At 43.6% G+C, this 71626-nt stretch overlaps 3 protein-coding genes, 1 long non-coding RNA gene and 2 pseudogenes across 5 annotated transcripts; 3 read left to right on the forward strand and 3 right to left on the reverse strand.

Moving 5' to 3' along the window:
- Positions 1–17165: 17165 nt before the first annotated feature.
- Positions 17166–17944, reverse strand: LOC141025447 (bidirectional sugar transporter SWEET6a-like). The gene is made up of 3 exons (XM_073500728.1): positions 17653–17944; positions 17438–17557; positions 17166–17340 (listed from the first exon to the last, which is right to left on the reverse strand). Exons 1-3 carry the CDS (start codon positions 17815–17817, stop codon positions 17242–17244), a joined length of 384 nt encoding a protein of 127 aa, XP_073356829.1. The 5' UTR covers positions 17818–17944; the 3' UTR covers positions 17166–17241.
- A 2074-nt stretch (positions 17945–20018) lies between these two features.
- On the forward strand, positions 20019–22229 carry LOC141026321 (uncharacterized; annotated as a pseudogene).
- Positions 22230–24648: 2419 nt separating this feature from the next.
- Positions 24649–33621, reverse strand: LOC109748856 (uncharacterized). Its single transcript, XR_012188249.1, has 3 exons — positions 33383–33621; positions 25082–25168; positions 24649–24982 (listed from the first exon to the last, which is right to left on the reverse strand). It is a non-coding gene; the product is annotated as an uncharacterized lncRNA (long non-coding RNA).
- On the forward strand, positions 25898–32770 carry LOC109748855 (G-type lectin S-receptor-like serine/threonine-protein kinase B120). Of its 2 annotated transcripts, XM_045230160.2 has the most exons (8): positions 28295–28853; positions 29019–29831; positions 30898–30999; positions 31126–31307; positions 31385–31595; positions 31688–31925; positions 32003–32153; positions 32231–32770. In XM_045230160.2, the coding sequence occupies exons 1-8, from the start codon at positions 28523–28525 to the stop codon at positions 32531–32533; spliced, it is 2331 nt and encodes a 776-aa protein (XP_045086095.1). In that variant the 5' UTR covers positions 28295–28522; the 3' UTR covers positions 32534–32770. The 2 variants fall into 2 exon arrangements, with proteins under 2 accessions (XP_020163465.1, XP_045086095.1); XM_020307876.4 differs by lacking the exons at positions 28295–28853; positions 29019–29831 and adding an exon at positions 25898–27415.
- Positions 33622–42520: 8899 nt separating the features above from the next.
- On the reverse strand, positions 42521–45789 carry LOC109748871 (uncharacterized; annotated as a pseudogene).
- A 1712-nt stretch (positions 45790–47501) lies between these two features.
- On the forward strand, positions 47502–51771 carry LOC109748872 (mitochondrial import inner membrane translocase subunit TIM50-like). Its single transcript, XM_073502236.1, has 11 exons — positions 47502–47508; positions 47821–47868; positions 47986–48080; positions 48847–48883; positions 49370–49431; positions 49523–49621; positions 50296–50400; positions 50474–50569; positions 50941–51097; positions 51244–51338; positions 51712–51771. The coding sequence occupies exons 1-11, from the start codon at positions 47502–47504 to the stop codon at positions 51769–51771; spliced, it is 861 nt and encodes a 286-aa protein (XP_073358337.1).
- The last annotated feature ends 19855 nt before the right edge of the window (positions 51772–71626 follow it).

Consider the following 71626-nt stretch of genomic DNA (forward strand, 5'->3'; position numbering starts at 1 on the left):
GGTGCAGGTGGTGATGATCACCCCGGGGTATGCGCTAGCGCCCTTGACGGGCACTCCAGGACCCGCCTACGCTCGTGAAAACCCAGGTCGGTCCTCCGACCAGATGTGTGGATAACGAGGCCACCTTCACAACCTTCTCCCTTCTATCTTTATCCAAAGTCAGGTAGGGCGGTTCGCTTGAGTTGCTCAACCGTCCCTTTGCCCGGTGCTCATGACGCGCTACGGAACCTCCACCGTGCTAGCGGCATAGGAGCCTACTCAGCGTCAGCGGCTTCGTGCCGCACTGGAGTGATCCAATATGTGGTTCCGCACGTTCCACCACTTCTCCGTTCATTTCCAATACTGATCGTGAAACACCATGAGCAGCAGGATGTTGAGGTCCGGAATTCGAAGTGAAATTCTTGATTTGCCCATTCCTAGTCGTCATGGGAAAGAAATAAGAAAGAGATTATTCCCCTAGAGCTTGTCCAGTACCACCAGTACTCAAAATGCATCTCCGTGCGTCTACCTGGCGCTTTTATTAGCCGCCTTGCATGCAAGCGAAGCGCTATTGGCGGCAATTAATAGCTCACTGAGCGATGATTGATGCAGTCAGTCAGTGCCCTCGATTATTCTATTCCTGATAGAAGGATCATGGCGCCTCGGAAGCATTCCATCCAGCAGCAGCATCTCCTTCAACCACGTGAGGACAAAACTGATGTTGGCTACATTCGAGCGTTCACCGCACAGAGGCGATCTCGAACACTACCTATGTTAATAAATCCAAAGGAAAGGTCGACAAAATGATTCAATCTGACTTTATCGGTATTCTGGATTGAGTAAAAAAGGGATATATGAAGTTCAAGGCCTTGCCAAAACCGTCATGGCCCTATTATGTATAGGCCGTACTAAGCCAATAGCGAATAACAAACTATTTCCTGCTCCCTCGACCTTAATTAACTCCCCCATCCTGCCAAGCCTCAGCTGCCAGCCCATTGTATCTAAGCACACTGCGGCAAATTGATACAAGTAGCTAAAGATCTCGCATCCGACATCTCCGGCCGAACGGTTAGGCAACACTAGGGCGCCTGGGTCAAAATTCCGCTTACCAAACAAGATGTCGAGAGGCGAACTCTGTAATTCCCCTCCTGCAAAAGTGATAGCGGCTGTAGCATCTGTGTGGAAGAGGGTAAGCTTTCGGCAACACCTTTTTCAGATTGGAAAGGATGAATACTTGTGTTGGGTCCTGCAGACCAAGATAGCCTCAGATCAAACCTAATAAATGTACCTGGGGTTGATCATATTTTTTGGGCAATAAGTATTCAGGAATTTGAGCGCTTATGTAGCTAAAAACTCTGCCACCTGAATACTTGATTCATTAAGGTCGTCACCCTATACCCAGAAGTCTCTATCGTTTTCTTTGTCTGTTAAGCTTCACAGGGTTGGGACTCCCTAAATCAAACTGCAATCGTTGTTTATCAACCACTCACGACGACACCGAGATCTTCGACTTAGCTCCCACAGGTCATCCACCCAGGGCGGAAGATAACGAAAGGGAGACAAAGTCCTAACTAAATCAACACACAATAACCTCAACCTTCTACCCATTCCATCCATCATATCAGTCGAGTCGAGGAGATTCGTTCTTATCTATAGATAAGGCAAGAGAGAACTTATGACCTCGCGGATGGAGAGGGATTCGAACCCCCGGTATTCCTATCAATACTTCTGTTTTCAAGACTGACTCTTTCAACCGCTCAGACATCCATCCCTGCGCTCGCCCGCCTATCTATCTGCGCGCTGGCAGGTAGGGGCAACTCTATGTGATTCGCTACGCTTGCTTGCGCCCCACCCCATAAGCTGACTCTATTGCCTAGCGGTTAGCGACACTTTTCCGGTAGTACGAATCGCTACGCTTCGCTTCTTTCTATATGATAATATGCACCGTCGGTTGCTGCGCTCCCTGCGGGTAATAGCAAGAGAGTGAAGAACGAACGATCCTCAAAAAAGTCAGCAGTGAATGAGTCCGACTCGAGTTCGTGAGTCAAAGGCATGGCAAGAGAGCGAGTTCGACTCGCGAACGATCCGCAAGTGAAGGACCGATCCTTTAACGCCAGTACTGTTGCGAGACTGGTACTTGGCGGCTCACGAGCAACATATAGAAAAAGGTTGCCCATCACTCCCTCGCTCCTTTTTGAAGGCCCACCGCTCCCCCTTTCTTTAAGTATCTATCCCGGCTTGCATTTTGGGGCAAGTACTACAGTTCCTCCATAATCACACAGAACGCCCAGCTTCGAAGAGCTGCTCTCTCCCCAGTCCACAGCAAGGTGTGGAATCTGGATCTACTGTGTGTTCTGACTCTATTGGATCAAGTCAGATACTAAGCCTTCTACTACTACTACTTAGGAGATCAAATGCTATATTTCAGAGATTGGACTCTCTTACTGTGTTTTTTCAGGGCTGTTCCCGAGCCAGGTTCCCTGGATCCATTCTTACCTAAATGGATGAATGAAGAAGGGGGTATTCCTAGGCACTAGTTATTTTCTTATGTGTGGACTTCGACCATACAAAGTATGAGTCCGTGCCTTCCTAAGTTGGTCCTGAATTTCCAATGAAGTTTTGATTTTCTCGAGGGATGTAGCAAACTGTTTGGTTGGCTCCGAGCATTCTAAAAATAGAGTCCTGCCTGGACAATGTTGATAACGGGAAATCTCTAACCTCCGTGGTGGGTGTGAAGAAGGGTACAGCTATAAAGCGAGAGAATATCTTTATGGATATGAGTCTGAGGCAGAAGTCTCTGAATGCGGGCCTGACGAACCTTCTGTACCAGGATCATCACGAGACTCTGTTTCTGTGGTAGATGACTCAATAGGCAGGGCCTAGAACCTCTAAAGAGGGTGTGACCGATCACCAGATCACGATCAAGAAGAGTCAAAGCTGTCTTACTAGCGCGAGCAATCATCCAACTATGGTGGTTTCTCAACCGGTGGGTACATTTCTGTTGCACATTGTGAGTTCATATTTTCTTTTCTAAGAAACAAAAGTTCGAGCAGATGCCGTTCTAGCAGGTACAAGAACTCCTGTTCGGTAGGCGTCTGCTTTAGCAATGTCTTTGATCCTCGATCAACAATTTGAGGAAGACGAGACAGAAGCCTTTGGATGAAACCAATGAATCTTCCGATCCGAAAGACTAAGGGGCTAGGCGCTCACCTACTATCTACACATTTCCTGTTTGGCGTTGGCTCCACCAGTTTTGAATGCGAGTCGCTTTAGTTATCTCAAATCTTTGGCAGGAAGGGGCCAAGCCAAATAGTGCTCTTTAGAAGCGTAATCCGTGCTTGAAACTCCTTCGCTAGGATCCAAAAACCTATGCTTCCGCTCTTCCTCACCAGGCAATGCTTACTCTTCTCGATCAAGATTTTGGAGACTTTGAAGCTCAAGGACACGACAGCGCTTGAAACAAATGCTTTGTTTTGGCACCTTCGTCTTCCTTTCTAACATTAGTAAATTCGAGCTAATGGGACCAGTTTTGAATTGCCTAGAGGGTGGAGAAGTCACATCATCTGAGGTTTGTTGTGGGTTCAATTATGACCCCGGTCTAGAAGATGGAGTGGTTGCACGTGTAAGTACATCATGTTACATATCTATTTTAAGCTAAGCTAAATGCCTAAACTAAACACTATTAAGCGCGGCATCCTCTCTTCGGGGCGAGCCCTATCGATGATTTCATTCTGTACAATGTGAAACCTGAAATACCAACGGTAGTTTCCAAGTGCCATCTCTATTCGACTCCCATGCTTATTCTTGAACGCTTGAAGGGGATGTCCGGGCTGGGTCAGCTAAAGGCGGAGCCGGGCGGGATATGGTATTAGCTCTCTATGTGCTATTAGCTTGAGCTTATCACTCCAGCTTATTACCCTAGGCAGAGGGGGGTAGGGGAGCATCACTAGAGAGTCTCCGTACCCGGTACAAGATCCTGGCTTATATAAATTCATTCAAGGTTATGGCTGAACTGGTCTCACCGCTTCCTTCCTCAATGCTAGCGGGACCCTTGCTTTCCATTGCCTTTCAAAGGGGACCGACCATATGCATACTTCTTTTTGTACAACTTTGCTCTGTTGGATCCTTTGCAATAAGAAAGTGGATTAGGAGAGAGAGCTCGCAGATGATGTTCCCTTCCTTCTATATATCCATATATCTATCGCCCCCGGGCACTCCAGAGCCAGTGTGACATTCTATCCGAAATGCATGCATCTCACATTAGGTAGCCATCCATGACCCCGTGTGTGTTTCCCAATTGCTCATCCAAACCATCATTTCTTTCTTCCATCCCGGAACGGAGATCTGACCCAAGGAAGGAATTGCCTTCTTTCTCATGCCAACCAGATGGATGCGGCCCAGAGCTGAGTGAATTCCCTCTGGGTGAGCGCTATGGAGATAGGCCAGGATCAATGAAAATAACCGAGATCGATCGGTATCCATCGCTCAGAGAGCTGCGTTCTCCCCGATATCTGTATCTGCTTTCGGACGGCCAAACAAGCAAGAAGGAAACTTCCATTTCGCATAGCTGCTAAAGTAGTAGTTTTTGTCAAATCATACTTCTGACCAATAGTATCAGTGGCTTTATGCGTCCGCAACCTAGTTTTGTATCTGCATAGTGAAGGAAAGAAAGAAGCATGTTAAGGTGACTTGAGGGAAAGACTGATCCTGATAGACAAGAATGGTATGGTTGGATTGCCAGTGAATAAGCAGCAAGGCTAAAGCAGGGATTGGATTTACTTCTTCTATTGTCAGTAGCATCATTTGCCTTCCACCCTCTCAAGAACTTCCTGAAGCCCTGAGACACTTGTTGCCAATAGTCTGGAATGGAACATTTGCAACAGTTCTTGTAGGCCATTTCTGTAACAGCATATCTCTAAACCCTTCTTGCGGATGGTTCAAAACGAAACTTAGTGGCAGCCCCTATCTTCCCCATTTTCTAGAAGTAAAGGACAATGATCTGACCCAGCTTGCAAGAGGGATAGTAAAACTTAGGAAATAAATCCTCATAAGTTGAAGAAACCAGAACTCTATCCAAAACTTCTCTCACTGGCCTGTCTTGTTTGTTAGTCGAGGCCACCAACCCTTCTCAGTTCCTATAGTTCAGTTTCAGATATGAAAGCATTAAAAGCTTCCATCCTATTAATATGTATTCTACCATTGTTTCATGAGCAAATCTGATCATGTCCCGCAAAGGTAGATCAACACTCTGCACAAAGTTAGTGAGCTCTGACAAAAACATAGCTCTTAAATTTGGTTGGACCATAAACATCCACCCAAGCACAATTATCACAAAGCCTCTATACTCAAACACCATGGAGAAATTGACCCTCCCCAATGAGGTCTGCATCCATGACATCCAGATTGACTCCAATAAGCATTCCACCTTTACTGCCACTGGCTGGCTTGCAAAACCACTTGAAAAGCTTTCTGCCACCAATTGCCATTAACTCTTTATCTGAGAACTATTCTCTCTTAGTTTCTTGCACACAAACTATGTCCACCCACTCTATCACTTCAGAAGGTTGCCCCCTTCTACCTGGCCAGGCCCCTCACATTCAAGATTAGTGTCTTCATGGCGGTATCTGTTTTTTGTTATGCCTCCTCTTAGCTCTGCTCGTAGTGTTCTTGTCACCAACTGGTATACAAGTACTGTGATTATCTAACTCTTCAACAATCTGAGTAATATCCTCATTCTCTGAATCAGAGCTTAACTCGACACTAGAAGACTGCTCCTTCTCATGAGCAGCTAACTTCTTTTTCTGAGCAGCTTCATAAAGCAATGCTTGAGCAAGTTCTCTTGCTTTAATAGAATTTATAGACCTGTCAATTTCCTCCTGTGTACTGCCCAACACTAGACCACTATCTACAGCAGATTTTACTAGACTAGCAGAATCAATGGAATTGCAAATAGCATATCTGTTAGTAGAAGACATACCTGGTTCATCAAGATTCTTGCGTGAAGCCATCCTTTCTGCACATTGCTGAATAGGCATGCCATTCTTCGGGATCCTATCCTAGCACTTGTCCTCATTGCTTTAATTCTTGCGTTTGCACCTCATTGAACTTCTCTTGTTCTTTGGTCATTCCAGAAAAAACCTCCATACCTTAATAATAGGGGCTTGTGTATAAAGGAAAGCTGCAAACCGATCAAAGGCGAAGCTGTTCTATCTCAACTCTCTGACTTGAAGGAAGATGTGGCGGATCTCAAGGCTGGCTCTATTCCAAGTACAAGTTCCGAGGTGAAATGCGTTGATGTGGCCAATCGATATACAGTATAGTTGAATGGTTCGACAAGTTCACATGCCGGAGCTACCTGTTCTCCGTGATTCAATTGGTTCTTCTGCCTTGCCTTCTTATCTATCGGTCCCAAGGTCAAAGAAATAGGTTTAGTGGTTCGACCTCCCAAAGGTTAAAGAAAGACATCGGTATTAAGACCACTCCCTCCGGATGATGATATGTCCCAACCATCTATAGCCCATGGTTCGTTACTCGGGAATTCGGAGAGGTCAGATGAGATAGATGGGTGTGTTCAAAATGGAATGATCCCCTTTTCTCATGTTTGCATTTTTGTTGTCCACAAACAAATAAAGAGTCCGAAAAGACGTACGCATAATAGACTCGGTACCTAGGTCAATGGGTTCAGTGGAGAATTGCGTTACTGTAATAGCGAAGGTATCTATGAAATGCAGTACCAAGGTCAATGAAATTGAAAGGCACCTCTGACAACAGAATCAAAAGGGATTTGGCGGCTATAGACGACTCAGAGGGGTTTTCATAAAGAGAAGCTTTCGCGCAGTACACCTATTTTTCTATAGAAGTGAATGGCCCCTTAGTTGGCTAGTCTGATCAATCGGCAGGCTCAGCCTCTACGTCGTATTCTGATATAGAAAGAAAAGAACCGAACTCCTGGAGGGTGAAAGAAGAATCTCAAGTTGATACTCTGCCAAGGGATCTGTCCACAACTGGTACTTCACATGCCTTAGAAGTAGATTTGAATGAGAATGAATGAAATGAGCATTACTAGGAAGGTGAACTCGCTATCAAACTACTGCCTGCGCTAGGGGAAGCGCGAAAGAAAAACCTGTTTCAAGCAAGATCTGATACCCTTGAAGGACTCCCAGGAATGAGAGAGCAAGTACAAGGACAATCTTATTTTCTAAGGATAGGCGGTATTCCATAATTAACATAGTTCGGTTAGAGTGGATTTGAAAAGCTATAGCAGATCGATAAGTTGCTAATTTAGCTAAGTCAACTCCACTACGGAATCTAGCTCTCCATAAGAGGGTATTCCCAATGAGACAAGTAGTTTATCGAAGGGACCCTCTGTCTGAAGATTGTAGTCCGGATTTCTCGGAATAGAATAATTGAATGAGCAGGTGCAGATGGTCAATCTCCATCTTGAAGCCGAGTCTCTCTGTCTTCTTATTTTATATAAAGATATAGAGAATAACTCGATCGATCGTAGAATGATTTCGTGATCTGATCTTCATTTGGGCGGCTTTCGTTCAATCCGTGGCTGTAGTGATAAAGCAAATCAAAGGGGTCAAAAAAGAAGATATAGAATTGTAGCTAACGGGGTTCGCTCGCCCTCGCCTGTCACTATAGCGTGTCAAGTTTCTCTCTTTCCAATCGGGATTTTTTAGGTGTGAAGTGAAGTTCACCAGAAACGCTAGCTATATGCTTAACACAGGGTAGGAGAATGCTATTTCTGTAAGATTTGGGTAATTTGTTTTGTAGAAGGACTCACTTGACCAACGCTTGCACTTGTTTGTGTTAATGGATCCAGCAAGACTCTAATATGATTTCTAAGGATTTGAAGAATGGCGTGTACATGTTTCATTTCACCTAATCCATCATTTGAGGAGTGGGTTTCGCGATTGGGCTTAGCTAGGGGTAAAGAGGGGGAACGGAGGCAGAGTTGATAATTGTACGGTTTCCCACTAAGCGCGAGCATAAAACTTGATCCTTCCTCACTGTAACCATGGTGTCAAGTTGATTCGCACCGGATATCGATACCTTCAGCCAAGACCCATTCTTAAGTACAAGCCAGTGGTGGTGTCCGGTCGAAGGAAGTTAGTGCTAAGCACTATTAATATCGTATCGGACCTGATGAGTATTTTAGAGTATCTTTGGACCCCAAAGAGTTGTATAAGTAGTCAAGAAATACTCCATTTTGAGTTATGGTTGTGCAACCGATCGTACCCATCTTTAGAACGTTATTGCCCTTGCGGACAAGAAGAATCGATCTATCAAAAATATGTTATGTAATGTATTCAGTTGAGTTGAATCCTGTGCATGACCAAAAGAAAGGAAAGATCCGTGTGTATGAAAGCCGTCTGGACCCCAACTGGAACAGGAACGTTGTCTCTTGATTTCTTCTTTGAATTCAGGTATCAATTCAATTATGATATGAAGAAAAGAGAGAAAGAATTAGTTCCACCAAAGGAACCCCAGTGAAATGCCTTCCTGGCTATCAAGCATTTTGCATTGCTCAAAGCCTAGAATCTTGTATCTGGGAACTGGGAAGAAGATAGACGGTCAACGGCTGTTGCCAATAGTCCTGAATCTGCAAAGCTACTGCAAACACATGCAACACAGGCTACAAGAATGAAGAAACCATGAAACCAACCTAAAATCACTGCCAGCACTTAGTTAGTTAAAGCCCAGGAACCATTTGTGTTACACGGTGAAGCAGAAGCTCCGAAAGCTGTCCGAGGAGCCAGCCATAGGTGGGTTCTTTACTGGCCATAGGTAGGTCCCTTACTGCTGGATCCTCTAAGCAGGGAAAGATCGTAGCTAGTATGAATTGGAAGAACGATCATACCGAACCCAGGATCCTGCAACTATTCTTCCTTCGTTCAAGACTCGCTTTTCTCGCGGGTTGAATGAGTGAGCCTTGGCCATACATACTGAGATTCAACAGTCAACTTTGGAGTCCCTCCTAAAGCCCCACCAATCTACATAGGTGATACCAGGGTAGGTACTTGAAAGACGAGAATAGAACCCATGCTGATGTACCTTAGCTTTTCCGCTCTTTCAATCCTAAACAAGATCATAAATAAGAGTCCCAGGCCGCTTAACGCCCTCTTAGCACATATGATAGGAGCTGGCATACAGAATTACAAGAAGTTGGTACTTTTTCCAATCCTTTCTGCTTCCTCACCAGCAAAATAGGATCGATCGCGAAATCAAAGAAATCTTTCACCTCACTTCTAAGATGAGCTAGCGCTCGCATCACCTTTCGATATCCTATATTTTTGATATTCAACAAGTAGCATTTCCACGGCATTCTTTAGATGGATTTCACTGCCCCTCATCTACTCCTCAGCTGGGTATCTATTTCTCAATATGGTGCTTTAGTGACGGATTCTGGCATCGCATGGATCTCTTAATCAAATAGGGTCTCCCGGATAGGTCAAAATGAATGTGACACCCGTGATAGGACCACTACAGATTAAACTAAGCCCTTTAAGGAAGGCGTACGGCAAACACTTGGACTGAAGCATGAGCTGGTTCAAACCACTATACCTGATATATCACGAAATCTATACTGGATTTTCAGCGCTGCGCTCAAGGTCAGGAAGAAGAAGAAGTGTGTGAGATTGTAATAAGTGTGATTGGAGAAGCTTTTAAAGAAGTGGAGGAAGTAGAATGGATAAATTCTATCAATTTCTAGCTCTCATAGCTGAATGAAGAAATAGATAATGGGATGCATTAATAGTTTCATCCAATTCCTAGCAAGTCAAGTACATAATAGTATAATGGAGTATTTATAAAAGCCTGTCTAAGACGAGTCGGTGTTGTATGTTGAGTGTGGTTTCTTCCTGTTTCCGAAGTAGCCTCTATATATTGAGTTTATAGGATGGAGTCCATATCCCTCCTTTTTACTTCATGGATCTTGTCAGCATACAGGATACTATACTGTCGTAAAGAAAGCGGGTATCTTAGAATATGGATCAGCGGCGGATACCAGATTGGTAAAAACCTGCTCAAAAAGCTAGAGTTGATGGTTTCGGGAAAGCTAAGCTAAAGCAAGCAGTAAACTAGTGGGTGCAAGCACGTTAATGAAAAAAAAACGTGATAGAAAATCCTACCGTTAGCAGCGACTGCGACACTTCGTAACAGCTCCTTAGAGATCAATGTCTTATTGGTATTTGCTCGATTGCAGGCAATAACGTTAGTAAATTAGGTGAATGTACGTAAATCGAGGTACACGAGTCTAGCCAGGTATAGGTAGAAAAGGGGTATAGTAGGTCTCATGGAAAGGGAGATAGTGGGACGAATAGTTCATCGTGCAAGTGTTACGAATAGATAGGAGTCTCGACTCCGTCCTTCGAAAAGAAGATGGTTCGCGCTAAGGGTGACTAAAGGCAGAGAATTCTGTATGCCAAGAAGAAAAGAAAGTTTGTAGGGGTGAGAATGAACTTTCAAACCCTTTTCTTGCCCCTATCCTTTTTGCTTTCGATAACTTCTATCGCTTCCTAATCATATGAGTCTAGTGCAACATACTACTACTAATATGGAGTCATATTCTTCTTAAGCCTCCTTTCCCAGATCCAAGTTCTGAATCCCAGGGAGAGATCAAGACAATGCAGCAGGGTTGGCAAGCATACCTGTATCACTGAGCAAATCCAAAGCATACTTTCCCTCTAAAGAGTGAAGAAAAAGACTTGGTACAGCTAGAATACCGAGTGGATGTGGAATCCTACTTGAATTCTAGTCAGAAAAGGAAACTCGAATCCGGAACTTGCTTACTTCGGCTTGATCAGATACTGGAATCCAATCGGGGAACTTGGTTATTGACCCACTAATCTTTCCCTCTTTCGAGTCCAAGTCTCAAGAGGGCGCTTAGGCCGGGCCCTTCTCCAGAGTTCCGATACCGATATCACTATTTCAATTAGTTGATTGATTTCCCTTAGAATTTCATTCCTCCTCAAGTCCCAGTTTCGGTCAAGTAGTGGCAAGTATCATCTGTATCTGGCAGATAAGCTTTCACATGCATGAATTGAACTACCGAGATCTTTTCTTACTTGGCAACTAGAGCCTCCCCTTCGGGATTCGAGATTGAAGAAGAGGAAAACTGCTTCTAAAGGGAACTGATCCGAAGCAACAAGTCCTAGACCTAGAATGCAGGTACCCTAGTCTTGAAATATGCCATGAAGAATGAAATCTCTTGTTTTCATTCATATCATCAAAATAGTGATTCTTTCACGGCCACCCCTCAATTCAAGAGTTCCGATTGGATCAACAAGAATCCAATCTGTATGCCAAGAAGAAAAGAAAGGGATTTCATCAAGTGCAGACAAGAAAGATACCGAAATCAGGAACCATGGAAAGCAGATACCTGATTCTATATATATATAAAAGGGATATAAGTGCTGGATCTGAACTATTGAAATTAGTGAATTGGCGGAAAAGCAGGAATGAAGGTTGGGACTGAAAGGGGAGAGGAGAGCCCGGACGAGGAAAACAAGCACCCCTTTTAGGATTCTAGGAAACAAGCAATACTTTCCCATCTTGAACTGAACTGAACAGAGCACAGAGACTAGAATCAGAACTGGAATTCCCTTCTCTGAATTCAAAAGCCCACCCGGACTTGAGAAGTAGCTTGTTCAATTTGTCCTCAGCAGAAGCGAAACCTGTTGCCAAGAGATCGAAATTCCAATCAGAAAATAAGTACTTTGAATCAAGAAATGACATTGCGTAGAAGTGAAGTGAACTAGAGAATTCCAGTCAGAAAAGCAATCGGATACTGAAATCTCTTCTCTGAAAGCTAAAGCTTTACAGATTATAGGAAAGCAAGCACCACGAAGGGCAGTACCCAAACTATAGGTTATCTTGTGTCTGGGCAAGCAAGGTCAAGTAGTGGCATCCTATTACCCTAAATGGAAAGCAAAGTAGGTTATTCAGCCATCCCTCGCGAACAATCAGAAGTCCCAGTTTCCTTAACTAATCTCGCCAATTTATCACTTGACCGACCCAGAGACTAATCTATCATTGGCCCAGGCAAAGAGTGAGAAAAAGCAGCAAAAGGAGTAGCTTGCAGTGAGGAATGAAAGCTGGTGTTTTACCACCATTCAGCAAGAGAAACCCACTGGAACCTTTTCATAGGACCATAGAAAACATGCTACTTCATGTATAGAGATGACTGCTTCTTTAATGAAGTTGATCGTCTATCTCAAGTGGTGGTGATCGACTCCACGAATAGCCTGAACCTGAGAAATGTAGATCTGCAAACGGGAACTTCCTGTTGTCTCGAATCAGGTCTGCTATTTCTATTCATAACTCTCTGGTTGGAATCGACCAAAATAGCCCTTGACGGCAATAAGAGGATCCTAACCACTACACGGTTCGAAATATCAATCGAATGATACCTCAATTGAACCTGCTGAGTCAGTTATTGGAAAGATATCACTATCAGCCTCACAGCAATCTTTAGGAAAATGCAGACACAGTAGTTTTTTCGAAACTTGTTCAGACACCGCAAGCAACTACCAGTATCGATCTTCTAAAGAAATGACCTTCGTTGCCGAAGTGATAGACAAACAATTCTATAGCGGACTTGGACTAGCGACACATTTCTCCATATATGAAATTCAATTCACCCGACATCAAAGAGAAGCTCAAGCTCGGGATCAAAGATCAGCTACAGATCGGGCTGGCATTCATCATAGTCGGCAGCTTACTTTTGACTGAAACATTTACTTTGCACTACATCCGTAAGAATCTGATGGAAAATGACTGCAACGCAATCAATTTCTCCCTTCCTCGTGCGCGCGTATCGTATATAGTTCAATGAGAAACAATGCTTTTTGATATTCACGAATTGGATTCGAACCAATGTCCACCGACTCCTCTACCGAATAAGGATCGTGATTCACATTTCCTCGTTCTCTTTCTAGCTGCCCATATGGGTGGCTGCTATCATCCCCTTTTGATAGCTTCTTATCCGCATCCGCGAGCATAAGCGGAATAGCCTGAACACTCATAGCGATTACCTCAACCCTTGTCTTTCCTTTGGCTCCGCTCGGTGGGGGGAACCCAATGTACCAATTCTTTCACTCGACCCTGCTCCTTCTTCTTTCTCATTTGCCTCTTTCCCTCTCTCCTGCTCCCCCCCCCCCCCCCCCGACTGTCACTCTATGGCAAAGCTAAAGCTTTCCTGGCGCTTGGTGAATAATCTTTCTATAGGGACAAATAAAAGCCCAGTTTTGACCTTGCTGCATATAACATCTAGCATTTCATGTGTCTTAATGTAACAGCCAATAATCTGGTTTCCAAACCTATCTTTGCCCTCCTCGACTGCGGGAGCCCTCCATGGTTGCAGTACAATAGACGTGAATTTCAAGCGTAGCTTACTGGACATCGGTCAAGAACTTCTTGCAGCCTTCGAAAGAAGACTTTAGACATGACGCCAACACCTACGATAGGAATGCCGAATAGTATATCGTCTGCGTAGCGAGCGAAATAGACGTACTTGGTAGAATCCCCATTCTCCTCTTGGGCCATAGCATCGAATTGCAAGTCGAGTTGATGCAGGAATGATTGAATCAAAACAGGCAAGATCGGTGATCCTTGTGGAAGGCCGACTTCACTGTTTGAGTAGTCATTCCCTTTCTTAGAAAGTATCGGTGTCTTGAGAAAGCAATTGATGAGGTCAATGAGAGGAGCGTTATCTGTACCTAAGAGCTTAGACAAATGTTCAAGTAGTAACCGATGGTCTATGCTATCGAAACACTTGACCACGTCCACCTGAACCATATAATCCATAGACGGCCATTGAGTTAATGCACAGAAGAAGGGCCGAGAACCTTGCGGAAGCCCTGCATAGATGGGGAAATTCGTGGATCTAATGAGTCATTGAGTAGCTCTGCCAACACGGTTAGTATAAGTCGATCGGCTGCCACCGGTTGAGTGATAGGCCTACCTAAATGCTCCCGGCCTTTTCTTTGGTCTAAAGGACCTAAACTACTCACTTGCCAAACTGCCTATTCATATGCCCTTTCCTAAACCACTTTGCTAGTTCTATACACCTGCCAGGATGCTTCTATTGCTTGTTACGTATTTGATACTGCTCACTATAATGGAATAGCTTTGTACTCAGTACATGATTGCTTTATAGCACCTGTAGCTTATGCAAACAAATTCCCTCAGAGTGGCAGCTTTTCAATGTCTAGCTAATCCACTGCATCTTATAAATTGTATAGTTATTCAGAACCTCTTCCTTCGAGCTCCTATGGAAGACCTTGGCCGCACGCGCCTTAGGCGATTTCTATTTTCTTTAGTTTAGAATTAGTCTTTAATTTAGGCCGCAGGTTTCTACAAATTAGGTTAGGCCAAGATATTTGAACTTGTGCAAACCAACCAGTTCTCCCATTTTTTCCCTGTGGATCGACACCCGAAGTACTACACGATAGGTCATGCTTTGCCTTTTGCAGATGCTAGTACAGTCCTATTTCAATCAAAAAGTATAGTCCTATTTTCAAGTACAGACCACCGCTTTCTTTTTCTTTGGACTGAAGACCCGCCTGAGTTGATAGTGCTGACTTCCCACCCGAGACTGACTTGCTTACCTCTGCACCAACAGCTTAAATAGTAGAATTTATAACACTCCATTCTTCTATAGATAGCCTAGAATCGGAACTAGAATATGTGCCCGACTTACCTATTTCCAAGACAGTTACTCAACTTCCATCGCCGCTTGACACTCTCGTAGTAGATCATAAGAGAAGTATTCTTTAAAGAAATTCGTATAGAAAGATGGACTAGCTCGAGACCTTGGCTTCAAACAATCGATTGAATCTGGATTCCTTTGCTTATCCTTCCTAGCTATAGTCTCTCTTGTGCCTTCGGCAGTAAAAGTGAAAGATTTCTGTATCAGCAGTTTGTTTCCCCATTTGCTCAAAGAACGCATAAAACCTGTTCCCTCACCGTATCAAAAGATCAAGCAGAAGAGTCCTCTTCTTCAAGAAGAGTTTTTCATTTCACTCTTCCGTAGCAATGCCCGGGCAATAAAACAATATGAGCAAAACAATATCATAGCAAACGGTATGTGCTGGTTGGATAGAACAATCAGTAGTTGACGTTCGAGCCAATCTTCTCTCTAGTAGACTTTAGATTCAGTCGTCCGTTTGTTTTGTTTTGAATTGACATAGAGAAATCTTTCTCGCGTTCCCTTAATTCAGGAATAGGTGGCGAAGGCTACTTGTTCCTTGTATATATATATATAAAGGAAAGGGGTTATTTTTCCTTTACGGCAATAAGAGTTGATTCCCTTGCTTGTAGTTTTGGATCGATTCCGTGTATTTCACATATTTAAGAGTGGTTAGGAGAGAGAATCAATGTTTATGGGAAGAGGGAAAGAAAGATCAGGAGGAAAACCGGGGAATCCAGATTCCATAAATGGTCAGGATAGCTCAGTTGGTATAGCCTTGAAGATCTTAGTTCTTTCGCGAACTATCAATATTGGAAAGTCGAGGTACTTGAATTCAGGAATTTCATTGACCGGGAACAAGAAGAATTCTCGCGACCGTGTCTGAGCCCTCTTTTCCAAATCATGTACTTCTACAGATTATATAATTTATATCGATTCGAAAGATTCTTTTGATCTCCTTTTTTGGCGTCTATGCATGCAGCTGATTTCGTTTTGCTGAATCTCAACCGATGTATCTCGTCCGCAGGGATGGATCAAGGGACTACCTTCTATTTGGCACAAGGTCTGTTTTAATAGGACAATCTAGCCTATTTGTCACTTTACCCGCCTTTCGAGCCTTCAAGAGGTAGGCAAAACCAGCTCTTTGTTACTCGGAAGCCGTTACGCATCTGTTTTCTCGCTGCAAGCGAAGCATTAGAGATAGATTAGGAATGAAAGTAGGCGATCGATCGAAGCTTAATGGTGGATCGATAGAATGCCTTTCACTATGCGCCGTAGGCAAAATAAGAAAGAGATGAACTTCCCTTGCTTTGGCCAACTAGATTAGTGTGATTTCGCTTCCGCAGTCTTATGCTTTACCGCCATCTTCGAATTATGATTCCCGCCATTAAATAACCTCTTACTATTTATGCATTAATGAGATCGTTTCAGAAGTGGAATATAACCTCTGCTATAACAGGGATTTCTGTTTCCAATTTCTATAGAAGAAGGATCCGACTAGCCGGTTGGACAACGCGCACCCCCAAAAGGCGTATTCGAGTAAGAGGCGTCCCCCCTCCCTAATCGATCAGAAGTGAAGAGATAGGGGTCACGGATTCAATACGCCCGCTAGACCCATTCTTAAAGCAATGCGTAAGGCTTTCGGCTTTCACCGTAGGTTAGGTTCCTCATCTCTCTCAGATGTAGTAGTTCCAGTTGCTCTGGTTGTCTCAATTCATTCGATTGTGATAAGGCAAGAAAGCTAATAGTTGAACAGGTGGTGAAGTCACCAGTACGGTAATGATGCTCGGCATGTGGAAGTTCTCGTTTCTCAACGTGCCATTTGGTTCTAACGAATTGAACTACAAACGGGCTTTCCTTTATCCTCCTTGTACGCCAACCTACTGACAAAACAGGATTTCTAGCTGCCTCCTCCGGTGAAAACGAACCAGTAAACATATTATTAGACCTAGGAAAATCAGAACTCGTCGAACAGAAGAACCGAGTACTATAGAATCTGAAACACACATATGCGAGCTATTAAACATACCATTCCTATTTCTAAATAACAACATATTACCGCAGCGCTAAGAAAAGGGTTTGAAAGCTCTAAGTGGTACGATAAGCAGAGTGAATCAAACGAAGTGCATCATGAGGGTTGGGGATTTAGCATACGCTCTACTATCAATTATAGGTTCACCTATGCCCCAAGAAAGAGGTGCAGAGGTGGAATTCAATAGATTTAAGCAACTTCAGTATGCGGGTAGCGATGCTTTTTGGAATCCAAGAGAACTTTGAATCGGAGGAACGACCAACACAGCTGGCATGGCTTTGTTGAATCAGGATTTGATGACAGGAACGTTGTTGAAATAACTTCTTTACCCCCCGTAAAATCCTTTACGCCTGATTTCAGTACTAACAATAAATGGCTAAAAACATCTTTTTTTTTATGGTAAAATATGGAAAATCATATGGGAAACGAATAACGAATAGAAGTAGCCTAGCCTTTTCTTTCAGTCTCGGTCTCTAGATTCCCTTGTTCTTACTGTAGCTAGCACTTGTTATTGCAGTCAAGGAGCCAGGAGCCTTCAATCATATTTGAGCTTTACGCTCTTCTCCTTCTTGGGGGTCGGCCTGTAGTAGCAGGCGGGGACGAGGCCGAACAGCGCACCGAGGCCATTGGGGATCTGCAGTGCACGAACGAAGACAAGAGCCGGCACGGTTAGAGACACTCTCAAGTTATATAAGATTTGGTTGGAACCTGAAGATGGAGATATTACTGACCGTGACGTAGAGGTCGAATTTGATGAGAGCGTAGGACGTCCAGCAGACGCCGTTGAGGAAGCTCACCAGCGACAGGAAGAAGGGCATGTACTCGACGCTCTTGGTCTTGATCACTTTACCCTGCACGCAACCCACAATATCACGAACATCTACCAATATAGATCTAAAAAGACATCTATGCACGTGGATCAAGAGCGGGATCGATGGGTACGTACCATGATGGTGAGCGGGGAGGCGTACATTGCCGAGCCGAATATGACGCAGAGGATGCCGTAGAACACCAAGAGCATGCAGTTGAGCAGCGTTGCTAGGTACGGGTCCGACTTGAACTCCTCCACGTCCTTGTTCTTGATGATCCGCCAGAACGCCGGCCTGCACATGTACAAGCAAAAAGCAAGCGCCCCCTCATCAGAATCAAACCCTAATTACCAACCACCTTCCATAGAGAGTAGACTAGACAAGCGGACGAGGGGGATGGCGGCGGCGGCTTACACAGGGGAGAGGAAGAGGCCGAAGGAGATGACATTGCCGACGACGTTGCGGGCCGCGTTTGGGGAAATGTTCTTGCTTTGCTCGCCGCGAGCGGGTGGGGACTTGGGATTGGTTTGGATTGGACGGCGCACGCGGCGAAAGGGAGGGAGAGAGAGAGAGCCAAAGCAATTGAGATTTGGGAGTCGGTTGAGGTCGAGGGATTAGCTTATATAGATAGACGCGGCGGGGGCGCGGTGTTTATCCGGTCTCGTGTTAGATCCTATGATTTGGTTAGTTAGCCTACGAGAACAAGTCACAAGTTTTTTTTTACTATGCATCCAGTTCGTTGCTATCTCTATCTTTATCTACATGGATATTAACACGCACTATTTTTGAGAGTCAAGACACCGTTTTGCTTTTAAGAGCTAAATAAATCCCAGATAATTACTAATGCACCGTTGAGTACACAGATTCTTTTCCTGTCCGTACTGGAGTATAGTAAGGAAAAACTGCTTGACCGAATCAAGGTCAAGATAACTAGTGTGATTCCTACACTGGGAGAACCGTGGATATGTAGGGAATAGAGAAATTCCACCCGCCTAAGTAAAGAACTGTTACACATAAAGAGGAAACTAATAAGGATAAGTAAGAAACAAGATAAAAGAAACCATATTTGATACTGGAATATTCGGTTTGATAACCTGCAACTAATTCCCCCTCTGGGTAATCTTTCACATTCGGCCAAAGAAGAAATTCTAAAAACTAGAAAGCCTATAGGCTGACGCCAAAGATTCCATAAAAAAAACCATATTTTGGTTGTGCTTCAACTATATCAACTGTACTTGAACTGTTAGATAATCATAGTCGATAATAACATCACAGCTCCCACCGCTATTGCAAAGCCGTACATGAAACCTTAGCTTCATACGGCTCCTCTATGATCAGAAAAAAAAAGGACTGTTTCGGTATTATCCCCCAGGTTTATCAGTTGCAGGTGAATCCTGTGAAACATCTCTCTCGAGGCTAGTAACAACACTTGGAAATGAAAAATGAGCTTAGCGGCTGTACCGGGTCAGGACCATAAACACCACGAGCCGGTTAAGCAACAGAAGCTGTGGGCGAAAGCACACTCGTCATTCTCAGACCTGCGGTCGAGGTACGTGCGAACAAGTTCCCATTCTCTATGTTTCATGGCCTATCAATGAAAGTCGGTATCAGGCTGGCTCGCTTGGCGGGTCGTCTCCTTATATACCTAAATCCTCGTTTCACTCATCTGTAAAGGTCTACCCTTAGAAAGGTAGGTTGAGTTCCCCCGTATGTAGCCAGCCACACTCTACTCGCAGGTAAAATATTGGCGTAGACAACAGAGAATGTGCTAGGTAGGAAACCGAAGGAACTCTTACTATACGAGAATTTGCAATTCAATATGACAACCGATCAGAAGGGATTGGACGATCCCAATGCGTTGCCCTCCTTTGCAATACCGGAACTATCTGACCGAGCTCCATCAACACAGAAAGCGGAAGGGACAGCAGATACGGATAGACTGGATCCAGAAAGGGATTTCAGCCAGTCCTTGCCTATTGCTGGGCTGGTTGTTTTGTCACGGTCCGATTAGTAGAAGGTGAGTGAGTAAGACGAGGCCCCCGAAGCGTAATGTAGAGCTATACTGCTCTTGTTTTTCCTTCCGCCCTGCTTAGGAGAACTTTGTCTAGAACCCACTTTAGCTAGCTTTCAAGGATACCATTACAGATGAGTGAAGCGAGTATACCGTTTCCGGAGCTCCCGAGGTAGCGCGGTAGCGGAAGCCCTTTCTAGTTCAAGCAGTTCCAATTCCTATTCTGCTTCACCGCTTACACCACACTCTATTGGTTCGCCTTGTGGTGCCTTTCGATCAAGGTCTACTTTGGTTGATCCACTTTCTTCTACAGCGCGTTATCCGCATCGAAGTTAGCCAGGTTCCTACCGCTTCTTGATATTATGTATTTTCCAATCCCTGAACGCCAGTGCTTCTACAACCAACGGATACTATTTAACATAAATAATAAGTAGAAATGGACAAACGAGTGTGGCTACACAGAGTGAGGAAAAAAACATGGTGGTGCCAGCATTGCGTATCACTCACTATGCTTTATGTAATATGGCTTAAGCAATGGTAAAATGGGAGTCCTGAGCAAAGCACATCTGATCGATATGAATGAAAGATACATCCGTCTTTTCTTCTCCTTCGAAGGTTAGGTATCCGCTCGTTAGTTCAGCGCCGCATAAATACTGACTTTAAAAGGGGCGACTCCCGCCTGTGCTTAAGTTGTTTCAAGCTTGTAAAGACTCGCGATCGGAAGATTGACCTGGTTTTCTTTCAGCTGAAACTCTACCTAATGGTTCAGATTCCCCGGGTCCATGGGTCCATGGCCGCTTAGCTTAGACAGCCTTGTTAGAGACATGAATGCGGGGTTCGGTTTCCAATTGATTCGTATTCACCGGGACCTCCCCTTATTGGATTTTCTCCACTTTTCTAGTTGCTGTGGAAAGAATGTTGAGCAAATGAGTTTAAGGGGTGGTTTTCTGTTTACTTTTTTCAGCCTACGTCGTCTCTCTTCCAGAACCTCACAATCATCAGTGTCTGAAGTTTCATGATGAATATTGGTTTCACATTTTATTGCTTACGTGAGGAAATATCAATTTGGAACTCGAATTTGTATTTGAGTTATGATGAGGAGTGAGGTAGATTCGCATTGTTGAAGAAAGCGAAGAAAAAGGATGCTGCTATGGCTTGCTTGTGGCTCTTTCTTCTATTGGCTAGTCTCAGGCATGATAGTTTCAATTTCTTTTGGAAAGCAAGTGCGGCTCAGTCATAAGTGTTAGTAATAGCATGAAGTAAGTTGTCGGTAGCCGGCATTAGGTAAAAGGAAAAGCTTCTCAAAAGCATCCAGAAATATCATAGAATGGTGATCGAGATCACCTTCACGGGAATCATCCTTTGCAAATTGGGGGAAGGGAACCAATCAAGTCACCAAGAAGTTCCCGAAACTTGGTTTAGTATTAAGGTTCTTCTCTTCCAGCGTTTAGTATTCAAGTTCTTCTCTTCCAGCCCCCGGCCCCTCTTTGATAAGGAAAGTTTTCATTTCTCAAATAAAAAATGACAAATATGGTTCGATGGCTCTTCTCCACTAGCAGGTTTACTGCTTTCTATTTGCACTTTTGTATTAAGTTTCCTTATATATACGATTTTTTATTATTTTCTATTTGTCTATTTTTATTTATAGTGCGTTTTATTTCGATTATTCTTCTCCCAATTTGCAATCTTTTCGGAGCCTCCTTCATTATTACTCTTCCTCCAGAGATTCAGGATCCCCAAGCTCTAGCTCATTTAGCAGGGCTAAACTTCTATCTGAGCCTTTACGAGCAGGATCCTGGATGGGTTACGTTCATTCAGAACAAGCTTAATCACAATACGTACCCCTCTAGAGGACATACCTGGACGGCTTAAGCTCTTCCTAATGGAAGAAAAGTTGTCTAGTATGCGACAAGATGTCATTCAGGAATTTGTGGCGCTTTATCAAAGAATAGGGCCTTATCTACCGATCGAGCCCTACTTGGTCGATGAAGAGCTTCGTTCCTATCTGGACCATATTCACGCAACTGATTCTTTCACTGTTCTCCAAGCGTCTTATCAAGATCTGCGGGAGAATGAGGGAGGATCTGTTTTCTTTAGAGATGTTGTTTCCCACAACCGGGATCTCCTTGAGGCGGAAAGCTCCGCAAGGAGGTGCCTGGAAGTGGAACAGAGGATCCGATGGGAAGAAATCCCCAAGAGCAAGGCAAGTCTCGAAAGAGCTGAGCACGAGCATGCTCTCGACTTGTTTAAGTCGGAGGATCTTAGAAGGGAATTAGAAGAAAAAAAAAAGCGGGGTAGCTCAGTAATTCTGATTCTTTTCTCTTCCAGCCCCCGGGCGGGCCCCTCTTTCTTTTCTCTTCCAGCCCCCCGGCCCCTCTTTGATAAGGAAAGTTTTCATTTCTCAAATAAAAAATGACAAATATGGTTCGATGGCTCTTCTCTACTAACCACAAGGATATTGGGACTCTCTATTTCATCTTTGGTGCCATTGCAGGAGTGATGGGCACATGCTTCTCCGTACTGATTCGTATGGAATTAGCCCGACCCGGCAATCAAATTCTTGGTGGGAATCATCAACTTTATAATGTTTTAATAACGGCTCATGCTTTTTTAATGATCTTTTTTATGGTTATGCCGGCGATGATAGGTGGATTTGGTAATTGGTTTGTTCCGATTCTGATAGGTGCACCTGACATGGCATTTCCATGATTAAATAATATATCATTCTGGTTGTTGCCACCAAGTCTCTTGCTCCTATTAAGCTCAGCCTTAGTAGAAGTGGGCAGCGGCACTGGGTGGACAGTCTATCCGCCCTTAAGTGGTATTACCAGCCATTCTGGAGGAGCAGTTGATTTAGCAATTTTTAGTCTTCATCTATCAGGTATTTCATCAATTTTAGGTTCTATCAATTTTATAACAACTATCTTCAACATGCGTGGACCTGGAATGACTATGCATAGATTACCATTTTTTGTGTGGTCCGTTCTAGTGACAGCATTCCTACTTTTATTATCACTTCCGGTACTGGCGGGGGCAATTACAATGTTATTAACCGATCGAAACTTTAATACAACCTTTTTTGATCCTGCAGGAGGGGGAGACCCAATATTATACCAGCATCTCTTTTGGTTCTTCGGTCATCCAGAGGTGTGTATTCTCATTCTGCCTGGTGTATAAAAATAGATGTATCTAGAACTAAAATACATCTAGATACATTCATTCCTCCGACAAGTATTTTCGGACGGAGGGAGTACATCACAGGAACTGAATTGAAATAAAACCCACTACTTCCTCTGTCCCATAATATATAAGAGCGTTTTTTACATTAGTGTAATGTAAAAAACGCTCTTCTATATTACGGGACGGAGGGAGTATATATTAGACCCAAGTCACAGGTTGCAAATTAACCAAATAGATGCAAACATATGTGCTTCTTTTGATTCCGCAATGATAATTAGTGTCACGTTTCTATAGATTTAGCCACGAAGTGCTAATTTTGCGACGATTGTATCTGCTACTGACATGACTATTTGATTCCTAGGGTTCTAGTATGTGCGGAAGTGCTAGACTTGTCAATAAGCTGGAGGGACGACGTGAAGTGCTTCTTCCCCATCAACAACTTCCACCCTCACAACGAGCCCAATCGCCAGGACACTTATGTCCTCGGCTGCTGCCATGGCCGCGTTCTTGTTGCGTGTGTTGTAGACGAGGTAGATGAGGAAGAGAAAGAGGAGAGATTCAAGATGGTTGAATGGGATCCCGCGTCGGGGAGCCGGACATAGTTACCAGATCCTGACATCTTAGACCCTGACTATGGGTCAGATATTCCGCCACGGTGCTCTGTGCAACGGAAGGTTGCAACCATGACGCCTGCAACTCGGCCTCATTTTTTGTGGCTCTTATTGTCTTTGAGAACGACAAGAAATACGTGGATGGCGACAGTCTAGGGTATGTGTATGCGTCTGTATACTCATCAGCGACCAGTGAGTGGTCCTACCGAATTCACATCCAAGTTGGAAAATTGGAAACCGGCATCCAGGGAAGGCCTGGTGTGCTCGTGGGACGAGCGTTCTACGTCCTCCTTTGGGTTGAGGATCAGAAACAGCCGAGGCGTTGCAGTGTTCTCAAAGCACGACTAGAAACACGACTTGGTTTCTTTTGAGTTTTGAATATTACAACTTGATAGATCATGCATTAGGTTAAGTTGAAACAGCTGGGTTCAGAGAGATATGATGTCAGGTTTCAGAGTTGTAGTTTTGTCACCTCTATACTCTGAACTCTTCTGCTGATGTCAGGTTTCAGAGTTGTAGTTTTGTCACCTCTATACTCTGAACTCTTTTACTGTAGCACGAGCTGTTATACTCAACACTGAAGCTAGTAAAAAACTGAGGCCCATGAAATTTCCTGCATTAAGTAGATTATATTTTGTTAAATTTCACACCGAAACAGGTCCCAAATTCAAGTGAAATTTCAAAGCAGTCCGCAGGAATTCATCGGAAATTTTACTGGCAGCAGAGGATACTGAACTCCGGTAATCTGCTGAACATATATCGTAATTAATTGCCTAGAACAGATGACAGTTGTTACTTGATGCTTCGGCTAATACAGAAGTTCAGACCAGCAATGTCGTTCATCACCTCGAAGACTTTGCGCCAGCCGCTGCGGATGTCGCTGCTTCTCCGTCGGCGACCGTGCCACTCCACCCACTGGCCCCAGCAGCGTCGCCGCAAGCACCAGCTGCCGCACCTTGTGCCGTCACCGGAATCGAAGGTGACTACGAGAAAGGGGACACAAAGCACGAGCTACGGAGAGTATTTACTCTCTGTAAATTTTCATATACAAAATATAGTATACAACAATGTTGAACACATGCATAATTTGGAAGATCCTACACTGAGTACACAAGGGGTACAAAACGACTTACCGGTCAGCAGTAAACTCATGCCCCTTGCCAAGAACAATCACTGCAGCTAGAGAGTCAGCTATGCCACATGCTATGTAAGTCCTGAAGTCGGCTTCCAACTTCTCTGCAAACTGAAGTCAACTATCTGCCACACATAAATACATGTGTATTGTTAGAACAACGATGCTATCTACACTCATATGCCTCAGCAAAACAACGTCAGATAATCACTTGCAGATTGATGTCCTGATCAGTCTGAGCATAAGAATATCCACTGAAACAACTCTGTAAATAATAGATCTCTGAGTTGCTGCAGTGCTACCCATGCATGGAAATACAGAGTTGCTCCAGCCTGTCAGACCCGAGTTGGTCTGAAGATCAAGATTCAGAAACAATAACTGAAATGACTTTATAGCCTTACAACTTGGAGGAAAAAGAAGGAAAAGCAAAATGGAGTAGTTGGCTCTCTGAAGGCTCGCCGGAAAGCCAACAGCGACACAGGACGCTCTCGCAGCCGTTAGGTGCTGATCGGACGCCATCTGAGTCTTCATAACTAGCGAAGCGGTACGGGGACAGGAGAAGCATCAGAGTTGTCTCGTTCAAACTTAACTGAATCGACGATGCAGTGTTGAATTCTTCAGAGAACACATACTTGGGTCCTGACGCAGCCTTGTCATCTTAGCGAGTAGGTGGTTGTGCTATCACCTCCTCCAGCGCAAAAATCATTTCTGAGTTATACCTTTATGATGAAAGATATGCAGTGTGAGCATCTGCAATAACATAAATGCATAGACAGCTAAAAAAATCCTTTTCAGGTGATACACTCTTTTCAGATAAATGAGGAGACACTAAACACTATTCAGACAGCTAAAAAATCCGTTTTCTTGCAAAGCTGGGGGCGCAAACGTGGGCACGACTGCAAGCTGAAATGCATAGCTAGCAAACTCCTATAATTGCAGAGACCAGAACGAGTGCCCAGAGAGTTTGACCTCACATTTTTAAGCAACAAGGTCCCTTTCTAAATCTAGTCAGGGCCTAATGGTGTTCTTCTGAAACCCAAAAGAAAATAAGATGTGTGCTTCCTAATGAGCTGATCTGTCCATGTTTTTAGCTTCTCCAGTTACATGGTCAAACAATAGGTGATGCATGTCCAATGGGAAGACCATGGAATTTTCTGCACTACTGATGTTCACATTTACCTACAATCTCATATGTATATGCACAAAAGATTGGTTCATTTCAAAAAAAAACATCCAAGGTAAAAATACCAAAATTGAAACAACTAGAATTATATGAGTTTGTTCTGTTCATAAACATATGAGTTTGTTCAGTTCATAAAAACATGGAATCCAACTAAACCTGTAGTAATCAGCACATTCAAAGAAGAAAACCCAGCAGTCACATCTAAAAGAAAGGTAGATGGCTAATCTCATTATTGAGAAAGGCTAGTCTATCATGGCCCAGATGATAACAACCACAAACCAGCATTTCAAGCTTCCTAGAAATATCTATCCTTGACTGCTTCAAAGACTCCCAGAAACTTCCTATGGGAAAAGGACCACAAGTAAAATGCTTGACTGACTCTGCTTCTTCCCGGAGTTCTAATCTACCTTGCCCAAGGCAACTCATCCACTTATTTGCTTCCATATCCCAGTTCCATAGTTCGTTACAGCAATGGATCCCACCATTCCCATACACACAGTCATCTGCCTTGTTTGTTGGTCATTTTCCCTATTGCCATTATGTGCATCATCCAGCAGACATCTTCTTCCCGGCAAGCCACTTTCTGCTGGTAGCACCATCACCTCCAACGACGGCACTTTTGCCCTGGGATTCTTCTCCCCCTCCAGCTCTGGCACAAAACAGTACTACATCGGCATATGGTACAAGAACATACCCGAAGACAACGTTGTGTGGGTTGCCAACCGTGCTATGCCGGTCACTGATCCTTCTTCTGCAACACTTGCCTTCACAAACGGATCTGATCTCGCCTTGTCAGACACCAACGGCCAGCTTCTATGGACGACAAACATCAGCGCTGCAGGAAATTCATCATCAGAGGCAACTGCTGGAAAAGCCACACTTTATAACAATGGGAATTTTATCCTTCGGTCACAGGGCATCATCTTATGGCAAAGCTTCGATTACCCGACCGACACTCTCCTTCCAGGTATGAACTTCAGGATCACCCACAAGACGCATGCACTACAACAGCTCATCTCTTGGAGAAACCCCCAAGACCCATCCCCAGGCAACTTCACATATGGTGCACACCCTGATGAGTTTCTGCAGCGTTTTGTATGGAATGGCTCAACACCATACAGGCGAAGTCCAGTATGGAATAACTTTTTGGTAGTCGGGCAGTATATCGGGAGTATAAAGTCCACAATTTACTTTACACTGCAAACTGTTGATGATGAGGTCTACATTTCCTTTGGAGTACCAGCACCAAGTGTCTCCTCATTAGTGCTAGTGAAGATGGACTGCTCCGGCAAGATGAAGATACGAACCTGGAATAGCAACGTGTCCAAATGGACTGACCTGCAGTCAGAACCTAACCAGGAATGCAACAAATATGGTTACTGTGGTCCATTTGGTTACTGTGACAACACACAGCCTATTGTGACATGCAAGTGTCTTGATGGCTTTGAGCCAAACAACAAACAGGACTGGACGGCCCGCAGGTTTTCACAGGGATGCCACCGGATGGAAGCACTACGATGTGGTCAAGGGGATGGCTTCTTAAATATGTCAAGCATGAAGGTTCCCGATCAGTTTGTGCATGTCAAGAATAGAAGCTTAGATGACTGCATAGCAGATTGCACCAGCAACTGCTCCTGCACGGCGTATGCTTACGCCAATATGAGCACCAAGGTTATCAATGGGGATGAAACTAGGTGCCTATTATGGATTGGAGATTTGATTGACACAGAGAAGCTCATGGGAGAAGGGGAAAACCTCTACATCCGGGTTAATGGATTCAGTGGTACAGTTTACTGTTTCTGTTTCTGTTTCTCTGCTTGCGCTAGTAGATATAGCCTCTATTTTGCGGGTCCAGTGGAGCTCCAGTAGTAACCCCCTTAGTACAGCTCAAAATTAGTATTTATGCCCCACCCCCCTATACATGTGTGCATTTTATAGAGCTTCTCCAGCCTTGCCATCTCAATGAGTATATGGTCGAGCTTTCACCTCCATTAGTAATACATTTACAATGGAAGAAATGCACCGTGAATATCTGCAGTAACATAATGAGTAGCATGAGTAGACACTAAACAGGTGATACGCTCTTTACAGATATGCAGTTGCACACGACAGCTAAAAATTACATTTTCCTTGCAAAGCCAGGGGCGCAAATGCGGGCAGGACTGCACACTCAATCGCGTAGCTGGCAAATCATATAATCGCAGGGAACAGGGTTATATACGTTATTCCACCCATAGTGTTTGACCTCACATCCTAATGTAATTTTTAAGCAACAAGCACATGGTTCCTTTGTACATTCGGTCAGGGTCCAATGGTGTTCTTCTGAAGCCCGAAAGAACAGAAAATGCGCTTCTTTATGAGGTGATATGTCCATGTTTTTAACTTATCCAGTTATAACTCACATGGTCAAACATTAGGTAAAGCAAGTCCAAAGGAAAGACCACAGAATTTCCTGCACCACTGATGTCTGACGTAAAGACCCATGATCTCATATGTATACGCACAAAAGATAAGTTTCTTTCAAAAAACATCTAAGGTAACATATCAAAACCGACAAGGGGTTTATTCCAAGTAAAATTGTAGTGATCAGCACATTCAAACAACAAAACCAGCAGTCACACCGAAAAGAAAAGTAAATGGCTATTCTGTTTGCTGAGAAAGGTAGTCCATGATAGTCCAGATGATAGCAACCAACCCAACATTTTCAAACTTCCTAGAAACATCTCTCTTTGACTACTTCCAAGATTCCCACTTTCCCAGTAGCTTCCTGTGGAAAAAGGAGCGCAAATAAAATGATTGACTGGCTCTGCCTCAGTTCTGATGTGCACTGTCCAAGGCAACTCATCCACTTCTTTGCTTCCATATCCCAGTTCTATAGTTCACTACAGCAATGGATCCCCTTCCCCTACACACAATCATCTGGCTTGTTTGTTGGTCATTTTGGTTATTCCCGTTCTGTGCATCATCCGGCAGCCGCCTTCTTCCCGACAAGCCGCTTTCTGTTGGAAGCACCATCACCTCCGATGACGGCACTTTTGCCCTGGGATTCTTCTCCCTGTCCAGCTCCAGCACAAAACATTACTACGTCGGCATATGGTACAAGAACATACCCGAAGACAACTTTGTGTGGGTTGCCAACCGTGCTATGCCCATAACTGATCCTTCTTCTGCAACACTCGCGTTCACAAGCGGATCCAATCTCGCCTTGTCAGACACCAAAGGTACGCTTCTCTGGACGACAAACATCAGCGCTGCATGAAATTCATCTTCAGAGGCAACTGGTGGAAAAGCCATGCTTGATAACAATGGGAATTTTATCCTTCAGTCATCACATGGCACCATCTTATGGCAAAGCTTTGATTACCCGACCGACACTCTCCTTCCAGGTATGAACCTCACGATCACCCACAAGACGCATGCACTAAAACGGCTCATCTCTTGGAGAAGCCCCCAAGACCCGTCCCCAGGCAACTTCTCATCTGGTGCAGACCCTGATGAGTTTCGACAGCGTTTTATATGGAATGGCTCAACCCCATACCTGCGAGGTTCAATATGGAACAACAATTTGGTAATTGGACAGTATGTCGAGAGTATCAAGTCCACAATTTACTATAGACTGCTTACTATTGATGATGAGGTCTACGCTTCCTTTGGACTGCCGCCACCAAGTGTCGCATTAGTGCAAATGAAGATTGACTACTCAGGTAAGATAAAAACACGAGTCTGGAATAGCAACATGTCCAAATGGACTGACCTGTGGTCAGGACCTAACCACGAATGCAACAAATTTGGTTATTGTGGTCCATTTGGTTACTGCGACAACACGCAGCCTATTGTGACATGCAAGTGTCTTGATGGCTTTGAGCCAAACAACAAACAAGACTGGACGGCCAGCAGGTTTTCACAGGGATGTCACCGAATGGAAGCAATTACATGTGGTCAAGGGGATGGCTTCTTAAATATGTCAACCATGAAGATTCCCAGCCAGTTCTTGTATGTCAAGAATAGAAGCTTAGATGAATGCATAGCAGAATGCACCAGCAACTGCTCCTGCACGGCCTTTACTTACACCAATATGAGCATTGATGCTATCAATGGGGATGAAACTAGGTGCCTATTATGGACCAGAGATTTGATCGACATGGAGAAGCTCATTGGACAAGGGGAAACCCTCTATATCCGGGTTAATGGATTGAGTGGTACAGTTTACTGTTTCTGTTTCTCTGCTTGTGCTGTTAGATATACTCCTCTATTTCCGGGCCCAGTGGAGCTCCAGTAATATCCTCTAGAGTTATATGTACAATGTGAGTACAAGATAGGTTTAAGTTAGTAGTGGCGGGCAAATATTAGAGGGTAAAGACTTTATAATGCCATTATGATAGAACAGTTTGGTGTAACATATATGCAGTGTGTGAATCACTACAATCTTTTTTATACAAAAAGACAATAGCTTATTCAATTGGAGGGTGCAGATTAGGAGCCACTGGATGCAGCATGAAAATATGAGCATGCAGTGGTTCACAATATTCCAGATAATGTTTATAAAGTTAGTTAGCATGTAAAGCACTTCCATCTGAAACATTTATTAATGAACAGCTTCTAATACATGTTTCAAACATTGAGGTGTCCAGAAACATTTTGCCAGCCGCCAACACAGTTATTACAGAGTGTATATATATATCCAATCTCAGCCAATGTATAGGAAGTGAGCCTAGCTCATATTGGCGGGAGAGTCAGTGTACAGTCCCACAACCCTGGTTCGAGTCCTATTTCATTGGACTTGAATTTGGTGTACAATCTACTACCTCTGTTTATAAATATAAGACGTTGTGGCAGTTCAATTTAAACTGCCAAAATGTCTTATATTTAGGAACAGAGGGTATATTTCCTATTAATAGAAAATGTAGTTGCTCGTAATAGTTCATAGAATCCATTTCTATACATACCTATAAAAGGAAACCTTCGCGTTCTGGCATAAGTTGTATATGCCATCTGATTATAGTGTATAAAAGAATAGGGCATGACAACCACTCCATCCAGTTCAACAAAACATGTTGTGTGCGTTTAGTGTTAAGTATCAGGCAGACATTTTGTATGTCCCAAATGTTACCATACTCGTGATGCAATTGTTCATGTGAGAAATAGATTGCTTGAGAATTGAAACAATGTGCATGTAGTTCATACTTGTAAGAAATATTTGGCTTGTGAAACTAACTATTTAGCAAATCTTTAAATTATGTTTGCTTACAGATTGAATTTTGGCAGATAAAAAGCGGAAGAGCATTGTTTTAAAAATTACACTGCCAGTCGTGTCAAGTTTGCTCATAGTCATATGTGTGTGGCTTGTTTGGATCTGCAACTTGGGAGGTAGAACACAGTTCCATATTTTTCTCGTATATTTCCCCCAAGCATGTTTGCGCAGGGCAATGTTATTCCATATTTCTATGTGCTATGTCCCTTTATTATAATGTTTGCAATCAATGTTCCTGGTAGGCAAACAAAAAAACAAGAAAAATTTGAAGAAGGTGATGTCAGGAACTTCGAGCACTTCTGTTGAACTTCACGATGGAAACTTAAAGTATCCTTTTATAAGCTTCAAAGAAATTGTACTTGCAACAAACAATTTCTCTAACTCCAACATGCTTGGACATGGAGGTTTTGGCAATGTTTACAAGGTAACATGAAATTTTCTCTTATAGAGCAACATAACTGTGTTTCCCTCTTGTTTGAACTAAAAGTATCAAGTGCTCAGGGGACATTAGAAGATGGTACAAAAATTGCTGTGAAAAGGCTTAGTAAGGGTTCTGGCCAGGGGGTAATGGAGTTCAGAAATGAAGTAATACTCATTGCGAAGTTGCAGCACCAAAACTTGGTTAGACTTCTAGGTTTCTGCATCCATGGAGATGAGAAACTATTGATATATGAATATTTACCTAACAAGAGTCTAGACGCCATGCTTTTCGGTATGTTCTGCTTACGTCTTGACAAATTTCAGTAAGTAATGAAATCAACCAGAATGGCTGATATTATCCCTCAATTGATGCTATGGTAGCAGATGCCACAAGAAAATCAATGCTTGATTGGCCGATGAGATTCGAGATAATCAAAGGGGTAGCTAGAGGACTTCTTTATCTTCATCAAGATTCAAGGCTGAAGATAATTCACAGGGATCTCAAAGCAAGCAACATATTATTAGATGCCGAAATGAGCCCTAAGATATCTGATTTTGGTATGGCAAGGATATTTGGTGGCAATCAGCAGCAAGAAAATACCAACCGTGTCGTTGGCACATAGTAAGAGATATACTGCATGAATTATCTTTATGCATTATTCTTGTGCTTGACCAAAATTTTGTTCTGTGTTCAAACAGCGGTTACATGTCCCCTGAATATGTTTTGAAAGGAGTGTTTTCTGTCAAGTCTGATGTATATAGCTTTGGAGTTTTACTACTGGAGATTGTGAGTGGCTCAAAGATCAGCTCTGTGCACCTAAAAGCAGACTTCAGCAGCATTATAGCCTATGTAAGTAAAATGACATGTTCGAATTTCTGCAAGTATAGAAAATATATGCATCTTGAAAGGGTAAAGAATGGATGCAGGCATGGAGCTTATGGAAGGATGGGAACACACAGGATTTTGTTGACTCGTCAATTGTGGGGAGCTGCTCACTTAATGAAACTTCACGGTGCATCCATATCGGACTCTTATGTGTTCAAGGCAGACCAAATGCGCGGCCACTAGTGTCATCAATCGTGTCCTTCCTGGAAAATGGAGATATATCCCTTCCAACTCCAAAAGAGCCCATGTATTTTGCAGAAGATAACTATGGTACTGATGGAGCAGCAGAAAATACTGCGAAGTCTGCAAATAACATGAGCATTACAGTACTGGAGGGACGCTAGCACCTAGCAGTCCAATTTCTGCATATTTTTAGGCACTTTTTACAACTGTATACCGGATAAGAAACTGGTATTTGTATTGAAGAACAAGAAGCTTTGTTTTAATATAGATAATGTATTTCAACTCCAGTAGCTCCCACGGCAAAATGGGAGAGGTCGAAATGTTCTTATTAAAGACCCTTCTCACCAAGAATTTTGTATGCACAAAAGAAGGCAAGTTAAGCTTTTTTTTTTGGTATCCTTAGTAGGACTCTGTATTTCTTAATTTTGCATGCAATTTGTGTCTTGGTTACTATGGAACTTTTTTTAAGTACAAGTATGGAAGTAAGAAAAAGTGAAAGTTATCTGATACGTCACTTTATTGCATCAAAATATACACAATGCTTACCTAGAAGAAAAGACATTCTGTAGCACTGATCCAGAATGCTTAAAGTATACAATATAACCCTTAACTAAGCAAGTGCCATCGGTCCAGAAATGAGAAACTTATGTAGGAGAATGTGAACCCTTATCAATACCAAGGTTATGTGTCGCCTCTTTTTTGGGTTTTCGATAAATACCACACGCCACTTGAACGAGACATTGATCAACTACGTAGTGCTACTCTTTGAAATATGTTGAAATAAGCTTTTAGAGGAGCACAGAAGCACCTTAAAGATTCCTTTCAAACTTGAAAGGATAAACTGGTTTGTGAAAAATTGTAAAATATGCCACTAGCATTTTCACAAACACCTTGTGCCCACTCTAGCTCACTGCTCATGGGCACCAACCGAGGACACCCCGCCTCGAGATCCCGTAACAAAGGCCAAAGGGCATAGGTTGTATGGCTCAATTGGCATGTAGAGCACGCACCTTTGAGAAGCTCTCGCTCCCGCGCTCCGCCCGGACGGCGTGGCGTGGCGGCCCGTCTTGGCCAGCTCCCCGTCCATATCTGCCGCCCGTCGTGAGCCCGTACTGGCTCCAAATGTGAGGCCGGGAGGGGGGGGGGGGGGGGGGGGGGGGGGGGGGGAGGAAGAAGGTTGCGCCAATATTTCTCCTCCTCCCGTCGGAGATGCGGCGTCTCCGTACCCCGCCGTTCTGCTCCTGTCGACAAACCTCCTTCCTTCCTCTCGCGCAGTTTTTTTTAGGCAATCCTAACGCGCAGCGGCACCTGGACCAGGGCCCAAGGGCTTTCTTTGGTGATTCGGCTCAGCTCGGCCCAATCCAGCCAGGGTTACGGGCCTGACATTCCACGCAGCTCTCAGGAAAACGCAGTTCCTCAAAAAAACGTCGTCTCCAAACAAGCTATCTAGACTCCCCTCTTGTTAGGGTTTTGCTTCCTCTCGGCGGCGGCGGCGATTTCTTCACCCCCCACCGTAGAGAACCTGATCTACGCTGCCTCCCTCCCCTCGCCGGTGATCTGGGGCTCGTGGGCCTCGACGATGGCGGGATCGGAGGAAGTGATGGGGACAATACCGCCTGCGGAACCAGCTTCTTCAGGCAAGAGATCTAAGGAGGACGGCGCGCCCACGGGCGTGGCAGATGCTGATCTGGAAGCAATGATGGCGGAGCTCGGATTGAAGGAAGGAGACTTGCAAGATGTCGTGGTTGAGGAGGAGGAACTCCCTGAAGAATCAACCAGATGGATGGCCCTTGCTAGGGTTCATACAAAGAAAACGTACAGCCAATATTGGTTTTTCAAGAACATGAGGGTTGCTTGGGATCTGGCCAAGGAGGTGAAAATCAGACCGCTGGAAGACAATCTGTACACGCTGCAATTCTTGTGCCTAGGCGACTGGGAACGGGTAATGCAAGATGGCCCTTGGACGTTCAAGGGAAAAGCGGTGGTCATTACTCCTTATGATGGTTTCACAAAGCCCTCCCTGATTGATCTCACAAAAATAGAAATATGGATGCAAATCCATGACCTGCCCGATGGATTTTATCCAAAGATCAAAGCGCTCTCAGCCACGGTGGGAGAATTCATATACGCCGAACCAAAATCTCAGGACTTTGAAGGGAATTTTGCACGCGTTCGCGTGAGGATTGACGTGACTAAACCCTTGAAGAATGCCGTTTCACTGGTGATCAAGAAGAAGGAAGGTATGCAGCGTGTAATCTTCAGGGTAAAATTTGAAAGGCTGCCGGACTGGTGTGCGGTATGTGGCTATTTAGGGCATCTTTTCAAGGAGTGTGGAGACGGCGTATGGCCACAGAATGCGCTGGTCTTCAAGGACCTGAAAGCTTCATGGTTCAAAGGACCTGGTCAAGGCCCTGGCAAAAGCAGAGGAAACCGGAGTGGAAGGGGCCGAGGTCGCTCTAGTGGTGGTCGGGGCCGTGGCGCCACCCAATATAACAGTATGGAATTGGGAGATAACATGGAAGAAGAGGATCACGAACGTGATGTCATGATGGAAGATGCTGATCAAAACAGGAAGAGGGGGGCTCTGGTGCAGCCTATTCATAAACCACAGCTTCCCCCTACACCTGTCACGACGAACAAAGCCCCAATGCTTCCACCACCGAAAGTGCCAGTAAGTCCCTCCTCGAAACAGGAGTCGAAGAGGACCAAACCCAGCTCAAGTGCAAACGAGACGTCTACACCAAAGAGTTCAGCTCCTACCAAGAACCCTGATGCGCGTTTGGCGGGCCCCCAAGTGGGGTCGCGCCAGGCGCAATGAGTCTCCTGTGTTGGAACTGCCGCGGGGCTGGCAAACCCGCGACAGTTCGAGAGCTTCGTGATCTCACGAGGCAATTTGCCCCCTCTATAGCTTGTATTGTTGAAACACAGTTAGAGGGCTCTCGAGTAGAGAATTTAGCAGGGACACTAGGTTATAGTAAAAATTTCGCAGTGAGCGGTTCGGGTAGGAGTGGAGGACTATGTATCTTTTGGAATGAGGAAATAAAGCTAGAAATTCTTGGTTACTCTGAGTATCACATCGATGTATCCGTTGAAGAGATGGTGGACGTCAAAACTAGAGTTACGTTTGTTTATAGTGAGGCACAGGTAAATGAACGATACAAAACTTGGAACATGCTGACCAGAATTGTGGGAGCACATAATCTGCCATGGGTGGTTATGGGAGATTTCAACGAGGTTTTACATGCACATGAACATGATGGAGTGGGAGCCAGAAGCCAAGCACAGATGGATTTGTTTCGTGATGCTCTTGATACTTGTGGCCTTACTGATTTGGGGTACAGAGGAAACAAGTGGACTTTTGAGCGAATGGTGACAGGTGGAACGTACACCAGAGTCCGGCTGGACAGAGGGGTAGCAAATCCGGAGTGGTTGATGGCTTTCCCAGATGCAACAGTGGAACATAAAATAGCTACCACTTCCGATCACGTCCCATTGCTACTTAGTTTCCGCGACGTGCATGCATGTGCACGCGGACCGAGACCATTTAAGTACGAGCTCTGCTGGGAGAGAGATGATTCGCATGCAGCAGTAATTGCGTCCGGATGGGGACAGCAGCAGCAAGGGATTCGGTGGACTCAGTTTGGCAAAAGTTGACGCGTGTCTCAGGCGACCTGTCTCAGTGGGATCACAATCATTTCGGGAATGTGCGGCTGCAGATTGCGGGACTGCTCCGCAGGCTACAGGAGATGCGCGCAGCCCCAGGAAGATCCGGCCCCAATCATGAGGAATTAAAAATAACTGAAACACTGGTTGAATTATATCATCGTGAAGAGATTTTGTGGTGCCAAAGAGCTAGATTAGAGTGGCTAATGCACGGGGATAAAAACACTTATTTCTTTCACCTTAGAGCCAGTCGTCGAAGGAGGAAGAACAAGATAAAAGCACTCCAGAGGGAAGATGGCCAGCTGACAGAAGATATACTAGAGATGAAAGCCTTAACGACTTCCTTTTATAAAACGCTATACACCTCTGAAGGTGTACAGAACATGGACCAAGTGATTTCGACGGTACCGCGCAAGGTGACTCAGGGTATGAATGAGATTCTTAATGCCCCTTATACTGACAAGGAAGTCAAGACGGCTCTTTTTCAGATGTTTCCTACGAAGTCGCCCGGCCCGGATGGGTTCCCAGCACACTTTTTCCAGCGCCATTGGGGGATTTGCGGAGATGATGTCACAAGAGCAGTTTTGAGGATTGTTGAAGGTAATGAGTCAGCAGCCAGCATTAATGATACAATCCTAGTATTGATCCCAAAGGTAAAAAATCCTACATTGCTAACTCAGTTCCGGCCGATAAGTTTGTGCAACGTTTTATATAAAATTGCCTCTAAGGTGATCTCAAATCGGCTCAAGTTAGTACTTTCGGATATAATTTCCTAAGAGTAGTCAACCTTTGTGCCAGGGAGACTGATTACAGACAACATCATCACGGCGTATGAATGTCTACATTTCATGAAGAGAAATAAAGCAAAAAAGCACCAGTCTTGCGCTTTGAAACTTGACATGGCGAAAGCCTATGATAGGGTTGAGTGGGAATATCTCAGGGTAATTATGGTGAAACTAGGCTTCACATAAAGATGGATAAATATCGTCATGGGCCTGGTAACAACAGTGAAGTTCTCTGTCCAGTTTAACGGTAAGAAGCTTGAGGAATTTACTCCTACACGGGGAATCAGACAAGGGGACCCAATATCCCCATACCTATTCTTAATAGCAGCAGAGGGCCTTTCATGCCTCCTAAAATCTAGAGACGAGTCATCAAATTTGAGTGGCCTGCAGGTGGCACCGTCGGCGCCATCAGTTAACCACTTGTTATTCGCAGATGACAGCCTGCTGTTTTTTAAGGCTAATGGTATGGCCGCTACTTAGGTGAACCTAGTGCTGGACATGTATTGCCAGGCTACGGGCCAACTACTTAACCATAGTAAATCTTCTATCTTTTTCAGCAAGGGGGTCCCTGAAACCTTAAGGCTGGAGATCAAGAATCTATTGGGTGTATCGAATGAGACTCTAAATGAAAAATACTTGGGGATGCCATCTGATGTGGGGAGCTCAAAGAATGGAGCCTTCAAGTACCTAAAGGATCGTCTATGGGCCAAAGTTCAAGGTTGGATTGAAAATACTATGTCTTCAGCAGGAAAGGAGATACTTGTAAAGTCTGTGACACAGGCGGTCCCGGTTTTCTCAATGTCGTGCTTTAAGCTTCCACGGGGTTTATGTGAGCATCTCAATATGCTTATCAGGACATTCTGGTGGGGAAGTAAAGATGGTAAGCGCAAGCCACACTGGGTCTCCTGGAAGACTATGACACAACCCAAAGGTATGGGGGGTTTGGGGTTTAAGGATTTCAAACTTTTCAATATGGCTATGCTGGCCAAGCAGGCATGGCGTCTGCTGCAATTCCCTGACTCCCTAAGTGCTCGTCTACTGAAAAGCATCTACTACCCAAACACTTCGGTTCTTGATGCTAATTTGGGGAATCACCCAAGCCAAATATGGAGGAGCTTGATCGAGGGGCGGGATACCCTTAAGCTGGGTTTGATCAAAAGAATAGGCAATGGGGGAACGACAAGAATCTGGGAAGAAAACTGGCTGCCACGCGAGGAAATGATGAGACCGTATGGGTGCATCTCACAGAACCCATCCGGAACTTGTCTCAGAGCTCATAGATGCCACGTCAGCCCAATGGGACAGACAGAGGGTGTCGGAAGTTTTTATGCCAATGGACGTTCGGGTAATAATGGCAATTCCGCTGTGCACCATGAATGTTCCGGATTTCTGGAGCTGGCATTACAAAAAGAATGGAAATTTCTCTGTTAAATCAGCCTACCGTATGCTGGTGGCGACAAGAGCTAGAAGAGAGGCATGGCGGGACCTTCTAGCACGTCCAGAGAGGAGGGAGCCTGGAAGAAACTTTGGCAAACTCAAGTGCCGGGCAAGGTGAGGATGTTTCTCTAGCGATTGTCCAAACACTCAATCCCTACCAACGATGTGAGGGCACACAGACATATGAGTGGCTCAAGTGCTTGCGGCATCTGTGGTGCTCACGATTCATGGAGGCACTCCCTAATAGAGTGCTCAATGTCCAGATGCATCTGGTCACTGATGGATGTGGAGCTCACTGAAAATCTTGCAGCTACAACCGAACCAAACGCCAAACAATGGCTGTTCACTTTGATGGAGTCAATGTCACATGAGCTCTTTGTGAAGCTCTCGGTTACGCTTTGGGCAATCTGGGCAGCGAGACGGAAGGCGATTCATGAAGGGATCTTTCAAAGTCCTCACTCTACACACAGTTTCATCACCAGATTTATTGACGAACTAGATATGCTGAAGGTCAAACCACCCCAGGTGACTGGTGCTGGTGTAGCGATCAGGAGCGGAAGGCCGATAGCTCCTCCTCAAGGCCATGCAAAGATTAATGTGGATGCTGGTGTCCGCAAGGGTAGTAGGGGGACAGCAGCGGCGGTCTGCAGAGACGAATCCGGCGTGTATCTTGGCAGCTCATCCCTGGTGATTGCAGGTCTGGACGACCCTGAAGCTCTGGAAGCGATCGCTTGCCGAGAGGGTTTGGCACTGGCGGCAGATCTCCAACTATAGAATTTTGTGATTTCATCCGATTCCAAGCAAGTTATCAGTGATATCAATAAGGGATGTAGGGGCAGCACTGGAGCTGTCATTAGCGAAATAAAAATACTAGCAAACTCTTTCCAATGTAATTTCATTTTTGAGTCTTGTGCATCCAATATGGAGGCACATAGTCTAGCCAAGTCATCGCTTTCTTTGGGTCCGGGGCGCCACGTTTGGTTTGGCCAACCTCTTGATCCAAGATGTATCCCACAATTTGTGGTTTTTGATGAATAAAACTTAGTTTCCCCCTTAAAAAAAAGTTCCTCAAAAAAAAAAAGAAAGGAAAACACAGTTTTGTACTGCATGCTCACTCGCTCTGTTTCATGCTGCTCAACTGTTTTAAAAAAACCCTAAAAAAACTATTTAAAGAAATTCCACTCAAAAAAACTGTTTAAAGCTTTTTAACAAAAAAATAGCACAACTGTTTACGCCTTTTTTCTTTTCTTTTTGAAGATGTACACCCGTAGGCATACAATACTTATATTCATAATAGTAACGATACAGAGGTGAAACACATACATGCAACAGAAAACAAGGAGGATACAAGCGGTTGTATTGCTACATACCGCCCTTGTTGCAACTATCAAGCACCCACGACCTTCGCCGCTGCCGGAGAAGGAGAGCACCAAAAGTTGGCCCACACTTTGCGATGTTAACGAACCACGATAGCCGCCAACCCTGGAAGGTTGGATCTAGCCCGATAAGGAACATCGGTCGGAGGAGCCCTCTGAGCCTCTTCAACGCCGGATCCGGGGCCAACACCAACCCACCCTTCTACAGATGACCGGATCATCCACCGTCTTCCACAAATCCGTAGCAGTCATTTATCGCCGCACTCCAAGAGCAGCACATCCCCGCCATCACGCCAAGACACAATGCCAGATCGAAGTTGCTCCAACAGCTTGGACTCCACAAGCCTCTCGTTGGCGCCAGCAACACCTCCGACGAGCAGGAGCACGGGCTGGAAAGACAATTATTCCTATGAGCACCATTGGCATCAGGCCCATCATGACACTAACGAAGGAAACTCGAAAACATAGAAACCTAGGACTACAACACACGCCCGAATGAGAAACTAGGGCTCCCTCCCCCTTGCAACGCCAAGACGACAATCAGAGAGGAAGGGGAGCGGCTGAATCCTCGGCGGGCACCTTGGATCCGGAAAAACTGTCGCCTCCTTTCTGTCGCGACAGGAAACGGTTCCAAGAATGTTAGCTTGTTAGAGGAAGGTGAGTTTTTATGTGTTTACACCTTTTTTTTCTTAGACCAGCCTTGACAAAACACTACCTGCTTGTACAAAAAAATTGTAAACATGGTTGAAATTTTTCTTTGACACGGTTGCTACTACAGTCCAGATCCCCTGATGTTGGTAATGCACGTAGTAGGTAATGACAAGTGATGTGTTTATTTCTGTGCGGACTTCCATTCTGTGTATAGACTGCAGCCAGAACGTGGATGGCATTATATTGTTGAAAGCTAAGCTCTAAAGTGGTTTCATTTTTATTGGAAGGGTGAGTCACGCCTCACGTGGTACATTATCTCCCTTTTTTTATATCATGCATACATTATCTCCTCGTGTGTTTTATCTTCCGCGAAATATCTCCTTGTTGTTTATGTTGAGCTACGATTTAGTGTGCCTAGACTAGGACAGTTTTCCATCTATATTGTAGGCCTTAACCGCTCCTGGCATGATGTTCATTGTAGTCTAAACCCTGAAATTTTTTTTGGTAAAGGGTATTTTCATTCAGATGTTGTATTGAAATGATATAACCGCAACGAATGAATGCCTGGCCTTTAGATAACAAAGTGCACATAGCCAACAACTCATAAAAAAATCATAAGAGACACTATTTTATAGAAATAGTAAATAAAGAGTTGCATGGGATTGTACTCCTTTATTTACTAGGGAACTATTTTATACTCCCTCCGTTCCTAAATATAAGTCTTTTTAGATATTCCAACAAGTGACTACATACGGAGCAAAATGAGTGAATCTACACTGTAAAATATGTCTACATACATCCGTATGTTGTAGTCCATTTGAAATATCTAAAAAGACTTACATTTAGGAACGAAGGGAGTACTACATAAGAGACACTATTTTATACCTGGAGTACAATCCCTAAACTCCATGTCCGAATAAATCTAAAAAAAATGTTAGACATTCTTGAGTGTTCTCCCCGCGTATACATTTTAGTGAAGAGATCACATTCATGATGCTTTGGGTAAAAAAGATGTACGCACCAAAATGTTTAAAAATGAGCTTTTTTCAGAGTGCTGTTTTTTTTGGCGCTCACATCAAATGTTTTTTCTTCACATTTTTTAAAATTTTCTTGGTAAAGATACATGGAGTACAATCCTAAACTCCATGTCCAAGAACGAAACACCATTTTTTTTTATAGAAATGATAAATAAAGAGTTGTCTAGGACACATGAGACTCAATTCGAAGCTGCCATCAATTCGCTGGCTTATGTCGAGCTAGATAGAACAGTCGGTTGATGCATGCGTCTCGCATGACAAACTAATGGGGATCATGGGCTTCCAACGACCGAGCGATAGTTCATGAATAGCAACTTTTTTTTTTTGAGGGTACATGAATGGCAACTGCATGACATGATTCTTTCAACGGAAACCACGTACGCAACACTTTTTCCAGCGCACTCTTGCTGCATGCTGCTCGATCCGTTTACACTTTTTTTTCTTGAACGGCACAGTTGTTTACACCTTTTCTATCCAGCACATCTACACATAAAAACGTATCACGGTTGGCAATTTGGCTTTATTGGCGTACCATTATTCGGTGAATCAATACATTCATGGAGCTCTCGGAATATGTAGTACACAAGTTTACAAATGTGGAACATTACACCTCACCTCAGTTCACTAGCCTCATGAAAAACTTGCGCTGAATGAAAGGAGACTAGTGGTGGACACCGAAATCAGCATTCTACCAATCACATAACCACATATAGGAATAAGAAACAATGAAAGGTCATAAAAATAATAATGAAACATGGAAGCAACAGTGGAAGCCCATCCACATGCATATAAGAGCAAGGACAATAATAGAGCCAACTGATGGCTATATCTTGTTGCCACATTATCTATAGCCAACATTATATAGTCGAAAATTCCTGGCAAAATAAAGTATCAATTACTCCCCATCGCACCATTTTCATTCTAAAGCTGCCAAACCCCCTGCAAGAGCAACTGGTTCTGAACCGCACACATGTCATTGGTAGTCATTTTGTTGTTGGTAACAAAGTTTCATTTGTTATTAGCTAAACGTATACTCCCTTTGTCCAGAATTACATGTCGCAGAAATGAATATATCTAGACGTATTTTTAGTTGTAGATGATCTTTATCCATTTTCGTAACAAGTAACTCGGGACGGAGGGAGCATATTCATGACAACTTTCTCTTGAATGATTTGGACTTTGTTATGCTTCACCTTTACTCTCTTAGATGGCTTTATTTGTTCCGGAAAGCACAAGAAATTTTGCTTGACAAATTTTTACATACAAGCTGGGAGCTTAGTTATGTTTCAATAGTTGGCTCTAGACAGTCTAGCCAAATTTGCCTCCCCTGTAATGTAATGTAGGTAGTGTAAAACCTCTGATCATCTTAAAATCAATTAGCAGAGATTTCTTTTCCGCTGGCACAGGTTGGCATATTGATGTGGTACAAGTTCCTGCTAGAGCTGCAAATTTCTTCGAGGCGTGCAAAAAGAACAGTGCCATCCATCAAATACCATCTCCAGGCCTGGTTAAACCTCACATTGACGAAAATTCGCACCATGGACCTCTTGTTGTGTATCTCTGGCCGAATGTAACAATACGTTGAACCAAGCTGTAGATTACTGTCTTCCATTTCCCATGAGCATTGCGACAGGCTTCCACTCATCAGATATAAAAGAGCAGAACTCGATTAATTAATTTGCACCCTTTTCATTCAGTCACATTCCAAGCAGAGAACCCATCAAGAATTTGAATGACACCCTCCTGGCTGAAATGAGCACACAACATGGAGTTTGTGAGTATATAAGACTGGAAACAAAAAGGTTCACAATTTCCCTTTCCTACACCGTCATCGCAGTCCACCTTCGCTTCCATTGATTCGGTCATAGTGACGAAGACAAATTCAGAAAGCAAAGTCTACCACCAGAATGTTTCCCAAAGACCACAATCTGGGTCCAGACAAGGTGGCAAAGACGCGTTCTGAAAAATAGAGAGCTTCAACAAGTCAAGAATTTTTCCTGTAAAGAAAAACAAGTCAAGAATTTGAATATCCCAGGTCAAACAAATCATCATATACTAGGTAGACAAATAGGCAATTAGTTACTCGGTAAACTGAAAGAGAGAACCATGCGACCAGATTACAGCACACATAATTTAGCTACACCGCAAGGTCCACACCAATCAAGTATTCTTAAGCTATCAATAACTAGAAATCAGAATCACTACTGGATGTGCCTCACGCAGTCATTGCTCTAGCTCCTGCAAGCTGTGAGCGTTATGAGACTACCATTCCCTGACCATATCAGATTATTATCTCCACAGATGAGGATGATCCATGCGTGAGTCGCTCCTTAATCCGGTGCCTGCTAGCTTTCTCCGCCTTGGATCTGTCAAGGTTGGTGGCGTTGCAGATCATGCATGAGAATTCACCACGCAGCTGGATTAACAACAGCCCCACAGCTCGTTCCATGACAAGCCTTACATAGTTTGTCACGTTGTCTTCATCCTCGCACCCGCAGATCACCAGCACCTTCAAGTTCAGGTGCTTCAAATCCTTGGATGGCTCCCACACCATGTTGGTATTCTTGGCACTATTCTTGGGTGTCTCAATACATGAATGTCGAGATAACTTCAAGCAAGGACATAGAATGTAAATAACCCATGTTAATTAAACACGCCAACAACCCATGAAGGACAAGGTAACAACAATTGCAATTAAATATAAGTTTATTGCCCTATAGAGTTTTGGAGAAATATGCATGAATAAAATCCTAGGTAAAGTACGACGGAGATATGCTTCGGAGTCCTTATGAAATTACAACTATATTCCTCGTATTTTCTTCGACCAAGGTACTTTGTAATAAAGAATTTTCATCAAGAGGGCTATGTGCATCACTCGATGCCGAGGCCAAGGCTTCCCTCCTTTTCAAAAAAAAAAACATAAGACAAATTTTTGGAGAACTCTTAACATGAGATACAATCCAGTTTTTTTGTTTGTCTTGCTGCAAAATTACAGTGTGGCTTGTAAGTATTTGTGATAACTTGGTGAGTAGTTGAGAATTAGATCACTTGCTGGTATGTTTTTAATGTTGAATATCCGAAAAACATATCATTCTAAATTGTAGAATAAGTCATGACATGCTAAGATCTGGACTGAATTAAAGAAGGTTAAGTAACACTAACTGCAATATTCTCTAGGGCAGGTGCAGCTTCAAGGATAAACAGTGTCCAGTTCAGATCACACTCATTGAAGATATCCCAAAGAAACACAGAGGTCAGGTTTCTGAACATAGCAGTGAGCTTCTTCGGATGTTCTGGCTGAATCCAAATCTGCAGCAAGAACATAAATGCACAACTAAAATTGGTAGAGAAGAACATATGGAATGTAGATGCAGAAGATATTTAAGTGGTGCGCAGAAATGATTGTACCATTTGGCACCCGAAAGTGAGAGTAAGTGTCGACAGGTTGCTGGCACTCCTTGACAGGCACTCGCTCAGCACGAATGGCTCCTGCCATGCCTGGGCTTTACAAGAGAGTCTTACATCGCGAAGCTCAGGAACATAGCCAAAGCTCAGTGGAGGGTTATGGGAGAGCCAATATTGGAACCAAACTTTCCTAAGTTTAGGGACAGAAATGAGCTCGATCCGCATGCACCCAACGCAGGTGCTCCTGGATCCCAGAGCATGGCACGTCGATCTAGAGCGCGGAGTGCGGATCAACTAGTCTGAAGGCACACGGGTTGAGGTGCCTGAGCCTACCGCAAGCGCTAATGAGCTCGGTGATGTCAGAATGGTCAAATACAAGGCGCTCGAGTGCAAGACTCGTGAGCCAAGAGAAGGCGACCGGGTAGGCGCGGCAGAAGGACATGAACTGCCGCGCAATCTCATCGAGCAGCGGCTCGGGGGGCGGCAGGGACGTGCGAAACTCAAGGCATTCGGTCTGGCCCAAGCTCACGACGTCCTGGACGAGGCGGCCTATGGTGCTCAGGTGAGGTGGGGAAGGCATGAAGAAGCCGAGGATGAGGGACCTGAGGGCGCCACTCTCGGGGAGGGGAACCACGGCGAGCAGCGACCGCGCCGCACCCGTGAACGCGTCCATGGCCTCGAGCGGCGTCGCGCCCTGGAAGTGAGCGACGTCGAGGTCCACGCGCGAGAGGTGCTTGGGGAGGCGCCGCCACCGTCTCGAGAGCGCCCCGGCGCGGACGGCCTCGCGCAGGTCAAGGCGCTCGAGGATCTCGAGGAGGAGGTGGTCGGGGAGAGCGCTGATCCTGTCCGCGCCGGCGTTGAGCTTGGGCGGCGGGGCCGGCTGATTGACTGAAACCCTAGCCTTAATCAGTCGAGCGGCGGCGTTCTGCTCCGAGGCCGCGGCTCCTCCGGCGCCCTTCTCCCCACCTCTCGCTTGTGGCCATCCATCTGGACCGGACGGGGAGCGCCGCCTCCTCTTCGACCCCCGCCGGCTAGCCGCCGATTCCGATTTGGTGGTGGGCATATCCGCCGGAAAAAATAACGATGTTTTAGGAATTGTGACTATCTGCGGCCACGACAAAAAAATTGTATTTTGTTACTGCCTTGTAACTAAGATGTCGTGCGCATTGCCGAAAATATGTTCATGGTATTTTAAAAATATGTTCGAGCATTTTGTAAAATGTACATGAATTTTTTTTTAAGATGTCCACGCTTTCGAAAAATGTTCATCTAGTTAGAAATATGTCTTCTTGTATTTTCTGAAAAGTGTTCATGGGTTTGAAGAATGTTCATATAGTTAGAAACACGTGTTCATGCATTTAAAAAAAATGTTCATTCAACTAAAAAAAGTATTCTTGTATTTACAAAAAAATGTTCATGTATTTGAAAAAGAGTTCATGACTTAAAAAATTTGTTTCTGAGTATATAACATTTAATAAGGGGAAGCCAAAACATCAATCACAAGCGTGGGAATCCATACATTCAACATTTAAACCCAACAACATGCAAAGAGACTATCGGATTTCTCGTCAGTCAGATCACAGAAGCCGAGGAGTCTGCTATCACAACCCAATCAGGAAGGAGTCTAACAACACGCCAAATTTTTTGACGTGACAGCTCAAAAAGAATTGCAATGATGACTTTGGACGATTCTCCTTCCAGTCGGCTGAAGTGTTCAGCCAGGTCGAGGAGTTCGCTCTGATTCGACTGCCAAGCCAGTTCAGAGTCAGAAAATCCATGCGTTCAACATGATGATAATCCGAGTGCACAGCACCCAATGGAAACCGAGTGAAGTGACACTCATCACATATTCGTTCTGTGTAGAGCAAGGAGCACCCAGGGCATCCCCCGTGGCACGAGTCGGGTTCCCAAGAAAAATTGAATGCATAGCTACACAAACTTGGTTCATGAAAGGTATCTGATCGGATCGGGCGTTCCGCACAAAGGATAGTGACACAGAAACTTGATCCACTCAAGCCCATGCGTCGTAGATCGCCACACAGAATTTGATGATATGCCCATAGTCGGGCCATGAGCCATCCTCTCCCGAAGAGATTAAAAAACGGGTATCACCAAGTTTTTTCTGAATTGCTCATCCTTAACCTCTAGGAGGTGTGATCGAAAGAGTCCGCTCAGGTCTCTCGGCTACTCAACCAGTGGCTGATGCTAGTAGTTTAATTTATACTCTAATAATTCACTAGAAACACTATTATTCAGAAAAATTCTAAATTCAATTTGTACTCTAAATTCATACATACATTTTTGGTAAAACATCATGCCAGTAGTTTAATTTATACTCTAGAACTTCTTATAAATTTTCTTACCTAATAATACACTAGAACCACTATTAAGATATATGTTAGTCCATACTTTTTGACAAATATCTAAAAAAATATCGAAGGATGTTCACTATGTTACGAATCCAATTGTTGAATATAAAGTCAAAAAGGCATGCAATTTTATTCATTTTATTCTTCATTTAAGAGATTCCAATTTCAAGATAATCGGAAAAGTAAAGAAACAAAATAAAACTTAGTTTTTGCACAATTTAAGTCTACTTTTCAGTGATATATATTAAAATACAAATAGCAGTACAAATGATAATTTTCATCATTTTTATGTGTTAGTTGTGCCAACTAAGAAATAGAAATATATATACTCATTAAAATGTAGCATGATAAAAAATTATATAAAATATAAAAGTTCAATATAAACTATATTTATTTTAGGACAACAATGTTTGGTAATGGTGTGACACATAAGCAAAAGTACCACACACCTCCTTTCTTTTAGGCATGGGCATAAAAACCGAGGGATCGAACATCGAACGAAAACGAAACCAAAATAACTGAATTTTTATTTTTTATACTTCTATATATAATTTTAGTTTTTAGTTTTAATAACCGAACTAATTAAGTTCGGTAGGCTCGATATTTGTCTCGGTTAGCCGAAATGAAACCAAACTCTAAAATCGTTTTGGGTTTTTTGAAACAGCCGACGCCGGTTCGGTAGTTATCAGTCACAAAAAAAATGTGGTAGTTTTTTGGAATAATAGGACGAAAAGTGGTAGTTTTATGCTATTTACTCGGCTACGCCACCCACGGTGCGGTTCCCGCGGCCCTGATCTTTTCTATGGCGCTTCCTTTCAGGGGTTTAGGTTTGCATCCGCGTTCTGCTTTTTGCTTGACCCTGCCTTGTTTGTCCTTCCCGTTTGTTTCAGCCTACTCGCTGGCCGAGGTCGAGCAGAAGACCCTGGAGTTCAGGAAGGAGATGACCACCCCGATCCCCATCGCGGAGGACGCGTCAGAATTCGAGGTAATTACCCAATGTCATGCCATGCTTGCTGGAGTAGGTTCGCTATCGCTAGGGGCAATGGTGTACCTGATTGGCCTATTGGCAGCTCTGTTTGTTGTAAACTTTGCCTAACTTGTAGATCGATGGTGATATCCACATGCATATTGACTAGATGTGTTGACTGTTCCTGTAGTTTCCTGATATGCAAGTTTCCTTGGATCCATAGAACGAACCTCTGCACAACTAATTTTCCATGTTTTAATGTGAACCTTCATTCATATTGATTCATACTTGTTGTCAGTTGGATGTGGCATGTTTAGGTTCCTTATGTGTGAGTTTATTTGAAACCATTGCACATTTGCATGACTAATTGCATGTTATGCTGATGCAACTTGTTTGGTCGACGAGCATGGAAATGTGCGTTAACTTTCCTGAAAGTTAAGCTTGACTTGACTCTTGACTAGGCGTAACTAAGAACTGGATGCGCTTTATGACTAGATGGTGATGCTAGCATGCACATTGACTGGATGTGTACTTGCTGATTAGGTTACAATGGTTACCCACAAAGTTGGTCTTCCTCTTCTCAAATATACTCCCTCCGTCCCAAAATATAAGAACGTTTTTAACACTACACTAGTGTCAAAAACGTTCTTATATTAGGTTACAATGATTTCAGGTCATGTTAAATTAAACAGGCCATTGGAAATTGACACTTGATTTCAGCTAGCAGCCTTGTTGTGTGGCAAACTATGTCTAATACTAGAGTGTCTGTGTTTTGTTTGTGCAGAAATTTCGGGCTAGGGCTTACGAAACAGCTATGAAAGGTACAAGCTATGGCATCTTCCTTCTTTCATTACTGTTATTATACTTGCCTTCTTCTTTTCTACTTACTTGAAATATTTTTTCCTTTTGGACGGCAAGATTGCCATATTATAAATTTTACTCTCTTGCTGTTTGTTTTCTACCTCCTCTCACTCCTTCCCTCGGTTGATGCTTTTGTACACGTTCCAAACACTTGATTGAACAGTGATCCGACAAAGATTATAGTAAGTAATAAATTTAAAAAAATTGTCCTCAGTGAATGCAACGAAGATTGGAATTGAATATGGCTATGCTGTTATTCCCTCTGTTCCACAATAGATGCTGTTTTAGCTTTTCACAATTTCTTCCTAAATAGGTGTCATTCTACAATTATGAGGCAATTCTTGTCATCTTTTCCTTTGCATATCCCAAAATTTAATTATTCACAAAGGTCATTCACTACTATGACTAGACACTTAATGCTAGTAATGTGTATTTTGGTACTGCAGTTCCTGTTAAATCAATAGAGCTTTACTTGGATCTTAGGGGCGGAATTGAAGATCATGTTTTGGTTAGTAACGAATTACAATATTTTCATTTTTTTATCTTACAGTTGTATTTTTAGCAAATGTCAATGACCACGCCAAATATTTGTCTGACAGGGCATGGAAAAACTGTTGCCAGACTTAGATCCGCAGGAGCGGCGTGTCTTTACCCTTGTTCTTGATCTTAATGAGACCCTCGTATATTCTGATTGGGAGGTATAGTCATGTTATTTGATTGTTGATTTTTTCCAAGAATATAACCCAGTCTTAGGATTTGATGCCAATGTGGTACTATCATATATGGACTGATATTTACATTTAAAAAAGGACTTCCAAGTCCATATTGGAGGCAACGAGCAGCTTATTTTCCTTACTGTCAGATAATGTGCTAACAAGTGCAGCGCAATATGAAGCCATCTCTAATTGAAGGAAAACTAATCTTATCTCCATCTATTATTTTCCTAACTATTTATGTGTAACTTTATAAATAGGATTTATATCTCTTTATTTGATACGATGAGAATAGTATCTGTTGTGCTACCGTACGCGTGAACAACAATGGCTCATTTGCTTGGTTGTGTCTAGGCATGTACTTCCTCCGTCCCATAATATAAGAACGTTTTTGACACTATACCCTTTTTGACACTAGTATAGTGTCAAAAACGCTCTTATATTATGGGACGGAGGGAGTAACATGTTCATGAGTTTTTCCATTGCCTTATGATAACATAGCAGGCTGAGGGTTGAACTCAACTCATCTTGCCCATGTTGCTATTAGTTCCATCATATAGGATAATGCATAATTTGCCTTTTAAATTTTTATACTCTTTGTATTTTCCTATTTGTGCAATTCAGGAATATCAATGTAATGCTTTTCTCTCTGTGTGAAGCCTGAGATAGGCTTGAAGACATTCAAGAGACCAGGAGTTGATGCTTTTTTGCAACGTATGTCAACCCTGTATGAAGTTGTTGTATATTCTGATCAACTGCAGAAGGTAAGTTGTTTTTAACTTAATCCTTCAGGTAGACTGTTATGTAATACCCTAATGTCTACATTTTCATTTGTAGGATGTGGAGGATGTGGTTAAAAGGATCGACCAAACAGGACGTATACACAAATTATCAAGGCCTGCAACTAAGTACCGGAAGGGTATACACTTTCGGGTACGGAGACTACCTGGCTTTTACTATTTGAGGAATAAACATACTCCATAATAAAGAATAAAACATTGTCATTAATAGTGAGTATCATTCAATTTGTGCTGTTTTATACTAATCATCTCCTTTGAATCATTTCTCAAGGTATGTGCTCCTAATAGTATTATAGTATTCTTTCTATTGTAAATTAAGATCGACGCTTTTATTGTAGATAATTTTCATTGTTGGGCATTTCAAGAAAAGTGAACCATTTAATTGTGTATTTATCTGTTTATTTATTCATTGGGTCAATTATTTGATATGTGACCCATCACCTAGCCTTCCATTTTATTACTGTATGATATTTCTCATTTTAATATTTGTTGTCATGCTACCAGGATCTGTCAAGGTTGAACAGAAATCCTGCACGAGTTCTGTACATAAGTGCGCATGCTCTTGAATCTTGCCTGCAACCTGAAAATTGTCTGGATATCAAACCATGGAAACTTGAAACTAATGACACTGAACTGCGGGATCTGAGTCCATTTCTTGAGTGTAAGTGTACCAACACATCTCCTGTATTCCCTAAAAAAACATCTCCTGTATTACGGCATTACCATGTGGTTATAGGTATCTTTGTTGTTTTCTGAGTCTGACCTCAAAGTGCTTAAATGTTAACGGCGCTAACCTTTATATTACAGCTCTTGATGTTGTAAGGCCTGCTGATCTTCGTGAAGTGGTTGCTTCTTATCAAGGGAAGGATGTTGTTAAAGAGTTCTATGAGCGATGCAAACAAGTGCAGAGGTAAGCACATGGTTACATTGTACATTTGTACTGCAGGATCATCAGTGTAACTATACGAGTGAATCTCTCTTTTGTGTGGCATTTGCTGTGGACTGTCATGGCGGTTGCATATGCTGTTCTGGCCATTTATGTAAAGAATGTAGGGCCTTTGGTACTACTCCCTTATTAAGGCATCATGCTTCTTTGAGAACTACACCAATCTCATGCAAAATTAGGACATTGACCTTGAGTATATCAGATTGCGAGCTTAGAATGCCTATCTGGATTTTAAAAATCTGCCTATCTAGGATCAGCTATTTGTTACACACACCTGTTCTTCTGTGAACTGAATGGCCATTACTTCACCATCTTACAGGGCGATTGAGGAGCAGAAGCAGCAGCAGCAGAAGAAACGTGAGAGCAAGTGGTGGCGGATATTTCCCTGATCTGCTGGAAGGACAAAGCTCCAAATTGACCTAATACAAAGAGGATACTGAGACTCCTGTGGAGTGCCTGCCTGGTCGAATTGCTTGGTAGTTTAGGTTGCTAGTCAAATTCACCGCTCTCCAATTCTTGGGCATCCCATGTAAAGAATAGGCTATAACACTTGGTCTCTGTGAAGAGTTTGAGACCACGCCACTTAGTTGTCAAAACATGAGTTGAGTTGATGTGCATTTCTTAACGGTCATTGCATTCTCTGAGGTAGCAATTGAATATAAGGATATTTGTTAATACTAATACTCCACTATCCGAACAAACTTCCACAGATTCTTAAAGGTGGAAAGTCGCAAATGAGTAGTACTTGAGGGGTCATTTTATCCAATTTGTCACTCTTGGGATATAAGGAGTGTGTACATTTCTCTTGATGTGTATAAAAAACAATTTACTCACAGAAATACTGTTGTATTACTGGTACTTTTTACTCTACATCCAATGAGGAACATACTCCCTCCGTCCCAAAATTCTTGTCTTAAATTTGTCTACATAGATGTATCTATTCGCATTTTAGTGTTAGATACATCCGTACCTACTCCCTCCGTTCCGATTTACTCGTCGTGGTTTTAGTTCAAATTTGAACTAAAACCACGACGAGTAAATCGGAACGGAGGGAGTAGATAAATCTAAGACAAGAATTTTGGGACGGAGGGAATATTAAAGATGAACAAAAGGTGGCTGAAATGAACGAAAAGCTAGATATTCAAAGGGCCTGTCTATGTCACATCTAAATGTGAGATAATACCTCACGTCTAATTATAATGTCAGCGCCACCACATTTTTGCATTGTTTTTCTTGTTTGTTTGATTTTAATTTGTCAATGCCCAAAACTAAAAACCAGCTCGCACTTCCTGTGCGGCCGGCCTATAAGTAAATCCGGTCTCTAGTTCCCCTAAAAAGAACTGGTTACTAGCTGCCCATAGAAAAAATCTGATAGCGCTTTTTTCTAAAATGTGGAAAAACTGATGCTAGTATGTCTGATCATTACACATTTACAAGTACATCTCTCGTCGCTAGCTTCTAGGCTACAAACATTTTTTTCCTTTTGGTTTTTGCATTTTTCAATTTTATATTTATATAATTAATTTTCAGTAAGGAACAAAGTTTGGTCAAAACATATTTTAAAAAACATGTTCACGAATTTACATAAAAAATTTCAAAATATAAAAGTGTTAACGAATACCAAAAATGTTCTAATATACTGTGAACAATCCTTTGATATATGAAGATCGTTTTCGGAATACACACTATTTTTTTGCAATACAGTGAACCTTTTTATATACGATAAACTTTTTAACCATACACAATGAAGATTTTTTAAACTACACTAGATTATTTTAAAACACGTACTAAACAATTGATTGTGCATTAAAAAATGTTTATGGATTAGAAAAACTATATTCATGATTCAAAATTTGTTCACGGATTCAGAAAATATGTCTATAAATTTAAAAAAATCATGATTTCAAAAAAAATCATAATTTTGAAAAAGGTTAAGAAATTTTATAAAAGTGAAAGGAAAGGAAAAGTAGAAAAAACAAAACAATGAAAAAGCGAACATGGAAAAAAAAAGAGAAAACCAAATAGAGAAAATAGATAAATAAGAAGAGAAAAAAGGGTTGCAACCATCCAAACCGCGAGAAAGACTCCTTAAATCGGATCCCCAAACCCATATTGCTCCTGTAATCCATGTTTGCTTCCCAAAAACCACTCACTAACAACACAAACATAGTCAGCCCGCTACGCTTAGTGATTGCTATAAGCCCCCCTCCCCCTGAATGTCCTTGTTGTTTTATTAGCGAGATGGTGGACTTGCAATTGGGTCAAAAACATCATGCCCAGCTGCGAGTCAAGGGTTGACCTGTAACTGTGGCAAAAAAAATATCAATGGTCTCGTTGCATGTCAATGGTGAATTTTCATCTTGGACAAAAAGAAAAGGTTTGCCCAGTTACGAGCCGATGGTTGGCTTGCAACTAGGACAAAAAAAGGTCGGACACCTAGTGGCGAGTCGAGGGTAGACCTGCAATTGGCACTAAAAAAGGTCGAGCCCCAGTCCCAATTGCGAGTCGAGGTTGGAATTGCAACTCGAACAAAAAAGGTTGGGCCCCAGTTGCGAGTCAAGGGTGGACTTGTAACTGGGACAAGAAAAGGTCGAGCCCCAGTCCCAATTGCGAGTCGAGGTTGGAATTGCAACTCGAACAAAAAAGGTTGGGCCCCAGTTGTGAGTCGAGGGTGGACTTGTAATTGGGACAAGAAAAGGTCGAGCCCCAGTTGTGAGTTGACGGTGGACTTGCAATTGGGACAAAAAAAGGTCGGGTACCAGTTGAGAATCGAGGGTGAACTTGTAATTGGGACTAAAAAACTCAGGCCCCAGTTGCAAGTCGAGGGTGGACTTGCAACTCGGGCAAAAAAGGTTGTGCCCTAATTGCGAGTCGAGGGTAGACTTGCAACTCAGACAAAAAAGGTTGGGCCCCAGTTGCGAGTCGAGGATGGACTTGCAACTCGGACAAAAAAGGTTGGGCTCCACTTGCGAGTTGAGGGTGGATTTGCAACTTGTACAAAAAAGGTTTGGCCCCATTTACGAGTCGAGAGTGGACTTGCAATTAGGATAAAAAAGTTGGGCCCCAATTAGGAATCGAGGGTGGACTTCCAACTGGGACACAAAAAGGTCAGACCCTAGTTGAGAGTCTAAGGTGGACTTGCAATTAGGACAAAAAATTGTCGGGGCAAGTTGCGAGTCGAATGGAATTGCAACCGGGAAAAAAGGCCGGGCCCTAGTTGTGGCTCGATGGTGGACTTGCAACTGGGACAAAAAAGGTTGCGGCCTAGTTGTGAGTCAAGGGTGGACATGCAGCTAGGACAAGAAAAGGTCGAGCCATAGTTGCGAGTTGACAGAGGACTTGCAACTGGGACAAAAGAAAGTCAGACTCCAGTTGCAAGTCGATGGTGGACTTCCAATCGAGACAAAACAAAGTTGGACCTCAGTTACGAATCAAGGGTGGACTTGCAACTAGGACTAAAAATCTTGAGCCCTGGTTGCAAACCGAGGGTGGACTTGCAACTCGGACAAAAAAGGATGGACCATAGTTGCAAGTCGAGGATGGACATGCAACTCAGACAAAAAAGTTTGGGCCACAGTTGCGAGTCGAGGGTGGACTTGCAACTTGGACACAAAAATGTTTGGCCCAATTTATGAGGCGAGAGTAGACTTGCAACTAGGACAAAAAAAGGTTGGGCCTCGGTTACAAATTTAGTGTGGACCTCGAATGGGACCAAAAAAGGCCGAACACCAGTTGCAAGTCGAGGGTGGATTGCAATTAGGACAAAAAGATCCTGGGGCCTAGTTGCGAGTCGAGAGTGGAATTGTACCCGGGATAAAAAAGGTTGGGCCTCAATTGCGACTCGAGGGTGGACTTGCAACTAGGAAAACAAAGGTCAGACCCCAGTTGCGAGTTGATGGTGAACTTGCAACTGTGACAAAAAATGTCAGGTTCCAGTTATGAGTCAAGAGTGAGATTGCAACTGGGACAAAGAAAGGTCGGCCTCCTGTTGCAAGTCGAGGGTTGATTAGCAACTAGAAAGAAAGATGAACCCTAGTTGCAAGTCGAAGGTGGACTTGTAATTGGAAAAAACGTCGGATCCTAGTTGGGAGTCGAGGTCTGACTTGCAACTGGGACAAAGAAAGGTCAAGCGCCAGTTGTGAAAGTGCAATCATTCCCTTAATCATATTTTGATGTTGATAACAATATACTCATAGGGGACTAACAAAGTTTGTCAAGTATATCTCAGGTTTTAGTCCCCTCAGAATCATGTGTATGGATTATGACTTTGGAAATATTTATCTTCCTCAAGAACGAAGAAACAAGTCTACTGGCTTAGGCACCTTTTTATGCTTGCTCTTGAGTATAGGGATCCCGCACTATTAAGAGGGGAACATGGGGTCTCGCTAAAATCTTGCTCAAATGATCCTCTTTAGGATCTCATCTTCTGTGCCTTGGTTCCGTCGGACGACCGACGCGTGTCGGACGACCGGTATTCACTAGACGTCCGGTACCTCCTTTCCAGAACCAAAACATCGGATTTTTGGTTTCCACTAGACGTCCGACTCCTCCTGATCAGTACAAAATCATCGGTTGTCCGGCGTCCACTGGACGTCCGGTACTTTCTATACCGTGCCAAAACATCGGACGTCCGGTCCCTGCCGGACATTCGGTGTCCGCCGAGCCCTCAGTCGTCCGGTGTGTATCGGACGTCTGACGCTGTTGTACTCATTTGGTCCCAACGGCCACTTATTGAGGCATACTATAAATATCTCTCACCTATCCCGTGGGAGAGTTGACCATTCACTTTAAACATCCTCAAGAACACTTTTCACTCTCTCTCTCTCTCTCTCACTCTCCTACGCCAAATCTTAGATCCCAAGGGGATTTGATAGCATTTGTGAGAAGTTGTCCAAGCAAGTGATAGATCCACTCCTACCCCTTCTTTGCACGAAAGGAATTCAGGATTTGAGCAAGTCTTGAGCTTTTCCCCATCATTCTTGTTACTCTTGGAGGTTGGATACTCCTAGGCGGTAGGAGTCATTCGGAGAGGAATCAACCATTGTGATTACCCCCGGAAAGTTTGTGAGGGTTTGGAGACCACCCCAAGGTCTACCACTAGTGGTTGAGAAACGCCTTCGCGGTGTTGTCTCAAAGGGAGAATAGGGTGAGCCTTCGTGGCGTTGGTGTGCCTTCGTGGTAACATCCACCTCTCTAACGGTGACGCAACTTTCCTCCAAGGAAGTGAACATCGGCATACATCCTCGTCTCTCGGAGTTGCGGTTATCCCTAACCCTAACTTCCTACTTGTGGTTACTTGTCTCTTAGTCTTTGCTTATATCATGTTGTGCTTGCTTACTCACCTACTAGTGTTACTTGTTTACCTTGCTTAGCTCTTAGCATCACACTTGCAATTGTTAGGCTCACTTTCATATCCCACATTATTGCCTAAAATTGCTAAGTAACAATTAAAATTTGTAATTGTACCTATTCACCCCCTCTAGGTCCATCTCGATCCTTTCAATTGGCATCAGAGCCTCGTTCTCTATTCTTGTGGCTTAACCGCCCTAGAGCGAGATGAACCCCGATGGGACTCCCCTTGTCGCGGATCCGAAGGATAAGGGCGCGGCTTCCACAGAATCCAAGTCCTTTACTTTCAAGGATCTGGAACGGGCCCTTGCTAAGCAAAAGTAGGATCATGATGCTTCTCTTGAGGCCTTGGGTCCAAATGAGATTAGCCACATTAACCACGATGCTTGCACCACTTTCGGGTGGTGCGGCCTCGAGGACAACCGTGCCTACTCCTTCACTTGGCCAACAACCTCCTAGTAATGAACACTCCAGTGTTCCTTGGCTTTATGCAAGACCTCAAATAGAGAAACCAAAGTATAACCCTCAAGGCAAACCTCCATTACTTGATGACACTACCGATTTTGCTTTGTGGAGAGTTTCTATGCAGGATCATCTTCGATATGGAAATGATGAGATGTTGGAGATCTTGGAGTATGGTTACGAAGCTGTTGACCCAAAGAATTTTACACCAAGAGAGATATATGACAATAATCTCAACGACACAACAACCATGTGCATAAGGATAGGTATGATTGACAAGCAAAGGAGACCATACATACACATCACAAATGCCATGAATTATGGGATAGCATTGTGAGGACCAGACCGGTACCTCCACCCTCCGGCTTGCTCAATATGAAATTGCCAAGGGTCAATTGCAAAACTTTTGTATGGAGAAAGGTGAATCTCCCAAGCAGCTCCTTGAGCGTCTCATGACTCTCACCGCTGACATCGAGTCTTCTGAGTGTGACAAGACACAAGATGGATTCAACTTGACTAAGCGATTTCTGGTGGACAAGTTGCTTCATGCTCTTGCTCCATATCATCACCAAATGGTGTGGGACATAAGACAACACCATGGATTCAAGTAAATGACTCCGGATGACATCATATCCACTTCCAACTATTTGAAGAGTCAAAGGAAAATGCTACAAAAATCTTGCCATGCATGGTACCTCAACATCAAAGATCAATCTTGCATTGAAGGCCAAGCATGTATGTGAAGAAGAGCAAAGTGAAGAAGAAGAAGAAGATGATGAAGATGGTGATGAGATTGACTCCGATGGGAGCCCTTCATATGAAGACATTGCCCTCTTTGTTAAGAAGTTTAGCGCGGGAAAATTCAAGGGAAGATTCCAGAAGAAGAAAGTGAGAAAATGCTACAACTGTGAAGAAACCAACCACTTCTCCCACAATTTCCCTTATGAGAAGAGAGAAGATAAACCAAGGTTTCCCAAGACCTTTCCCAAGAATAAGTTGCCAAATCCTTTGAACTCCAAGCTCAAGAAGAGAGATGGGAAAGCAATGGTTGCACATGAAGAATCCGATCCGGATGATGTTAGTGGTGTTGCCGGAGTAGCTCAAGATTCTCAAAACACTTTGAGGCTAGTCAACAAGAGTGGTGATGCTGTCACCTACAACTATATGAAAGACTACAAGGGCAACGCTCACAAGTGCCTAATGACAAAGGCCGTGGTAGATGATGGAGAGGACCAAAACTCTCCTGACAAGGTCAAGGTTGAAGGAAATATGCCCTAGAGGCAATAATAAAGTTGTTATTTTATATTTCCTTATATCATGATAAATGTTTATTATTCATGCTAGAATTGTATTAACCGTAAACTTGATACATGTGTGAATACATAGACAAAACAAAGTGTCCCTAGTATGCCTCTACTTGACTAGCTCGTTAATCAAAGATGGTTAAGTTTCCTAACCATAGACATGTGTTGTCATTTGATGAACGGGATCACATCATTAGGAGAATGATGTGATGGACAAGACCCATTCGTTACCTTAGCATAATGATCGTTAAGTTTTATTGCTATTGCTTTCTTCATGACTTATACATATTCCTTTGACTATGAGATTATGCAACTCCCGAATACCTGAGGAACACCTTGTGTGCTATTAAACTTCACAATGTAACTGGGTGATTATAAAGATGCTCTACAGGTGTCTCCGAAGGTGTTTGTTGGGTTGGCATAGATCGATATTAGGATTTGTCACACCGAGTATCGGAGAGGTATCTCTGGGCCCTCTCGGTAATGCACATCACTATAAGCCTTACAAGCAATGTGACTAATGAGTTAGTTGTGGGATGAAGCATTACGGAATGAGTAAAGAGACTTGCCGGTAATGAGATTGAACTAGGTATAAGGATACCGACGATCGAATCTCGGGCAAGTAACATACCAATGACAAAGGGAATGACGTATGTTGTCATTGCGGTTTGACCGATAAAGATCTTCGTAGATTATGTAGGAACCAATATGAGCATCCAGGTTCCGCTATTGGTTATTGACCGGAGATGTGTCTCGGTCATGTCTACATAGTTCTCGAATCTGTAGGGTCCGCACGCTTAATGTTCGATGACGATTTGTATTATGCGTTATGTGTTTTGGTGACCGAAGTTTGTTCAGAGTCCCGGATGAGATCACGTACATGACGAGGAGTCTCGAAATGGTCGAGAGTTAAAGATTGATATATTGGAAGGTAGTATTCGGACACTGGAAGGGTTCCGGAGTGTATCAGGTACATACCGGAGTACCGAAGGGGTTACCGGAACCCCCCGAGGAAAGATATGGGCCATATGGGCCATAGGAGGGAGGCTATGTTGGGGAACGTAGTAATTTCAAAAAAATTCCTACGCAAGATCATGGTGATGCATAGCAACGAGAGGGGAGAGTGTGTCCACGTACCCTCGTAGACCGACAACGGAAGCGTTGACACAACGTAGAGGAAGTAGTCGTATGTCTTCACGACCCGACCGATCCAAGTACCGAACGCACGGCACCTCCGAGTTCTGCACACGTTCAACTCGATGACGTCCCTCGAGATCCGATCTAGCCGAGTGTTGAGGGAGAGTTTCGTCAGCACGACGGCGTGGTGATGATGATGATGTTCTACCGACGCAGGGCTTCGCCTAAGCACCGCTACGATATTATCGAGGTGGATTATGGTGGAGGGGGGCACCGCACACGGTTAAGAGATCAATGAAAATTGTGTGTCTATGGGGTGCCCCCTGCCCCCGTATATAAAGGAGCAAAGGGGGGAGAGGCGGCCGGCCAGGAGGAGGCGCGCCAGGAGGAGTCCTACTCCCACCGAGAGTAGGACTCCCTCCCTTCCTTGTTGGATTAGGAGAAGGGGGGAAGGAGGAGAGAGAGAGAGGAAGGAAAGGGGGGCGCCGCCCCCCCTCCTTGTCCAATTCGGACTAGAGGGGGAGGGGGCGCGCGGCCTACCCTGGCCGCCTCTCCTCTTCTCCACTAAGGCCCATGTAGGCCCATTAATCCCCCGGGGGGTTCCGGTAACCCCCGGTACTCCGGTAAAATCCCGATTTCACCCGGAACACTTCCGATATCCAAATATAGGCTTCCAATATATCAATCTTTATGTCTCGACCATTTCGAGACTCCTCTTCATGTCCGTGATCACATCCGAGACTCCGAACAACCTTCGGTACATCAAAATACATAAACTCGTAATAACCGTCATCGAACTTTAAGCGTGCGGACCCTACGGGTTCGAGAACTATGTAGACATGACCGAGACACGTCTCCGGTCAATAACCAATAGCGGAACCTGGATGCTCATATTTGCTCCTACATATTCTACGATGATCTTTATTGGTCAAACCGCATAACAACATACGTTTGTTCCCTTTGTCATCGGTATGTTACTTGCCCGAGATTCAATCGTCGGTATCTCAATACCTAGTTAAATCTCGTTACCGGCAAGTCTCTTTACTCGTTCTGTAATACATCATCCCGCAACTAACTCATTAGTTGCAATGCTTGCAAGGCTTATAGTGATTTGCATTACCGAGTGGGCCCAGAGATACCTCTCCGACAATCGGAGTGACAAATCCTAATCTCGAAATACGCCAACCCAACAAGTACCTTTGGAGACACCTGTAGAGCACCTTTATAATCACCCAGTTACGTTGTGACGTTTGGTAGCACACAAAGTGTTCCTCCGGTAAACGGGAGTTGCATAATCTCATAGTCATAGGAACATGTATAAGTCATGAAGAAAGCAATAGCAGAATACTAAACGATCGTGTGCTAAGCTAACGGAATGGGTCAAGTCAATCACATCATTCTCCTAATGATGTGATCCCGTTAATCAAATGACAACTCATGTCAATGGCTAGGAAACATAACCATCTTTGATCAACGAGCTAGTCAAGTAGAGGCATACTAGTGACACTCTGTTTGTCTATGTATTCACATAAGTATTATGTTTCCGGTTAATACAATTCTAGCATGAATAATAAACATTTATCATGATATAAGGAAATAAATAATAACTTTATTATTGCCTCTAGGGCATATTTCCTTCAGTCAATAATCTAGATTACACAGTAATGATTCTAACACCCATGGAGCCTTGGTGCTGATCATGTTTTGCTCGTGGAAGAGGCTTAGTCAACGGGTCTGCAATATTCAGATCCGTATGTATCTTGCAAATTTCTATGTCTCCCACCTGGACTTGATCCCTGATGGAGCTGAAGCGTCTCTTGATGTGCTTGGTTCTCTTGTGAAATCTGGATTCCTTTGCCAAGACAATTGCACCAGTATTGTCACAAAAGATTTTCATTGGACCCGATGCACTAGGCATGACTCCTAGATCGGATATGAACTCCTTCATCCAGACTCCTTCATTTGCTGCTTCCGAAGCAGCTATGTACTCCGCTTCACACGTAGATCCCGCCACAACGCTTTGCTTAGAACTTGTCCAACTGACAGCTCCACCGTTCAATATAAATACGTATCCGGTTTGCGATTTAAAATCGTCCGGATCAGTGTCAAAGCTTGCATCGACGTAACCGTTTACGATGAGCTCTTTGTCACCTCCATAAACGAGAAACATATCCTTAGTCCTTTTCAGGTATTTCAGGATGTTCTTGACCGCTGTCCAGTGATCCACTCCTGGATTACTTTGGTACCTCCTACTAAACAAATAGCAAGGTACACATCAGGTCTGGTACATAGCATTGAATACATGATAGAGCCTATGGCTGAAGCATAGGGAACATCTTTCATCTTCTCTCTATCTTCTGCAGTGGTCGAGCATTGAGTCTTACTCAACTTCACATCTTGTAACACATGCAAGAACCCTTTCTTTGCTTGATCCATTTTGAACTTCTTCAAAACTTTGTCAAGGTATGTGCTTTGTGAAAGTCCAATTAAGCGTCTTGATCTATCTCTATAGATCTTGATGCCCAATATATAAGCAGCTTCACCGAGGTCTTTCATTGAAAAACTCTTGTTCAAATATCCCTTTATGCTATCCAGAAATTCTATATCATTTCCGATCAACAATATGTCATCCACATATAATATCAGAAATGCTACAGAGCTCCCACTCACTTTCTTGTAAATACAGGCTTCTCCAAAAGTCCGTATAAAACCATATGCTTTGATCACACTATCAAAACGTTTATTCCAACTCCGAGAGGCTTGCACCAGTCCATAAATGGATTGCTGGAGCTTGCACACTTTGTTAGCTCCCTTTGGATCGATAAAACCTTCTGGTTGCATCATATACAACTCTTCTTCCAGAAATCCATTCAGGAATGCAGTTTTGACATCCATTTGCCGAATTTCATAATCATAAAATGCGGCAATTGCTAACATGATTCGGACAGACTTAAGCATCTCTACGGGTGAGAAAGTCTCATCGTAGTCAATCCCTTGAACTTGTCGAAAACCTTTTGCAACAAGTCGAGCTTTATAGACAGTAACATTACCGTCCGCGTCAGTCTTCTTCTTGAAGATCCATTTATTCTCAATTGCTTGCCGATCATCGGGCAGGTCAACCAAAGTCCACACTTTGTTCTCATACATGGATCCCATCTCAGATTTCATGGCCTCAAGCCATTTTTCGGAGTCTGGGCTCACCATCGCTTCTTCATAATTCGTAGGTTCGTCATGGTCTAGTAACATAACCTCCAGAATAGGATTACCGTACCACTCTGGTGCGGATCTTACTCTGGTTGACCTACGAGGTTCAGTAACAACTTGATCTGAAGTTTCATGATCATCATCATTAACTTCCTCACTAATTGGTGTAGGGGTCACAGAAACAGATTTCTGTGATGAACTACTTTCCAATAAGGGAGTAGATACAGTTATCTCATCAAGTTCTACTTTCCTCCCACTCACTTCTTTCGAGAGAAACTCCTTCTCTAGAAAGGATCCAAACTTAGCACCAAAAGTCTTGCCTTCGGATCTGTGATAGAAGGTGTACCCAACAGTCTCTTTTGGGTATCCTATGAAGACACATTTCTCCGATTTGGGTTCGAGCTTATCAGGTTGAAGCTTTTTCACATAAGCATCACAGCCCCAAACTTTAAGAAACGACAACTTTGGTTTCTTGCCAAACCACAGTTCATAAGGCGTCGTCTCAACGGATTTAGATGGTGCCCTATTTAACATGAATGCAGCAGTCTCTAGAGCATATCCCCAAAATGATAGCGGTAAATTAGTAAGAGACATCATAGATCGCACCATATCTAGTAAAGTACGATTACGACGTTCCGACACACCATTACGCTGTGGTGTTCCGGGTGGCGTGAGTTGCGAAACTATTCCGCATTGTTTCAAATGAAGACCAAACTCGTAACTCAAATATTCTCCTCCTAGATCAGATCGTAGAAACTTTATTTTCTTGTTACGATGATTTTCAACTTCACTCTGAAATTCTTTGAACTTTTCAAATGTTTCAGACTTATGCTTCATCAAGTAGATATACCCATATCTGCTCAAATCATCTGTGAAGGTGAGAAAATAACGATACCCGCCGCGAGCCTCAACATTCATTGGACCACATACATCAGTATGTATGATTTCCAACAAATCAGTTGCTCGCCCCATAGTTCCGGAGAACGGCGTTTTAGTCATCTTGCCCATGAGGCACGGTTCGCAAGTACCAAGTGATTCATAATCAAGTGGTTCCAAAAGTCCATCAGTATGGAATTTCTTCATGCGCTTTACACCGATATGACCCAAACGGCAGTGCCACAAATAAGTTGCACTATCATTATCAACTCTGCATCTTTTGGTTTCAATATTATGAATATGTGCATCACTACTATCGATATTCAACAAAAATAGATCACTCTTCAAGGGTGCATGACCATAAAATATATTACTCATATAAATAGAACAACCATTATTCTCTGATTTAAATGAATAACCGTATCGCATCAAACAAGATCCAGATATAATGTTCATGCTCAACGCTGGCACCAAATAACAATTATTTAGGTCTAAAACTAATCCCAAAGGTAGATGTAGAGGTAGCGTGCCGACCGCGATCACATCGACTTTGGAACCATTTCCCACGCGCATCGTCACCTCGTCCTTAGCCAATCTTCGCTTAATCCGTAGTCCCTGTTGCGAGTTGCAAATATTAGCAACAGAACCAGTATCAAATACCCAGGTGCTACTGCGAGCATTAGTAAGGTACACATCAATAACATGTATATCACATATACCTTTGTTCACCTTGCCATCCTTCTTATCCGCCAAATACTTGGGGCAGTTCCGCTTCCAGTGACCAGTCTGCTTGCAGTAGAAGCACTCAGTCTCGGGCTTAGGTCCAGACTTGGGTTTCTTCTCCTGAGCAGCAACTTGTTTGCTGTTCTTCTTGAAGTTCCCTTTCTTCTTCCCTTTGCCCTTTTTCTTGAAACTGGTGGTTTTGTTAACCATCAACACTTGATGCTCCTTTTTGATTTCTACCTCCGCAGCCTTTAGCATTGCGAAGAGCTCGGGAATAGTCTTTTCCATCCCTTGCATATTATAGTTCATCACAAAGCTCTTGTAGCTTGGTGGCAGTGATTGGAGAATTCTGTCAATGATGCTATCATCTGGAAGATTAACTCCCAGCTGAATCAAGTGATTATTATACCCAGACATTTTGAGTATATGCTCACTGACAGAACTATTCTCCTCCATCTTGCAACTATAGAACTTATTGGAGACTTCATATCACTCAATCCGGGCATTTGCTTGAAATATTAACTTCAACTCCTGGAAAACCTCATATGCTCCATGACGTTCAAAACATCGTTGAAGACCCGGTTCTAAGCCGTAAAGCATGGCACACTGAACTATCGAGTAGTCATCAGCTTTGCTCTGCCAGACGTTCATAACATCTGGTGTTGCTCCTGCAGCAGGCCTGGCACCCAGCGGTGCTTCCAGGACGTAATTCTTCTGTGCAGCAATGAGGATAATCCTCAAGTTACGGACCCATTCCGTGTAATTGCTACCATCATCTTTCAACTTTGCTTTCCCAAGGAATGCATTAAAATTCAATGGAACAACAGCACGGGCCATCAATCTACAACAACATAGACAAGCAAGATACTATCAGGTACTAAGTTCATGATAAATTTAAGTTCAATTTAATCATATTATTTAAGAACTCCCACTTAGATAGACATCCCTCTAATCCTCTAAGTGATCACGTGATCCAAATCAACTAAACCATGTCCGATCATCACGTGAGATGGAGTAGTTTCAATGGTGAACATCACTATGTTGATCATATCTACTATATGATTCATGCTCGACCTTTCGGTCTCAGTGTTCCGAGGCCATATATGTTATATGCTAGGCTCGTCAAGTTTAACCTGAGTATGCCGCGTGCGCATCTGTTTTGCACCCGTTGTATTTGAACGTAGAGCCTATCACACCCGATCGTAACGTGGTGTCTCAGCACAAAGAACTTTCGCAACGGTGCATACTCAGGGAGAACACTTATACCTTGATAATTTAGTGAGAGATCATCTTATAATGCTACCATCAATCAAAGCAATATAAGATGCATAAAAGATAAACATCACATGCAATCAATATAAGTGATATGATATGGCCATCATCATCTTGTGCCTGTGATCTCCATCTCCGAAGCACCGTCATGATCACCATCGTCACCGGCGCGACACCTTGATCTCCATCGTAGCATCGTTGTCGTCTCGCCAACTTATGCTTCCACGACTATCGCTACCGCTTAGTGATAAAGTAAAGCATTACAGGGTGATTGCATTGCATACAATAAAGCGACAACCATATGGTTCCTGCCAGTTGCCGATAACTCGGTTGCAAAAACATGATCATCTCATACAATAAAATATAGCATCATGCCTTGACCATATCACATCACAACATGCCCTGCAAAAACAAGTTAGACGTCATCTACTTTATTGTTGCAAGTTTTACGTGGCAGCTACGGGCTGAGCAAGAACCGTTCTTACCTACACATCAAAACCACAACGATAGTTTGTCAAGTTAGTGCTGTTTAACCTTCGCAAGGACCGGGCGTAGCCACCCTCGGTTCAACTAAAGTGAGAGAGAAAGACACCCGCTGGTCACCTTTAAGCAACGAGTGCTCGCAACGGTGAAACCAGTCTCGCGTAAGCGTACGCGTAATGTCGGTCCGGGCCGCTTCATCTCACATTACCGCCGAACCAAAGTATGACATGCTGGTAAGCAGTATGACTTGTATCGCCCACAACTCACTTGTGTTCTACTCGTGCATATTACATCAACGCATAAAACCAGGCTCGGATGCCACTGTTGGGGAACGTAGTAATTTCAAAAAAATTCCTACGCACACGCAAGATCATGGTGATGCATAGCAACGAGAGGGGAGAGTGTGTCCACGTACCCTCATAGACCGACATGACACAACGTAGAGGAAGTAGTCATACGTCTTCACGATCCGACCGATCCAAGTACCGAACGCACGGCACCTCCGAGTTATGCACACGTTCAACTCGATGACGTCCCTCGAGCTCCGATCCAGCCGAGTGTTGAGGGAGAGTTTCGTCAGCACGACGGCATGGTGACGATGATGATGTTCTACCGACGCAGGGCTTCGCCTAAGCACCGCTACGATATTATCGAGGTGGATTATGGTGGAGGGGGCACCGCACACGGTTAAGAGATCAATGATCAATTGTGTGTCTATGGGGTGCCCCCTGCCCCCGTATATAAAGGAGCAAACGGGGGAGAGGCGGCCGGCCAGGAGGAGGCGCCCCAGGAGGAGTCCTACTCCCACCGGGAGTAGGACTCCCTCCCTTCCTTGTTGGATTAGGAGAAGGGGGAAGGAGGAGAGAGAGAGGAAGGAAAGGGGGTGCCCCCCCTCCTTGTCCAATTCGTACTAGAGGGGGAGGGGGCGCGCGGCCTGCCCTGGCCGCCTCTCCTCTTCTCCACTAAGGCCCATGTAGGCCCATTAATCCCTTGGGGGGGGGTTCCAGTAACCCCCGGTACTCCGGTAAAATCCCGATTTCGCCCGAAACACTTCCGATATCCAAATATAGGCTTCCAATATATCGATCTTTATGTCTTGACCATTTCGAGACTCCTCGTCATGTCCGTGATCACATCCGAGACTCCGAACAACCTTCGGTACATCAAAATACATAAACTCATAATAACCGTCATCGAACTTTAAGCATGTGGACCCTACGGGTTCGAGAACTATGTAGACATGACCGAGACACGTCTCCGGTCAATAACCAATAGCGGAACCTGGATGCTCATATTGGCTCCTACATATTCTATGAAGATCTTTATCGGTCAAACCGCATAACAACATACGTTTGTTCCCTTTGTCATCGGTATGTTACTTGCCCGAGATTCGATCGTCGGTATCTCAATACCTAGTTCAATCTCGTTACCGGCAAGTCTCTTTACTCGTTCCGTAATACATCATCCCGCAACTAACTCATTAGTTGCAATGCTTGCAAGGCTTATAGTGATGTGCATTACCGAGTGGGCCCAGAGATACCTCTCCGACAATCGGAGTGACAAATCCTAATCTCGAAATACGCCAACCCAACAAGTACCTTTGGAAACACATGTAGAGCACCTTTATAATCACCCAGTTACGTTGTGACATTTGGTAGCACACAAAGTGTTCCTCCGGTAAATGGGAGTTGCATAATCTCATAGTCATAGGAACATGTATAAGTCATGAAGAAAGCAGTAGCAGAATACTAAACGATCGTGTGCTAAGCTAACAGAATGGGTCCAGTCAATCACATCATTCTCCTAATGATGTGATCCCGTTAATCAAATGACAACTCATGTCAATGGCTAGGAAACATAACCATCTTTGATCAACGAGCTAGTCAAGTAGAGGCATACTAGTGACACTCTGTTTGTCTATGTATTCACACAAGTATTATGTTTTCGGTTAATACAATTCTAGCATGAATAATAAACATTTATCATGATATAAGGAAATAAATAATAACTTTATTATTGCCTCTAGGGCATATTTCCTTCAGGCTAACCAGCCCACAAGGGGCTGGTGCGCCCCCCACAAGGGAGGAGGCTGAATTGGATTAGGGAAGGGGGCGCCACCCCCCTTTCCTTCTCCTACTCCCTCTCCTTTCCCCCTTTCCCCCTCCATGAGAAGGAAAGGAAGGGGGGCCCGAATACTACTAGGACTAGGAGTCCTAGTAGGACTCCCCCCTTAAGGTGCGCCCCCTAGGGCCGGCCTCCTCCCTCTCCCTCCTTTATATACGTGGGCAGGGCACCCCTTGGAGACACAACAATTGTTCCAAGCCATGAGCGGCATCTCTCTCCACAGTTTGCTCCTTCGGTCATAGCGTCAGAGTGCTTAGGCGAAGCCCTGCGCGGATCACATCACCATCACCGTCACCATGCCATCATGCTGACGAAACTCTCCCTCGACCCTCTGCTGGATCAAGAGTTCGAGGGACATCATCGAGCTGAACGTGTGCAGAACTCGGAGGTGCCGTACGTTCGGTACTTGGATCGGTTGGATCGTGAAGACGTTCGAATACATCAACCGCTTTAACATAACACTTCCGCTTTCAGTCTACGAGGATATGTGGACACACTCTCCCCTTCTCGTTGCTATGCATCTCCTAGATAGATCTTGCTTGATCGTAGGAATTTTTTTGAAATTGCATGCTACGTTCCCCAACAGTGGTATCCGAGACAGGTCTATGCGTAGATGATATGCACGAGTAGAACACAAAGAGTTGTGGGCGATAATAGTCATGCTGCTTACCACCAACATCTTACTTTGATTCTGCGGTATTGTTGGATGAAGCGGCCCGGACCGACATTACATGACTGCGTTCATGAGACTGGTTCTACCGATGTGCTTCGCACACAGGTGGCTAGCGGGTGTCTGTTTCTCCAACTTTAGTTGAACCGAGTTTGACTACGGCCGGTCCTTGTTGAAGGTTAAAACAGCACACTTGACAAAAAATCATTGTGGTTTTGATGCGTAGGTAAGAACAGTTCTTGGTAGAAGCCCGTAGCAGCCACGTAAAACTTGCAACAACAAAGTAGAGGACGTCTAACTTGTTTTTGCAGGGCATGTTGTGATGTGATATGGTCAAGGCATGATGTGATATACGTTATTGTATGAGATGATCATGTTTTGTAAAAGTTATCGGCAACTGGCAAGGAGCCTTATGGTTGTCGCTTTATTGTATGAAATGCAATCGCCATGTAATTGTTTTACTTTATCACTATGCGGCAGCGATAGTTGTAGAAGCAATAGTTGGCGAGACGACAACGATGCTACGATGGAGATCAAGGTGTCAAGCCGGTGACGATGGAGATCATGACGGTGCTTTGGAGATGGAGATCAAAGGCACAAGATGATGATGGTCATATCATGTCACATATTTTGATTGCATGTGATGTTTATCTTTTATGCATCTTATTTTTCTTAGTACGGCGGTAGCATTATAAGATGATCCCTCACTAAATTTCAAGGTACAAGTGTTCTCCCTGAGTATGCACCGTTGCGACAGTTAGTCGTGCCGAGACACCATGTGATGATCGGGTGTGATAAGCTCTACGTTCACATACAACGGGTGCAAGCCAGTGTTGCACGTGCAGAATACTCGGGTTAAACTTGAAGAACCTAGCATATGCAGATATGGCCTCGGAACACTGAGATCGAAAGGTTCTACGTGAATCATATAGTAGATATGATCAACATAGAGGTGTTCACCATTGAAAACTACTCCATCTAACGTGATGATCGGACATGGTTTAGTTCATATGGATCACGTGATCATTTAGATGACAAGAGGGATGACTATCTAAGTGGGAGTTTTAAGTAATATGATTAATTGAACTTTAATTTATCTAAGTGGGAGTTCCAATGTATCTATAATTTTTGTTTGTTCCATGCTATTATATTATCCATCTTGGATGTTTTATATGCATTTATATGCTGTTTTATATAATTTTTGGGACTAACCTATTAACCTAGAGCCCAGTGCCAGTTTCTGTTTTTTCCTTGTTTTTGAGTTCTACAGAAAATGAATACCAAACGGATTCCAATTGACGTGCCAATTTTTGATGATTTTTTATGGACCAAAAGAAGCCCCCGAAGTAAAAGAGTTGGGCCAGAATAGTCCCGAGCCGTCCACGAGGGTGGAGGGTGCACCCTACCCCCTGGGTGCGCCCACTGCCTTGTGGATGACTCGGAGACCCCCCTGATGTGAGACCGACGCCAAAAATTCCTATAAATACAAAACCCCCCAGAAAGAAACCTAGATCGGGAGTTCCGCCGCCGCAAGCCTCTGTAGCCACCAAAAACCAATCGGGACCCTGTTCCGGCACCCTGCCGGAGGGGGGATCCATCACCGGTGGCCATCTTCATCATCCCGGCGCTCTCCATGACGAGGAGGGAGTAGTTCACCCTCGGGGCTGAGGGTATGTACCAGTAGCTATGTGTTTGATCTCTCTCTCTCTCTTGTTCTTGATTCAACACGATCTTGATGTATCACGAGCTTTGCTATTATAGTTGGATTTTATGATGTTTCTCCCCCTCTACTCTCTTGTAATGGATTGAGTTTTCCCTTTGAAGTTATCTTATCGGATTGAGTCTTTAAGGATTTGAGAGCACTTGATATATGTCTTGCATGTGCTTATCTGTGGTGACAATGGGATATTTACGTGATCTACTTGATGTATGTTTTGGTGATCAACTTGCGGGTTCAGTGACCTTGTGGACTTATGCATAGGGGTTGGCACACGTTTTCGTCTTGACTCTCCAGTAGAAACTTTGGGGCACTCTTTGAAGTACTTTGTGTTGGTTTGAATAGATGAATCTGAGATTGCGTGATGCATGTCGTATAATCATACCCACGGATACTTGTGGTGACATTGGAGTATCTAGGTGACATTAGGGTTTTGGATGATTTGTATCTTAAGGTGTTATTCTAGTACGAACTCTAGGATAGATCGAACAGAAAGAATAGCTTCATGTTATTTTACTACGGACTCTTGAATAGATTGATCAGAAAGGATAACTTTGAGGTGGTTTCGTACCCTACAATAATCTCTTCGTCTGTTCTCCGCTATTAGTGACTTTGTAGTGACTCTTTGTTGCATGTGGAGGGATAGTTATATGATCCAGTTATGTTATTATTGTTGAGAGAACTTGCACTAGTGAAAGCATGAACCTTGGGCCTTGTTTCCTAGCATTGCATTACCGTTTTCGCTCACTTTTATTACTTGTTACCTTGCTTTTTTTATAATTTCAGATTACAAAAACCTATATCTATCATCCATATTGCACTTGTATCACCATCTCTTCGCCGAACTAGTGCACCTATACAATTTACCATTGTATTAGAGACTCTTTGTTATTTGGTTGCAGGGTTGCTTGGGAGAGACCATC

This window comes from Aegilops tauschii, chromosome 6 (genome assembly GCF_002575655.3).
Source record: "Aegilops tauschii subsp. strangulata cultivar AL8/78 chromosome 6, Aet v6.0, whole genome shotgun sequence".
Classification (NCBI taxonomy): Eukaryota; Viridiplantae; Streptophyta; class Magnoliopsida; order Poales; family Poaceae; genus Aegilops; species Aegilops tauschii.

What these genes read in the sequence shown, in the direction of transcription:
- LOC141025447 (XM_073500728.1), bottom strand. Translation starts at nt 17,817, where the DNA reads ATGTGCAGGCCGGCGTTCTGGCGGATCATCAAGAACAAGGACGTGGAG. An exon ending in CCTCCCCGCTCACCATCATG is followed by an intron (nt 17,558 to 17,652) that starts GTACGTACCCAT and finishes GGTTGCGTGCAG; the next exon opens with GGTAAAGTGATCAAGACCAA. An exon ending in AATTCGACCTCTACGTCACG is followed by an intron (nt 17,341 to 17,437) that starts GTCAGTAATATC and finishes CGTGCACTGCAG; the next exon opens with ATCCCCAATGGCCTCGGTGC.
- LOC109748872 (XM_073502236.1), top strand. An exon ending in TCGTATATTCTGATTGGGAG is followed by an intron (nt 49,622 to 50,295) that starts GTATAGTCATGT and finishes CTCTGTGTGAAG; the next exon opens with CCTGAGATAGGCTTGAAGAC. An exon ending in TCTGAGTCCATTTCTTGAGT is followed by an intron (nt 51,098 to 51,243) that starts GTAAGTGTACCA and finishes TTTATATTACAG; the next exon opens with CTCTTGATGTTGTAAGGCCT.
- LOC109748855 (XM_020307876.4), top strand. Translation starts at nt 26,104, where the DNA reads ATGGATCCCACCATTCCCATACACACAGTCATCTGCCTTGTTTGTTGG. An exon ending in GTTTTGGCAATGTTTACAAG is followed by an intron (nt 31,308 to 31,384) that starts GTAACATGAAAT and finishes TCAAGTGCTCAG; the next exon opens with GGGACATTAGAAGATGGTAC. An exon ending in TCAGCAGCATTATAGCCTAT is followed by an intron (nt 32,154 to 32,230) that starts GTAAGTAAAATG and finishes GAATGGATGCAG; the next exon opens with GCATGGAGCTTATGGAAGGA.